This window comes from Mobula hypostoma, chromosome 4 (assembly GCF_963921235.1).
Source record: "Mobula hypostoma chromosome 4, sMobHyp1.1, whole genome shotgun sequence".
Lineage (NCBI taxonomy): Eukaryota > Metazoa > Chordata > Chondrichthyes > Myliobatiformes > Myliobatidae > Mobula > Mobula hypostoma.
Window position 1 is genome coordinate 168,839,534 of NC_086100.1, and position 60,948 is coordinate 168,900,481.

General features: G+C 43.5%; 2 protein-coding genes and 1 long non-coding RNA gene across 3 annotated transcripts in view; 2 read left to right on the top strand and 1 right to left on the bottom strand.

Annotated features, from left to right (window-relative positions):
• Positions 1 to 7,432, top strand: part of uso1 (USO1 vesicle transport factor) — a 141,650-nt gene extending 134,218 nt beyond the window's left edge. The window contains exon 27 of the mRNA XM_063046950.1: positions 7,188 to 7,432. The gene's annotated coding sequence lies outside the window, so the exon portion shown is untranslated. The remainder of the gene's footprint in view (positions 1 to 7,187) is intronic.
• A 717-nt stretch (positions 7,433 to 8,149) lies between these two features.
• LOC134345992 (uncharacterized) lies at positions 8,150 to 26,783 on the bottom strand. Its single transcript, XM_063047331.1, has 8 exons — positions 26,712 to 26,783; positions 24,787 to 25,398; positions 17,204 to 17,429; positions 15,154 to 15,275; positions 13,695 to 13,812; positions 11,544 to 11,680; positions 9,303 to 9,451; positions 8,150 to 8,419 (listed from the first exon to the last, which is right to left on the bottom strand). Exons 1-8 carry the CDS (start codon positions 26,781 to 26,783, stop codon positions 8,209 to 8,211), a joined length of 1,647 nt encoding a protein of 548 aa, XP_062903401.1. The 3' UTR covers positions 8,150 to 8,208.
• Positions 26,784 to 44,486: 17,703 nt separating this feature from the next.
• LOC134344968 (uncharacterized) lies at positions 44,487 to 60,544 on the top strand. Its single transcript, XR_010017575.1, has 3 exons — positions 44,487 to 44,530; positions 58,838 to 58,963; positions 60,453 to 60,544. It is a non-coding gene; the product is annotated as an uncharacterized LOC134344968 (long non-coding RNA).
• Positions 60,545 to 60,948: the final 404 nt, after the last annotated feature.

Below are 60,948 nucleotides of genomic sequence, written 5' to 3' on the forward strand. Positions count from 1 at the left end.
GATCATTCATTTACCAGAGGAAGCCTTTCTCTTAAATGTTAGAGAAAGTGTGTGCAGCACATTTAAAGGAAAAGATTGTCACCTTATTTGTTCCTGAAATCAATAATGTTTACTGACACTGAATCTAAATGTGGTTGTCAGCTGACACAGTAGTTAAATCCGCAGTTGAGTCTTGGGCTGTCCGGTAGACAACGTCGTGTGATTGGCAGTGAGGAAATAAAAAGGGCCAAGATATGAAGGAAAAGTAGACGAGGAGAGTTGTGGGACAAACTAGCAAGCATGGTGGTGTTTGGACTTTCAGAAGGCACCATACGAGAAAGTATGAAACAAACTTGTAGTGCACAGTACAGGCAGGAATATAAACAGTATAATAAGATAATTAATGTATAAACTCTTAGGCTTCCAGCCTGGTCCAGGTGTCAATTTTAACTGACATTTTTGATGACAAACTCTGCCATCTTCATCAGGGATGATGCCTAGGCCTGTGTAGTCTGGTGGTTTTTGTACATAACTCCTGTCATCCATCCCTCCTGATTGGTTAATCCTCAACATGAGCATAAACTTGGATTTGAGCTTCTTTATGGGCAAGCTTCCTTACAGCCAAAGATGATCAGATGGCTGGCGTTTATAGGATTCCCTGTGAATATGGAGCGGAGTATATCGGCCAAACCAGGTGCATGGTTGAAACTGCACCAAGGAGCATAGGAGGTGTATCCATTTGGATTACCCGGAGAAATTGGAAGTAGCAGAACTTTGCATTTGCATTGACCACAGGTTTGACTTTGATGGCACAAAACTACCGTCCCATGCCTGTGGTTTTTGGGACCTGGTGCAGGAAGCCATTGAAGTAAGACTAGAGAATAAGAATTTCAACAAAGACCAAGGTCTCACTCTAAGTAAGAACTGGAATACAATTTAAAACAAGGCAGGACAGCAGAAACCTGATTGGTTGAGGACTAACCAATCAGAAGGGACAGGCTATGAGGGTTGAGTGACTAGACAAGCCTTAGCATCATCCCCAATGAAGATGGCAGAGTTTGTCATCGAAACGTCAGTTAAAATCGATACCTTGACCTGGCTGGAAGATTGAGAAGGGTTTATGTGTCATATGCATTGGGAAAGCACTAGATCCTTTTTCAATCTTGTTATTCTGTAAACAGTTTACACTAAGAGCTTCACTTGAGCAAGGAATGTCATTCCACTCTGGCATTTATGACAATGAACTAAGCTGAGTGAGAGACTTTAGGAAGAGTGATTATTATATGTTAACAATTCCCTGTCTAATTCCATATCCTTTAATGTTCGACTGCCTTTAGTATCTTCAAGTTTGTTTTGTGTGGAATGAAAATGTCTGAACTCTGCAAAATTCTATTCTATCTGAAACTAAGATTTTCATTCCAAACAAAGGCAGTCTAACATTAAAGGATAAGGAATTGAACAGGCAATTGTTAACATTTGAAGAAATAAATTTGCAACAAATATACATTCCTTTCAGGCATAAAAACATAACTAGAAAAGCATTCCAACCATGGATTATAAGTGAATTTAATCAAAGGGGAAAGACTTACACTACCAGGAAAAGTTGCAAGAAAAAGCATTGGGTGTATTTAGAATTCAACAAAGAATGATGTAAAATTGATAAGGGGAGAGTAGAGTGAGAATAAACTGAAAGAAACCAAATACAATAACATTTTATTATAAGTATGTGAAAAGAGGAAAATATGGGTCAAGTACTCACCATGACTATTGAATTTATAATGGAATTTAAAATATTGTGGTGAAACTAAGCATTCTTTGTCTGTTGTCTTTGAAGAGCACACTGAAATACTGGAAGACCTAGGACCCAAAAAAATGAGGAAATAAATGGGTTTTATTGAAAGCAAAACTACTACTAGATATCGCCGTTGGAATACTAATAAATCCCAAATGACTATCAGTCTACACCATAATGGTTTTGAAGTGGTGGTTTTGGAGATACTGGAATCTCCCAAAATTCTACAAACTTCTCAGGATTGAAGGTTAATAAATATGATCTTAACATATAAGGTTGGCAATGGACACAATCTTACTGGTTCTGCACTCTGCTTTAGAGCACCGAGACAACAGCAGGACATTCGTCAGGCTGCTGTTTATTGATTCACAGCTCAGTGTGCAACACCATCATCCCCTCCGTATTATTAAATAAGCTTCAAAATTTGTGCTTCTGTACCTCCCTCTGCAATAGGATCCTCTACTTCCTTATCAAGAGACCACAGTAAGAGTAGATCAGTAGTAACATCTCCTCCCTGACAATATAGGTTCATCTCAAGGAGGCTGAGCTCTCTCTACACGTGACTGTGATTAAGCACAGCTCAAATGCTACCTACATTACTGTTAATAAAGTTTCAGATGGTGACAAAGGCATGCAGGAGAGAGATAGATGAGCTAATTGAGTGGTGTCACAACAACAACCTCGCACTCAAAGCTAGCAAGGCCAAGGGTTTACGGTGGACTTCCAGAAGGGAATATTGGAAGAACACACACCAGTTCTCATTAGCAGTGAAAATGGTGAAAAGCTTCAGTTCCTGAGTGTCAACATCCTGGAGAATCTATCGTGGGCCCAATGCGTTAATGCAATCACGAAGAAAGCACACTAGCGGCTCTACTTCATTAGGAGATTGAAGTGGTTTGGTATAACCAAAGCCTCTTGCAAGTTTCTATAGATGTATAGTGGAGATCATTCTGAGTGGTTGCATCACTGACTGGTATAAAGACTCCATGCAGAGGATTGCAAGAGCATGCAGAGGGTTGTTGACTCATCCAGCTGAGTCATGGACACTATATTTCCAGATATCTATCAGGGAGGAGATACAGAAGTCTGAAGGCTAACACTCAATTTAGCAACAACTACTTGCACCCTGCCAAATCAGGCTAATCAGAATTCTGAATGGATCAGGAAGACCACGGTTTTTTCCCCATTATTTATTTATTTATTTTGTAATTTACAGTGAATTTTATGTCTTTGCGCAGTGTTGTTGAACTCTGTCATGGATGGTCCCAAGCCCAGCTGTGAAAGAAGGATTGGGCATGGGGCTGGCAACCCCTTCCCATAAAAACCTAGAGCTACTAAAACGACAAAAGAAACTCCAAAGCCCTCATCCCTGGGAGAGGAGTGACACACCAAAAAGAGGATCTACACCTGAGAACAAATTGAAAGTCTGGCCCAGTACAGAGAATTCCTACAAGCTGCTGTTGGTGGCCTATGTCTAATTAGAGACAATGGGCTTAAGAAGAAGACTACTGCTGCTGCAAAACAACAAAGTTCACATTATATAAGTCAGTGATAATAAATCTGGTTCTGATAAGGAATAAGCATTAGCAGAAAACAAGGAACTATTAACCTATTAGCCCAGATTTTATCCTTCTAAACTCCAGAAGTCAAACAAACTCAATCAGTCCTGTGGTCCCATTAATCACAACTTACCAACTCAAAGACTTGTTTATTTCATCACTTTTTTTCTGTTAACTGTCTCTTAATCCATGTTAGTATGTCAATGTCTATCTGAGGCCTCCATCAGTCAGAGTTGACCATGGATATCAAGTACTAGCTGTCTAGATATGCAAGCCTGGGCAGTACGATATGGAGAGCAAGCTGTTGCCCATGTAGCAAGCTTACTCTCTCCACGCATCTGATGAACTCAAAAGAACAGAAGAGTTTGGTACCAGCAACATCGGAGGAGTAGCCAGTCAACATTGAATTCAATGTAGGATTGCCTTCAGGAATCCAGCTCCAGATTTTTCCCTCGGGGTTTACTTCTGAAGCCTTCCCCATGAGTGGGTTTTGCTGTAAGGCAGCGGAGGTTTGAGATCAGAGTTTTCCTTCTCCTAGATGAGCTGCCAACCACGACTGATGAGCCCCATCTGCCCAAAGTGATTGGCTTTAAGGCACCAATAACCTGCCTTTGACCTTTCTCCTGTTAGTGGAAAGGGTTCTGCTGGGCTTATTAACTAAGCCACACATGAAGGCCAGGAGCTGGACTTCATTGTCAGAGGCTATTTGAGGCGCATGCCATTGGGAGCAATTAATAGGTACTGGGAGCTTGTTCCCATTACCACCTCAACTATAACACCATAACAAATGGATGTTGTCTACATTGACTTTAATTAGGCATTTAACAAGATCCCACATAGGAGGCTAGTCAAGAAGGTTCAGTCACTCGGCATTCAGGATAAGGTAGTAAATTGGATGAGACATTGGCTTCGTGGGAGAAGCCAGAGAGTGGTAGTAGAGGGTTGCCTCACTGACTGGAGACCTGTAACTGATGGTGAACTGCAGGGATTGTTGCTGGCTCTTTGTTGTTTGACATCTATATCAATGATTTGGATAATAATGTGGTTAACTGGATCAGCAAGTTTGTGGATGACACCAAGATTGGGTGTGTAGTGTACAGTGTGGAAGGCTATCATGGCTTGCATAGGGATCTGCATCAGCTGGAAAAATGGGCTGAAAAATGGCAGATGGAATTTAATCCAGACAATTGCAAGGTTTTGCACTTCAGTAGGACCAGCCAGGGTAGGTCTCACACAGTGAATGTTAGAGCACTGAGAAATATGGTAGAACAAAGGGACATGAGAATACGGGTACATAATATATTGACAGTGTTGTTACAGGTATATAGAGTCATTAAGAAAGCTTTTGGCACATTGGTTTTCATAAATCAATGTGTTGAGTACAAAGATGGGATGTTATGTTGAAATTGTATAAGATGTTGGTGAAGTCTAATTTGGAGTATTATGTGCTGCTTTGGTTTGGTCATCTTCCTACAGGAAAGAGGTAACAAGGTTGAAAGGGTGCAGAGAAATTTTACAAGGATGTTGCCGGGTCTGGAGGACCTGAGTTATAAGGAAAGACTGAATAAGTTAGAACTGTATTCTTCAGAATGTAGAAGATTGAGAGGAGATTTGATAGAAGTTTACAAAATTATGAGGGGTATAGATAGGGTAAATGCAAGCAGGATTTTTCCACCATGGTTGGGTGGGACTACATCCAGAGGTCATGGCTAAGGGTGAAAGGTAAAAAGTTTAAGGAAAATGAGGGGAAACTTCTTCACTCAGAGCGTTGAGCTGCCAGCTCAAGTGGTGCATGCTAATTCAGTTTCAACGTTTAAGAGAAGTTTGGATAGATACATGGATAGTAGAGATGTAGAGGGTAATGGTCCTGGTGTAAGTCGATGGGAGTAGGCAGTTTAAATGGTTTCGGGATGGACTGAAGCACCCATTTCTGTGCTGTACTTCTCTTATGACCACATCCTCTAACCTTGTTCATTAGTCAGCTATATGGGATTTTCTGGAATACCTGGAATACTGGCTTCTAAAGAACTGTAAAATGGTTGATAGCTTTCTGGATGATATGGAATGGAGGGATATAAGAATAGGACAGGAAAATGTGTTTGAGGTGGAAAATCAATCGTAAATTTCTCACAACACACATCAAAGTTGCTGGTGAACTTCTCAACTGGCAGAGCTGTCCAGAGGGGAGGAAAGGCCTCATCCTCCTATTTTAGATTCCATGGAAAGGCAAGATGAAGGGTGGAGAGTCCATGGAGGGCGGCGAGAAACTTGGACAAGATGAGAGAGCTTGTTTTCCCAACCCCACCTGTAGAGTTTTAATGATTGCATTTTGAGGTGAATGGCTGTGATTTCCAAGCACTGTGCTTGTGATCCTTGAAATACAGAGTCCCTGGTGTGTCACCCTAATATTATTTGTGAAACTGGGTCAGAAAAGAAGACTTGAGACTGGAGAAAGTTTGTGAAAAGTTGGTGCTAAGACAATGAAAGAGAGCAAAAGTAGGTAACTGTAGTGATATGGCACAGTGCACAAGGAGTTTGACTGTGAAACGAAACTCATTAGCAAGAAATAATAAAACTCAATTTTGGAAAAGTCCTTGCAGAATTTGAAAAATTGCTGCTCTTTTTAAAATATATTATCATACTCCTACTTTGTAAGTAGCAGGCTCCTCTCTGAAGCAGTCACCCTTCTTGTTTAATTATTGAAGAATTATATTGCACCAAAACAGATCATTCTGCCCAAGCAGACCACATAGGTTTTAATATTCTGCTTGTCTCTTCCCATCTTTCCTCACCTCAGGCTATCAGTAGAGTTATTCTGGATTTTTAAAAAGTTCTCAGTCACTATTTTGTAGAGATCCTCTAGTTTTCATGGCCTTTGATTTTTCTCTTTCCCCGCGAGTTGAAACACCGTGTCTACTATTTCAAAGTGGTTTGATGGTTATACCTCCAGCCCTGCGGTGAAGAGAAGACCCTGCGTTCCTGCTTTAAACACCTTGCAGGTTTAATATAAATCAAGTAAATTTTACACCACTTCTTCTGTTCCTTTGTTGTACTATGAAGATGAGTCATAGTGTAACATAGAAACTAAGATGTAGACTAAGATTCAGGGCCACTTGTATTTTAGGATTAAAGATAAATCACAGTACTTCTTTACCTTTCTATGGCCATATTATCTTTACTCAGTGATCTGTCTACCGATTTTCATTGACAATCCCTTTGCCCCCATAGATGCTGCTCGACCTGCTGAGTTCCTCCAGCAGGTTGCTGCTGCATATGCCAACATTTGCAGTAATTTTTCTCTCTAAGGACTTCTGAACCCATGTTCCAGATCTCCGTGCTGCTCCAACACATTAAGAATCGTATTTTCCAAGTACAAACGTAATATGGGACCTCCTTATTTTTCGTACTGAAATACCATGACTTGCACCTTGTCATTATTTAATTATAGCTATTTGGTATTTTGCAATTTGTTACATTATTCATCTCTCCTACTTGTTTATGAAAGTAGAAATGTCCATTTTTATTCCAATGTCTGGATTGTTCAAAATTGAGAACAACTGTGGTAGTATAAGGCTCCACTCATAAATGACCTCTCACTTTGAATAGGTACAGTTCTCTTATATTGTGGTTCCTGTAGGGGGGAATTCAGTGGTTCGAGCAGTTATACAAAACTTGTTATTAGTCTATAATCTAGTACTTTGGGAAGCCTTTTGAAAAGTTAAATATGCATTCTATTACACTTGCCTGCTCTTTGTCACATCTTTAAAGGCTTCAATTAATTTGATCATTATTTGATTTTTCTTTCAAGATCCATGTTGACTGCTTATTATATTTGTTTTTGCAATGTAATTTTGCAGCCAGATCAGACTGCCTACGTTGCTACCCTCTGTGGCACAAGTGAATGAACAAGGACCAAGGACCGTCAAGGATGGCACTGGCCAATCTAGCAAGACTTTTCCAGAGTATCCGTCGGCTGAATGATTGTGGGGATTCTGTACCATGCGTGTCATTGAACACACAACCCTGGCATGAGTAGGGTCTTTTAAATTGGGCGATAACCTCCGGAAATATTGTAATCTTACCATGCAATTAAATCACAACTGAGAGAAGATTTTACAGCTTCTTTATTGTTTGGAAGTAAGTAGATTAATCAAGAGCAGAACAGAATTTTAGTGAGGAATTTTCCAACATTTGTATGCTGTTATATATAACCCCAGGAAATCTTAAAGCCAAAATGAAATGATTTTTGGAGTAAACTAAAATTTATATGCATCCATTTTTAATATATTGATTGATCATGGATTGTCCACTGGTAGTCAAAACTGCCCAATGCATCATGAGTACCAGTCTACCTGCCATTAAAGACATATATACAGAAAGGGGCTAGAAAAAGATCAACAACATCATGAACAGTCCCACCCACCCTACTCATGAAATGTATGCCCCACTTCCATCAGGGAGGAGGATGCACAGCATCTATGCTAGGACCTCCAGACTCAAAACACTTACTTTCCCCAAGCAGTAAGACCTCCACCCACTAAGCCACCGCGCTACACGCCCACCGCCACTACTTTATCATTCCTGTCACAGCCACCTAATGTCATAGGATCAATCTATGAATATAAGATTTATATTTATTGTGTTCTTTATATTATTCTGCTTTTTTTGTGCTGCATTGGATCTGGAGCAACAACTATTTCATCACCCTTTACACGTGTACTGGAAATGACATTAAACAATCTTAAAATTATATCAGAGATGAGGTCCAGTATCTTCAGTATTCATGTTGAAAGATGTAATAAGGGTTAATGTCCTCTGCAACAGAAAAGATAAATTAATTTTCAAGAAGAATTAATATTGAAATGCTTTGATCCTGAGCTATGTAAGCTCCATTGACCTTCTCCCCCATAACTCTCTAGTGACCCAAACAAATGTCTCACCTTCTTTGAGGCCAAAGCACTTGCCCCATTCTCTCAGGGAGAGATTCCCATCACCATCGACATCACATACTGTGAAAAAGCGAGATGTGCAGTGTTCCAGGGAAATTAATGGAATACGCAGAGGGGCCAGTTCAGAGTGGGTTAGGTAACTAAAATGAAATTAAAAACATCAAAATAATTATGACAAGTATCATAATAAGATCAATTTTCAGTACTGTGAGCCTTAGAGGTTTGGGGGTGGGATTGGTCAACTGAAGTTTTCCACATTACTTCTCCAACAACTAGAAAAGAGGGCTTTTGAACTGACTATCCACATAAGTTAAGAAATCAAACTGAAAATGTCAGGGACAGCCAGTAGGTCACCCAGCCTCTGTGGGGAGCGTAATAAGAGTTAAGGTCCTTGATCTTAGCTAAAGTTTCTTCTCCACAGATGCTGCCTGACCTACTGAATATCTTTGGTGTTTGAATTGTAGTTTAGATTTACAACATCCTTTTTTGGCTTTTCTGTAAGAAAAGGTTGGTGGCGAGGAAAGAAGGGAGTGGGGAGTAAATGAGCTGCCCCTAACATTATAACAACCCAAAGAGGAAGTTCTAACTCCTGGCACATCAGTTTGAGGTTCACTGTGAATAAAATTAGAATATATTTTAGAAAGCAAGTAACAAAAATATCGGTGGAGCAGCACATTGACACAGTGAGTAGAGCCCTTGCCTTACAGCTCCATGGTCTTGGTATGATCCTGATCTCTGGTGCTGTCTGTGTGGAGTTTACCCATTCTCCTTTTGGCCTCATTCGTTTCCCCTGAGGGATTTGGTTTCCACTCACATTCCAAAGACGCGGTCAGTGTGTTAATTGGGCTACTGTACATTGCCCCCAGTGCGTGGGTAAGGAGTAGGTAGAATCTAAAGGAAGTTATTGGGAATGTGGGGAGAATACAATGGGATTATTGTAAATGGGTAGTTAATGCCCATTTGGCATGAACTCAATGGGCTGAAGGGTGTGTTTCCATGATGTATGACTGAAGCAATCCCTACCCATCCATGGGATACTGGTCAAGCTGCTTGAACTGCTGGTGAATTGGGTGGATGAACAGGTGGTAATTGTCAATGAAGTCATTTCTAAGCATCTCCAGAGAGCGGTCACTGGGAGGGAGCTGATTCTCATGAGTATAGTTGTCCTTAATCTGGAAAACAGAACACAAGAAAATGAGAGCACCAGGCACAAACTTTCCCCACCATTCAATATGAGCATGGCTGATCTCTGCTTGCCTCAACTTCTCTTCTGTCTTCCAACACACTCCATACTCCAGGGCAGAGAATTTCAGAGGTTTGTCTCACTCTGAGAGAAGAAATATCTATACTAAAGATCAGCCCTTTATTTTGAGTCATGGCGCTTTCTTCATGAATCACCCACTGGTGAAAGCATCTCAACATCTCCACTGTCAAGTTCCCTTAAGTTCTTATGTTTGAATAAGATCACCACTCATTCTTCTAAACTCCAAAGAAAGCAAGCCTGAACTGTCTAACCTGCCTCAATATGACACCCTCTTGTGCCAAGAATGAGCTTTCATTCTCCTTTGGACTATCCCTAATGTTACCATATCCTTATTTAGGTAGGGGGACCAAAACTGTATAGGTATGGTCTCATCTTGTACAACTGGAATGAAACCTATCTCTTCTTAAACTTCAAACCCTTTGCAATAAAGGCCAACATGTATTTTGCCTTCGGAAGCACCTACTAGACCTGCCTACTAACCTTTTGAAATTCATGCACTAGGACCTTTGGATTTCCCTGGCCTTCTTTTGCAGTTTTTCTTCAGTTAGATAATAATCAATCTTTTAGGAAAAATCAAGCAGGATTGACATTAGGTTCCATTGAAATTCAGGAACAGTCCCAAGATGTTTTAGGATTCCACCTGTCACAAGATCCGAATCCAAGGTTATGGGGAGGTGAGCTTGATAAATGTTGGATCAGTGGTGATCCCATTGAATAGCGGAGCAAGCTTAAGAGACTAAACGGTCTCCCCCTGTTTCTTTTTCCCATGGCTTCATGGTCCTTGGTGGATGATAGAGCAGATACAAAATGTGAATTCTAGACAAAATCATATACAGAATGTCAACAAAGGTGACCCACAGTGATCCCAGCTGACTTCGTACAGACATGGTGGGGGGAGAATTCCATGTGCATTATTCCCCAACCCATCCCTCTCCTGTTGTCACAGGAGCAGTTCTAAACAGAAGGATCTTGAAAGGATTTGAGGGTGGCTTTGGTCTAGACTTCCCAGTACCTCATTGTTCACCTAGTGCCAGCTGCATTGTAGATGCCAGAAGAAAAATACCCTCATTTTCTTATGGTGGAACAAGGGCACAATAATTTGGGGCTCTATCAACCTAATTTTTCCCTGAGTGCTGTCATTCCAGGACTGTGTCCAAAGAGCCTCACTGCTCTCCTCCCATAAATCTGCACAACCTTCCTTTCAAATATTTATCCTGTTCTCCATTTCTCCACTATTCTTTGGTCCTGTGTGTACCAGGAAACAATGTTAGAGGAGACCTGATTTCCATCCGTAATAGAGTTCTCTCTCACACTTGTCTCTTGGGCCAAGGACATTTGATGTTCTTGATGAGCCTCACCAATCTAAACCGCTGCATGATAGCATCGTGTCCCGATACATCACAGCTTGGTATGGCAACTGCGCTGCCCAAGACCACAAGAAATTGCTGAAAATTGTGAACACTGCTCAGTCCATCATAAAAGATGGCCTCCCTGCCATTGATTATATTTACAGTTCCTACTGCCTCAGGCAAACAGTCAACATATTCAAAGACCCCCCTATGATCCTGGTCATTCTCTCTTTTTCCCTCTCCCGTCAGACAAGCAAAACTAAAGTTTGAAAGCAGTATCATCAGGTTCAAGGACAACTTACGTCCCACTGTTATAGACTCTTGAAAGAACCTTTTTTACACTAAAAGGTGAACGCTTGATCTTCCCATCCACCTCATCATGGCTCTTGCACCTTATTTGACTATCTGCACTTCTCTTTCTCTGTAACTGCTACATTTCCTGTATTTTGCTTTCCTTTTTATTACCTCAGTTTAGTTATGTAAGCAAACAAAAGCATTTCACTGTACTCAGGACATGTGACAATAATAAATCAATTTCAGTTTCACTATTCCCATCCCCAATATAGTCCTCTCCCATACCACATTCCCATCCCCAGTATTGGTCCTCTCATGTTGTGTCCTGACTCCATTTATTGATAATGTGAATCTTACTGCTGCATGCTCTCTCTGAGAAAGTGTGCCGGGAGAATGCAGATCTTGCTCGTACAGCTGCATCAGGGTATCCTTCAGCCAATCACGTAGACGCAATGGGAACTCATCCAGTTCATCATTCAGGCATGGAGTGACGTCTGAATAGAACCAAAATAAATCAGTTACAGCTGAATGTCCATGAGAAGCTGCAGAAAGGAGCGCGCCCACCCTGACTACCGTAGTATGTCCCAGATCCAGACAACACTGCACCAATTTGCTGATGCTTCAGAGGCATAATGACCATCACCAGGAAGGGCAGGTGAAGCAAGAATAGGAGATCTGATCTGTACCAGATCTTCTCCATGTCACACCCCACACTGACTTGAATTACAATACTGTTCCAGCTTTGTTGTTGGATCCTAAACCTGGAACTCCCTCCCCAGCAGCAGCGTGGATATGCCTTCAGCACCAGGACTGCAGCAGCCCACTGCCACCTTCCCAAGGACCATGAGGGTGGAGTAGCCTCACCATAGAATTAAAAGGTACTTAATCTTAAGGCTGAATCATAACTTTGCATAAAAACAGATTGAAATATATTGAGAAAGATAATTATATGGCAAGTCTGTGACAGAGAAGATAGCTATTGTGTCTACGTTGGTTAACAAGAGCCACCCAGATTAATCCCAATTTCCAACACTGGATCTGTCGCCATGCAGATCACTGCTCATCAAGTCCACATTTAGGTGTTACATAAATGAGATCTAAGTTCCTGCTTCCTCTATCCTTCCTGGCACTGAGCTCCAGGCATGAGGAAAATACTTCTCATCTCCTCCCTGATTCTTCCACCAATTACTTCAATTTTTTTGGTTTTGACCGTTCAGTCAAATGAAATTGTTCCTCCTCTATCTCCCTTCAACTTCCTCTATTCTCCACGACATCTCCAAGCTAGAAAGTTTCCAGTCCTGGCAAAATCTCTAAATTGTGTGGAACAGCAGGTCTGTTTGATTACCGTTTGGCAATGAGTATGGGTGCTAAAGGCAAAAGGTTTCAGCTGGCTTTAGAATACTTCATGCTGAATGGTAAAGGGTATGCATTTTATCACATGACCTTTGTTTTAAGAGGCTAGTGTTTTATTTCTAAGCTGATGGACATACTTTGGTACAAAGACTATATTGCAAATGAATAATACTGCACTGTGGACCCTTTGGATAATGAAGACATAGAGGAAATATGTGGGGTAAGTTGCTAATAAATCCAATAGAAAATTTAAGTAAAATTTCTTTTATGCAGGTAGTGGTAGAAGTATGGTATTTACAGTTGAGTTCAAAGTGCTGATAGAATAGAGAACAGTACCTCACAGGAACAGGCTCTTCAGCCCACTATGTGCTAACCATGTCAGTCTAAACTAATCCTCGGCCTGTTCATGCGTCTGTTTAAGATGCCTCTTAAATATTACTATCATATACAGAGTGCTTCCATCACCTCCCATGCACTTACTATTCTGCGCAAAACAAAACTTAGCTTATAAGTCTGCTTTAAACTTGCACCTTCTCATATTAAAGCTATGATCTCTAGTATTTGGCATTTCCACCCTGGGAAGAAGACTTTGATTATCTACCCTTCTATGCCTCCCATACTTATATCAGGTCTCCCCCCATCCTTGTACGCTATGAAGAAAACAATACAAGTTGGTCCAGAATTATAGTTAACACTCGCAAATCCAGAAGACATCCCGGTGAACCCCTTCTGCAGCTCCAAAGACTCCACCTCCTTCCTGTAATGAAGCGATCTGAATGACACACAATATTCCAAATATAGCCTGATCAAAGTTCTACACAGCTGCAACATGACTTCTCAACTTTTACAGTCAGCACCTCAAATGATGAAGGCAAGCATGTTGTATGCTTTCTTTACCACCCTGTCCTCATGTGTTACCCCTTTCAGAGAGGCTGAGACAAAGTGTTGTGGAAGGAAGCTTGGATGGAACATAAAATGCCAGCCAAGACTAGGTGGGCTTTAGTGGCCATATTCTGTGCTCTTTGCAATTATACAATATAGCAAGCTTGTTTTCTGATATGAAAATATTCAAGCAATATGCTTCCTTAGAATAGTGATAGGCCCTACGATCGTTGATCAGATCATACTTTAAATTTGCTGAAGATCAAGACTTACACCTGCAGGGTCCTACATAATCCAGGTGAATCCTCTGTGCCATGGTGCTCTCAAGCTGACACTTTGAGACATAAAATTGGCAGTGGTTTTCATAGGTCTCATTGTTGGTGCCACACACCTGGAAAATAAATCAAATAGAAATTAGATGCAAGATAGCATCTATGTTCAAAATCAAGATGATTATGCACGTCTTTGTAAAGTGAAGACGTGGTCTCACACTCTAGGAAGGATATTCAAAGAGGGCTGTGAGGAGATTTCTCAGAATGGTTCTTGGGGGGAAAAAAACTCAATCAGGAGCAACAGCTGAAGGGACTGAGATAGTTCTTTCCAAAGAGTGAAGGTTAAGGAGAGATTTACCAGGCTGTTCAAAATTGAAGAGTTTTTTTTAGTAGAATATATATGGAGAGAAATGTTCCACTGTTGGGATGTTCAGAAGACAGAATTTTTGAAGATCATAAATGTAAGATAGTAATGAAAGAGGGAGTTGTGAATGTTTTCAGATCTAGAACAGGATTCTTGAAAAGGATTTAGGAAACAGATCGAACAGTAACTTCCAAGAGAACTGAATATATATATGGAAAAAGTAACTGCATCCCTGGAGAAGGGCCAGAGACAAGGGACCAGTCTGATATCTCCATCAAAGAGCCAGCAGGTTCAGAATCAGCTGACTGATTGATTATATGAAAAATTGTTTAATCAAGTGTTGAATTCTGTGCTTTACAGTGATTTATGTTAGAATTTAGTTAAGGGATGAATCAGAGTGGTATTAAATATTTTATTCCTGTTTCTTTAGTAATTCTCTCTGTGGTTTACCTCATTCATTAAAATGGCAATCTATAATATTATTTCAAACTTATTTGAATAATGTGGTAAAACTATAGAGTTAGAGGACAAGTTAGAGATGTTAGAAGTAGGTTATTTTCATGGATGTGATAGAGTCATATAGCACAGAAACAGGCCCATTGGCCCAACTTATCCATGTTGACCAAGGTACCACTGTGAGCTAGTCCCATTTGCCTCTGTTTGGCCGGTTTTCCTCTAAATCTTTCCTATCCATATACCTGTACCTGCCGCTTCCGCTTACTCTGGCAGTTTTTTTTTCATACACCCACCACCCTCTGTGTGGAAATCATATCCCTCTTTTCCCCTTTAAATTTTTCCCCTTTCACCTTAAACCTATGCCCTCCAGTTTTAGACCCCCCCCCACCCTGGAAAAGACTGCGACACCCACCTTATATACACCCCTGATAATTTTTTAAACCTCTGTAAGGTTACCCCTAGCCTTCTTCACTCCAGGGAAAATAGCCCCAGCCCATCTAGTCTCTACTTATAACCCTGTGTTTATGTAGGTGTACAGGTAGGCAAGTCCATCAGCCATCACCCACTCTTCAGAAATGGAGCTGAACTGAGTCACCTTAGGCCCTGAGGGACTGCCCTGGAAGAATACGAATATACTCACATTCTGTAGATCTGGCATGTTGGTGGGGCAGGTTGAAATATCTTGGCAGATACAATAAGGATTTTCCTTGTCACTGAGCTGACAAACTTTTCCGTGTCCACAGTGGAAGTTCTTGCAAGAGCCTAAACATAGAATAAAGCCAGTGAATATGCCAGATACTTTGGTCTCCCCTCAGCTTTCTCACATAGTGGAAAAATGTTTAAACATGATTTTTTACTGTGATTTGAGAGGACATGTGTTTTTCAACTATTCCCTCCCAGTTTCTTACCCCCCCCACCCCCCAGCCCCACTTTCCCACCCACCAGGGCTTACCTATTGTTTGCCAGCTTATATTCTTTACTCTCCTCTCTTCCTTCCTATTTTGTCTTCTGTCCCCTACCTTTCCTGTCCCGATGAAGGGTCTTGACTCGAAACTTTGACTGTTTATTCCCCTTCACAGATGCTACCTGACTTGCTAAGTTCCTCCAGCATTTTGTGTGTTGCTCAAGATTTCCAACATCCGCTGAATCTCTTGTGCTTAAGACTTGTGTTTAAACTTCACTCATTGGCACTTAGCTCTTACCAGCATTTGAAATCTTTACACTGATACTTTTTCCTTCCCTTTATTGTTTTGCAGTTTTGGTCACCTGTCTATGGGAAAGATGTAAATAAGGTTGAAAGAGTACAAAGAAAATTTACAAGGATGTTGCTGGGACTGGAGGACCTGAGTTATAAGGAAAGAATCAAAAGGTTAGGACTTTATTCCTTGGAACATAGAAGATTGAGGGAGATTTGATAGAGGTATACAAAATTATGAGGGATATAGATAGGGTAAACACAAGCAGGCTTTTTCCACTGAGTTTGGGTGGGACTAGAACTAGAAGTCAGGGATTAAGGGTGAAAGGTGAAAAGTTTAAGGGGAACATGAGGGGAAGCTTTATTCAGAGAGTTGTGAGAGTGTACCATCACCAGTGGTGCATGCAAGCTGAACTTCAACGTTTAAGAGAAGTTTGGATAGGTACATGGATGACAGGAGTATGGAGGTCCCTGTGCAGTCGATGGCAATAGGCAGATTAAATGGTTTTGGCATGGACTAGATGGGCTAAAGGGCCTATTTCTGTGCTGTACTTTTCTATGACTATGACTCTAATTGTCAGAACAGATACCTGCCCTCCAGCACCTTCCTGTGAGCCTCCAATGTAGCATTCAAATAGCGACCCATTCTCTAATCCCATATTTTCAATGCCCACACTTCAAGAGACAAGACCACGTATTTTAAAACCATACGCGTCAATGTTGGCGGAATACTCCCAAGCTAAGAATGCAGAGAAAGGAGGTATGTAGAACATATGCAGGTAGAAGGGATCAGCTTAATTAAGCGTTATTATGTTAATTAGTTTGGCACAACACTGTGGGCGGGAGGGCCTACTCCTGTGATGTATGGCTCTATGTTTATATTCTAAGCTCATAGCTCAGTCGTTTGTGTACCTGCAAAGTCCTCCTCATGTGATTCAGAGTGAGATCTATTGACTGAAAATCAGATCAAACAAATAAGGTAGGAATGAGGAACCAATCCCTTCCAACCACTGTGGTAACATCTACTCTACTGGGGAAAGTTGGTCATAGAACTGTGCAAACAATGTTTCTCTGCAGGTACTGACTGATGTAGAAATATAGGATGGGGAGAGTTGTGGTAAGCCAATCCAGACACTTACTACAATACAGAGGGAGGCCATTCAGCCCATTGGTTCCATGCAAGCTGCCAGTCCTATTCCCCCCTTCCTTATTTCTTTGCAGTCCTGCAATTTATTCTTTCCCACACACCTAATGCTCCTTCGGTTATTTTACCACTTGCCTACATTAGAGTCAATTACAGAACTGGAGTACACACATGGCCGCAGGGAGAATGTGCCAACTAGACACAGACAGCCGTCAAGGTCATAGAGGCGAACCTGACTCCATGGAGGTATGAGACAGTGGCTTTACCCGTTGCAAACTAATTCTGCCTGGTATTACCCAGTATTACAGAAATGATACTCACTGATTTCATTTTTGATGTTGCCAAGGTTACCTTGAATGAAATTGGCTGCATTGTCACTCTCACTCTTGGATCCTGGTGTGCCTCCTTTAATTAAGCCAGCCTCGTTGTTGGCATTGAAGCTGGTGCTGTCTTCGTAATCCATTGCAGTGTCTTCTTTGGAATCCACTAAATCAACCTGAAAAAGATCAGTTTCATTGAAGGCTGGGTTATCATCTTCCAGTAACTCTGCCTTGTTGAAGTTGGAGGTGATCAGAATCTGAATCAGAATCAGGTTTAATATCATCAGCATTTATCATGAAATTTGTTAACTCAGTGGCAGCAGTACAATGCAATATATCATAATACATGTACTGCCCTGGTTAAGACTCCTACTGCCAATGCTGTGGGGCATTTCATTTAGTAGCTTTCTGTAAAAGCAGCGTGTCCTGCTGGTAGAATGTTTTGGTTTCAGCTAAAGATAAGGAGCTATGATGTTCAACTTAGGAACATTGTGTTAACCAGTCAGCATGGTGGAATTGTGAAAAGTTTCTAGAGAGAGCTGGGCAGAGAGAGATTTGTGATCGACACTGGTGGGGTTCATGGTCTTTTCGCGGAGAAGAGAAGATCAGGAGAGACGCCTGTGGGATTTGATCTGACAGGAAGACACAGTTGCAAGGAGTGCTACACAAGACGAAGGAGTCCAAGATGAGAAGTTCTACCAGTGATTGGTGATGAGAATTCAGCACCATGAATAACAGTTATACCCAACTTTTGGAAGGGTTGATCTCCAACATTATGAGTACATTTAGACTGGTTGAACTGTAATGGGCCCTTTTATTTTTTTCTTTTCTTTCTCTTAATAAAACTGAAATTAGTAAATATACTTGCATTATAATTTTATACAGTGTACGATCTGTTATTCCTTGCTGACTGATAATTGTGTATGGACAGTATTTATACAGCATTCGCTCAAATCGGGGTTCCGTTAATTTTAACATCCCAACTTTCCTGATTGGTTGAACCCCAAATCATATCGATGTTAGATGTACCTTGTTTGTGAAAGGTGGCCTCCTCACTACTGAGTCACATGGCTACTGATCCAAGTGACCCTAGTGAGAGGGTCAAGTTTGTTGGGGCTCTTCCGGGATTCGCTGAATGCTGTGTTATTCCTGTTAAGAATTGATTAAGTGGTTGGGGTGTTTAAGCCTGTGTTTAAAGTAGTGTCGGGGGAAGTGATTAAGGTATTTTATTATGGAATTAAGTTTTGATATGATTCAAAGAGATTACCCATAAATAATGCTTGTGTTCTGAGTGTAGTGGATATCCAAAGTCCTGATGAACTGCTAATTAGAGTGTTGATTTCTATAAAAGTATTGGGAAAGGTTATGCTGGTTGAATGGTAGCTTGATCAATCAGCGGGTAAGGATGTTGTGTAAGTCCAGACTAGCAGTGACGTGACTGGAGTGGCACTGCATTCAGGCGGGGCCGTGGGCAGTCCATATTTTTAAAGAAAGGGGGCATGCAGCTGAGGGTGAAGATGTTAAAGACAAATTGTACGTAGTTGACACTGAAGACTTTAAAGACAAGTTGTTCTCCTTTCTGCAATGTGAGGGGAAGGAGTTTTCTGATGTGAAAGGTCCTTCAGTGGGTGATGGAAATTCTGAGCTGGTTTTGACAATTACATCACTGGTAGATAAATGCCAGTGTACTGGCAGAGAGCCACAGTTATTGTAGACTGAGTATGTTCTCAGAAGTCAGGCCCACCCCCAATGCGGAGGAAGAATATGAGACTTGGGCAGAACCACCATCTCAGTTACTGGATGAGTGACAGTGCTCAGATAATATAAAATGACAGCGACTAGTAGAGAGTCTAAAAGGCTCAGCTGCTGAGGAGGTGAGTTCTCTAAATGCAGGAAATTGGTCGTGCCCGTGGGCTACATGCAAGCATTAGAAAATGTTTTTGGCCTGAAGGACAGACCAGTGGAGATTATGATGAGGTTCAGGTTCAGGCACACATTCCAGGAGAGGGGAGAAACTTCCTGCCCACATTTTCAGGCTAGACATCTGCATTTGCTTGTGCTGTAAAGGGGCCATTCAACTGGCAGAGATAAATTGATTAATGATCGAGCAAGTTGCAACATGATTGCTTTAAGCGTTCAAATGATGTGTCCTTCTCTCTCATTTGTTGAGTTGATCAGACAAGTAAGAGAGGAGGAAAACACGATGGAGGAGTAGAAGGCCTCCATCAGCTGAGCAAAATCCTCGGTCGTAGCCTCTGTTGCTGAAGTGACCCCTGATGCCCCCAAGTGGGTGTTTTGCAGGATGTAGTGAGAAACCCACAAGCCGAGGTATCTCGGTTGATGTTGGATAGTGCTGCCACCAAGCATGACAAGTTCAATAGGAAACAGTCCTATTGGTAGGACATACTAAACAGAGGGCTGCTGCTGACAGGGGTCTCATGATAAGGAAGGTGACCAGTATTTTCTGTTACAACTGTGGTGAGGATGGACATTTCAAGCAGGAGTGTGAAGGACAGGAAAAGCTTCCAAGAGTAACCCTATGGTTAAACAGAAAAGAAAGTCAGGAAACTTTGCAGAGACCCAATAAGGGAATGGCCTGGCATCTCAGAGAGAACGCATTCCAATCAAAGTATCAAGGGAAACACTAAAATGCAAAACACCATTCCTGGAGGTTTGGTCGGACCAAGCTCGGGTATATCCATATGGATTGAGGGCATTTATGCTAGAGCCATACTTGACACAGGTTCTCAGGTTACTCTACTCTACAGATCCTTTTACAACTGGTATTTGGTGCATTGATCATTGACGCACTCAGTGCCCTAGAAATTTGGGGCCTTAGTACTGATGGCTACTTGTCGTTGAAGCTGGAGTTTTCAGAAGCAGGCATTGGAGCAGCTGAAGCCCTTAGTACATTAGTGTTGGCCTGTCTGCATCCGGTTGAAACAGGTGAATCTTCTATTATTGTTGGAAAAATACTCCCATTGTGAGAAGGCTCGTGGAGCATGCAAGGAGTGAATTTTTTGAAAACCTCTTCCATTCACCTGGTGTTCAGAACTGTTTCTGAGAAGGTGCAAGTTCCTCCAATGCAGGATGATGAGTATAATCGAGGAACTGTGTGGTATACCCAGATCAAACATCTCATGTAACATCCTGGGGAAATAGCTAAAGTGACAGGAAACCCCAAGTTCCCCAGAGTGCCTCATGCCAAGGCCCTCCCAGTGGATGCTCCAGACGAGTCATGCTTACCTGCTGGGATGCTGGTGAGACCTGAACTGCAGAAACCTTTGTCTGTACACATGAACAGGATGATAGTGATTGTCAGAAACACCTTCGGGGGAGAGGTCACCCTCAGACATGGGATGCAGATGGCACACCTGTTCCCGGTGACTATAATGTCTAGTTTTCTGGTGAGAAAACTGGAACAGAGACAGTTTCCTGGATTGGGAAAGTTAACAGCAAAGTCATTCAACTTTAGTGACTCCCTGGTACCTGGAGGTTGAAAAAGGAGATTAACAGAGAAGACAAGTTCAAAGATGTCTTTTCTACTGACGAGTTTGAAGTGGGTTGCTCAGAGAGGACTTGCCACACTATCTGAGTGACAGAGGATACCCCTTTCAGAGAAAGGTCTCAACGGTAAGCACCAGCAGAGGTAGAAGATGTTCGGCAGCATCTGCTGAAACTGAAGGAAGCTCGGATTATTACAGAGTCAAGAAGTTCCTATGGATCACCCATAGTGGTGGTGAGGAAGAAGAATGGGAAGGTCGAATCTGTTGAGTATTGGACACTGAACCAAAGTACAGTCACCAACCAATATACTGTTCCACCGATCAAGGATGCTCTGGCCTGCCTGAAGTGATCTCCTAACCCTGAACCCATGACCTCTGATGGTAGTCCCACACAGCCTCAGTGGAAAAAGCCTGCTTGCATTTACCCTATCTAAATCCCTCATAATTTTGTATAACTCTAGCAAATCTTCTTGCAATCTTCTACGTTCTACAGAATACAGTCCTAACCTATTCAATATTTCCTTATAACTCAAAGTCTTCCAGACCTGACAACATATGTACTCTTTCATCCTTGTTTACATCTTTCCTATAGGTAGGTGACCAAAACTGCACACAATACTCTAAATTAGGCCTCACCAATATCTTATACAACTTCAACATAACATCCCATCTCCTGTACTCATTGACTTATGAAGGCCAATGTGCCAAGAGCTTTCTTTACAGCCCTAACTACCTATGACACCAAGGTCGGTGAATTAGGTCAGGTATTCCCAGATCCCTCTGTTCTATCACATTCCTCAGTGACCTATGTATAAATAAATTACCTCTTAGGTCTCTTTTAAATCTCTCCCCTCTTTTATATCTTAAATCTGGGCACCACCGTAGAGTAGCGGTTAGCGCAATGCTATTAAAGTTCAGGGCATTGGAACTGAGAGATCATCTCCAATGTCCTCTGTAAGGAGTTTGTATTTCTTCCCCGTGGAATGTGCAGGTTTTCCCCGGGTGCTCTGGTTTCCTCCCATGGTCCAAAGACATACTGGTTAGTAGGTTAATTCATTGCTGTAAAATGTGGAAAAAGACTAGGATCATCCACCTTATCCATACTTCTCATGATTTTGTAAACTTCTATGAGGTCACCCATCATTCTTCTGCGCTCCATGGAATAAAGATCTAGTGTCATCAATATCTCCCTACAAGTCAGGTCTTCTAGTCCAGGCAAAATCTTCGTAAATTTCTCTGTACCTCCTCCAGCTTAACAATGTCTTTCCTATAACAGGGTGACCAATACTCCAAATGCAGCCTCTCCAATAACTTATATGACTTTGATGTCATGACCCTGCTCCTAAACTGAATGCCTGATGAAGGCTAGCATGCTAAATGCCTTCTTCACCATCTTGTCTACATACACTTCAGAGAACTGTCCACATTCGTCAGTGCGCTGCCATTCATTATATAGGTGTATGTCCTACCCTGGTTTGACTATCCAGAATGCATTATTTCACATTTATTTAAGCTGACATATATTTGCATTCCTCATCCCATCTCCATAACAATTCAAGAACACTTTGAAATTCATTGTAACCTGCTTCGCTATCAACAAGACACGCTAATTTAGTATCATCAGCAAAATAGTTAACCATGATATGTACATTCACATCCAAATCCTTTACATAAATAATGAATAACAGAGGTCCCACCACTGACCCCTGGTGCACCCCAGTAGTCACAGGCTTCTAGTCAGAGAATTGACCTTCAACTATCACCTTCTGCTTCTTATTCTGAATCCACCTCGCTAGCTCCCGCGAATTCCATGAGACCTAATCTTTCAGATCAGCCTGCCATGTGGCTCCTTGTCAAAGGCTTACTAAAATCCATATAGACAACATCCACTGCTCTACAATCCCCTTAGTTAGCTCTTTGAAAATTTCAAAAGGTTAATCAGACACAACCTTCCATGCACAAAACCATGTCAACTATTCCTGATCAGGCCCTGACTATCCAAGCAATGGTAGACCTTGTCCCTTAGAATTCCTCCAGTAACTTCTCTACAACTGAAGTCAGGCTCACTGTCCTGTCCTTGCTACCCTTCTTAAACAATGGAATAACATTAGGCACGCTCCAGTCTTCTGGAACTTTGCCAGTGGCTAATGATGAAGCAAATATCTCTAATTGAGCCTCAGTCATTCTTTCCCAAGGTTCAGGGGTGCTCCTGGTCAGGCCCTAGGGATCTGCCCACCTATAAGGGCTTCAAGGCTGCAAATACCTCCTTACTTGTTCAATCCATATGATCCAAGACATCATTACCTATTACTCTAATTTCTTTGACATCCGTGATATTCTCTTTAGTAAACAGCAAGGAGAAATATCTCTTGCGACTCCATGCATATATGGTCCTGATGGTCTTTAAGAGGACCTAATCTCTCTCTAGTCACCCATATTATTGTTAATATAACTGAAGAATCTCCTGAGATTATTTTTAACCCTGCCTGCCAAATCCATCTCATACCTTATTTTTGCCCTCCTGATTTTCTTCTTAAGTTCGATCTTAAACATCAAGGGATACATTTGTACCCAGTTGACTAAATGTGATGTAGACTTCCTTCTTTTTCCTTACTAGAGCCTGGATATCTCTTGTCAGCCAGGTTTCCATGATGTTGGTGTGTCTACCCTTTACCCCAGCAGGAACGAGCTGCCCTGGACTCTTCTTAAAGCCTCCTACTTGCTAACTGAACAGAGTGACCCAGTTGACCCTAGCGAGATCCTGCCTAATGCCTTCAAAGTTGGCCCTGCTCCAGTCCAGGACTTTAACCTGTGGACCTGTTAACCTTTTTTCCATAGCTAGTTTAACATTACTACAATTGTAGTCACTGTAGCATCTGCCACTTCAGTTGCTTGGCAAGCCTCATTCCATACGAGAAGTTCTTTCCCAAGTAAGCACCTCTATATCATGCTGTTTCTTGTAAAAATTGTGTGTACTTTATGTTTTTCTTGTAAACACTGCTTGTCTGATGCTACATGCCTGTGATTCAGCTGCAAGTAAGTTTTTCATTTTGCCATTTCATACAAGTACTTGTGTTTATGACAACAATCTTGACTTCGACTTTGAAGCTTTACTCAGTCAGTTCCTGTGAAGGTGGTTTTATTGAATGAGGAAAGATTAAATCTACCTAATGTGGAAGAATGTGGAGAGAACTCTTTGAAATATACCATATTCTTGCAGGGTTTGATAGGGTGGATAATGAGCCAATGTTTCTCATGGTCTAGGTAGAGGGAAGCAATTTAGAACTTGGAATCCAGGGATCACCGTTTTAAAATAAAGATTGGATGTTTAAGACAAAGCAGAGAAGAAACTTCTTTATCCCTCAGTCTTTGGAATTCTCTTCCCAATGGATTGTGGAGGCTCAGCGGCTGGCAAGAAAGGGATTAACAGGTTTTAGGTACTAAGTTATTAAGGGAAATGGGCATAGTGCAGGAAAGTTTTCACCAAGGTGAGGGGTCAAGCTTGATCTTACTGGTGGTGGTCAGCCACAAGAGGCTGAAAGGCCCACTACTCCTGTATACCTGCTCATTAATGCAAATATCTAATTAGCCAATCATGTGGCAGCAACTCATTTCACTAGAGCATGAAGTCATGGTCAAGAGGTTCAATTGTTGTTGAGACCAATTATCAGAATGGGGAAGAAATGTGATTTAAGTGACTTTGACCGTGGACTGATTATTGGTGCCAGATGGGATGGTTCGAGTATCTCAGAAACTACTCCTGGGAGTTTCACGCACAACACTCTCTAGACTTTACAGAGAATGGTGTGAGAAACAAAAAGCATCCAGTGAGCAGCAGTCCTGTGAGTGAAAGCACCTTGTTAATGAGAGAAGTCAGAGGAGAATGGCTAGACTGGTACAAGCTGATAGGAAGGCAACAGTAAATCAATTAACTACATGTTACAACAGTGGTATGCAGAAGAGTATCTTAGAATGCATATGTCGAACATTGAAATGGATGTGCTACAGTACCAAAAGACCATGTACAAGAACATACAGAAATACGTTCCAACCAGCAGAGAAAAGGATTATATTGTTGGGCAGTAATTTGACAAAAAGGAAAACATACCTCTGCAATTTGTGACTCCTTAACCATGCCTCCACTGGGCTCTTGCTGATCCACAAGTTCCTGGTTGAAGTACAGTCCAGTGGGTTTATTGACTGCTTCATGAAGACCAGCAGTCTCATTACAGCCTTTGATCATCTGATTGTCCGCCAGGTTCAATCCAAATGAGTCCATGTTCTCCACGTACTGTGGAATTAATGCTGGCTCCTCCACGTTAACTATTTCAGTCAGTGGATATCCTGAGTTTTTTGGGTCAGATCCAACAACATTCATATCTACCCCTGGTCCAAAAGGATCGTCATATGCTGGAAATACAGGTAGTCCATTTTGGGGTATGATCGGTGGTACAATGTCCTCAATGCTGTTTGTGTCTTCGATGCTGTTTGTATCTTCCATTGACATCTCCATACTGAGGGAGTTTGTTTGTGGATTATTCTGCTCCAAAATGATAACTCCGTTTGTCATCATACGGCGTAAGAGGAATGGATTCCTAAATGTTCTTGCAATAACAAGATGGTTTACCCCAAGATTATTGTAGATGGGGTTTATTGGTCGAATTGGAAATATACGTCTATAACCAAATGGATTGTTCAGTGTATTTAAAGTAGACATTAGCTGAAATTAATAAAAGGTCTCTTAAATCATATAATGTAATTATACTATGTAAAAATCTTACAAATCTCCATACATAGCTTATGTAGCTTAAAAAACAGAAATACTTTAGAGATTTGATCAAAAACTGCCTTCCCAACTATCAGCCCAACGCTACTGGAGTGGGCAACTGACAGATTACCCCAATGTTGGATAGTTACCCTCACACCTAAGTCTGGGTCAGTTTGAGGTTACTTCTGGGAGCTCCAGATCACATCTAACCACTGGATCAATGGGAACAGCATTCCTACTTCATCAAAGGAAAACAGAAAACACTGAATGATTGGGACGGAGAAATGGAGACAGGAGTAGTTTATAGGAGAGGGAAAAAAGCTGCAAAAGTTGGAAAATGATGGATACAATTACATTTTATGATGTCTCCAACTGCAATTTTCTCTGAGTAGGAATGAGACTTGGCAAGTTAAACTGTCCCCAAAGGAGATGTTGACTGAGTTAATAACCCCCACAGGTACATCACCCCTCTTCCCATTGGACAATCAACAGACAATCAAACCACTGAGCTTCTGCCTTTGGTTCTAGCTCAACTCTGTGGAGCTCTAACAACAGCACAAAAGTAGGGGAGACTTGCTGCCCCCAGGCTGAAGCTATGCTGCCTATTCTTGGGTCTCCCCCCTGCCTTCTTGGTCAGTCAGACCTGCTGTCCCACCCAGCGCAATGCCAGTCAGTCAGACAAGTGGCCAGAGGCATTGATTACTCAGAAGGGATCATTTACAGCAGCCACTTAACCAACGCACATGGTCACAGGGAGAACGTACAAACTCCACACAGACGGCACCCAAGGTCAAGATCAAATCTACATCTCTGGAGCTGAGAGGCAGCAGCACCAGCTGTTGAGCTACTGAGCTGCCAAATAACACAACATTTTCATTCTTTGCCTCAGCTCACTGGATGCTGAGTTCTCTGCCTACAGCCATTACGACTAGAGCTGCTTCTTCAGGCATCTTCAGGACACCTCCCACCCTCCACTCTCCACATCCATTTCCTTAACTCACTCAACACACAAACTGCACTTGTCACAAGCACTCCATCAGAAACCCATCCTTCTCAATGGAGCCTTCAGTCTGCTGCTCCCTGTCACACTGTTGACAATTTAACTAACACCATCCACATTCAAACTCCCACCCAAACCCAGCTGTCCAAGCAGGCTGTGCCAGACCCCTCCTGGGGCTTTATATCAACTTGTTGTCACCCCTGTTCCACTTTCCAGAGTAACCGAGATGGTCTTTACTATCAGAGGTAGTAAGTATCAGACTTACCTCATTGCTGCCACTATTCAAATCTCTGGCTTTCCGCACCTGGAAAATTAAATGTGGAACAACTATTGCCATTTTGTACGTGATGATGGAGATGCCAGGTCACCATTGCTACAAGTAACATACTCTCTAACTCCTGGTTATTCTCTCTGTCTCACCCCACCCCCGGCCTCCATTCACCTCTTCCTTCAAACCAGGGACAAAACAGTCCTTCCAAGTGAGGCGGCAATTCACTTCACCTCTTCCAATCCAATGCACTGTAGCTGGTATTCACAGTGTGGTCTCTTATCCACAGGGGAGACTAAACACCTCAGTTCAGTCTGCACAGGGGATCCTCAGCTGCCAGTTACCAGTCACTTCAATTCTCTGCCCTACTCTGACCTACAGCTGTACTGTTCCACTGAAGCCCAGTGAGGGTAAGGAACATGATCTCATCTTCCATCCAAGCACAGGATGACTCCTAAGAATCATCAAATCCAACAGATTCAGGTCACCCATCATTCCATTCTCAGACTTCACACTGACACCATTCAGAATATTTCTTCCTCTTGTGCTCTTTCAAATTTAACTTCAATAGACAGCTTGTTGAGTTGGCCCAAAGTGCTTTGTTTTCTTGCTGTAAAATTCCAGGAATCAGTGAATAAATTTCACTTATCTCATCCTAGCTAAACTTCCTACAGAGGTGCCTTCACTAACTTCTCTTTCTCTTTCTTTCTCTTTTTCTCTGTCTGTCTCTCCCTGACTTTGAAGTTAACTATAATTATCTGAGTCAGTCAAATGGGAATTGGCTGCCTGGCCCTCAAGACAACTCTGGCATTCAGCACAATCCCACACCAGATAGCAACATCCCTTGATTTATCAGTTAAAAATCCACCAGGCTCAGTCTTGGGCATTCCACTGAGTGACTCTCCACAGCCTTCCTGAAAGACTGGTTCCCCACCTTGGAGTTATTCTCTCTTCGTTCCAGACCCTGTAGCCCAGGAAACATTTCCTCAGCGTCTCCTGTTATCCCCCTTACAACATGTACTCTATACATGTAGATCTCAGATGGTTTGCTTTGTATTGGTTCTGAGTCAATGGTTCATTTTGACCATTGTTCACTCACACAGAGTCATACAGCACAGAAACAGGCCTTTGAGCCCAACTTATCCATGCTGACAAAGGTGCCATCTAAGCTCGTCCTATTTGCCCATACTTGGCCCATTTTTCCTTTCCACGTATTTATCCAAATGTCGAGGCGTGACTGCACGGGTCTGTGGACGTCAGTGAGTTAGACCAGCGGGAAGAATTTAAAAGTAGTGCATTTCTTTTTCAGCGGTTTGATCGAGGCACGACTGTGCAGGCGCGTGGGCGTTAGCGAGTTAGACCGGTGGGAAGAATTTTAAAAGAAGGCAGCTTTATGGAGCCGGCATCTGAGTAGAGGAAGTCAGAGTAGGAGGGCTCTGGCTCGACAGGTCGAGGCAAGGTAAGTTACTTGTGAAGTATGTCTGTGAGGCTGGTGCTCTGAACTGGGTGTCGGATCTGGGATGTCCAGGAGACTCCCAGCCTCCCAGACAGCCTCATCTACGCCAGGTGCGTTGAGCTGCAGCTCCCTAGGGACTGCATTAGGGAACTGAAGCTGCAGTTCGATGACCTTCATCTGGTCAGGGAGAGTGAGGATGTGATAGAGAGGAGCTATAGGCAGGTAGTCACACCGGGACCTTGGGAGACAGATAAGTGGGTACCTGTCAGGAAAGGGAAGGGCAAGAGTCAGATACTAGAGAGCACCCCAGTGGGTGTCCCCCTTAACAAGAAGTACTCCTGTATGAGTACTGTTGGGGGAAGCAACAGTGGCCGTGCCTCTGGTACAGGGTCTGGCCCTGTGGCTCAGAAGGGTAGGGAAAGGAAGAGGGTGGCAGCAGTGAAAGGGGACTCTATAGTTAGGGGGTCAGACAGGCGATTCTGTGGACTCAGGAAAGAAACGCAGATGGTAGATGGCCTCCCAGGTGCCAGGGTCCGGGATGTTTCTGATCGCATCCATGATATCCTGAAGTGGGAAGATGAACAGCCAGAAGTCATGGTACAAATTGGTACCAACAACATAGGTAGGAAAAGAGAACAGGTCCTGAAAACAGACTACAAGGAGTTAGGAAGGAAGTGGGAAAGCAGGGCCGCAAACGTAGTAATCTCAGGATTACTGCCTGTGCCACACGACAGTGAGTATAGGAATAGAGTGAGGTGGAGGATAAATGTGTGGCTGAGGGATTGGAGCAGGGGGCAGGGATTCAGATTTCTGGATCATTGGGACCTCTTCTGGGGCAAGTGGGTCCTATACAAAAAGGATAGGTGCACTTGAATCCAAGGGGGACTAATATCCTGGCAAGGAGGTTTGCTACATCTATTGGGGAGAGTTTAAACTAGAATTGATGGGGATGGGAACCAAACTGAAGAGACGGAGGAAGGGGCGGTTGGCTCACAAATCGAGAAAGCTTGTAGACAGTGTGAGAGGGAGGATAGGCAGGTGATAGAGAAGGGATGCGCTCAGGTTTGAGATGTGTCCACTTTAGCGCAAGGAGTATCATGAACAAAGCTGACGAGCTTAGAGCGTGGATCAGCACTTGGAGCTATGATGCTGCAGTCATTACAGAAACTTGGATAGCTCAGGGGCAGGAATGGTTAATTAGAGTGCCAGGTTTTAGATGTTTCAGAAAGGAAAAGGAGGGAGGCAGAAGAGGTGGGGGCAGGGCACTGTTGATCAGAGATAGTGTCATGGCTGCAGAAAAGGTGGAAATCATAGAGGGATTGTCTACTGAGTCTGTGTGGGTGGAAATTAGAAACAGGAAGGGGTCAATAACTCTACTGGGTGTATTTTATAGATCACCTAGTAGTAAAAGGGACATCAAGGAACAGATAGGGAGACAGATTCTGGAAAGGTGTAATAATAACAGGGTTGTTGTGATGGAAGGTTTTAATTTCCCCAATACTGATTGGCATCTCACTAGAGTAAGGGGTTTAGGTGGGATGGAGTTTGTTAGGTGTGTTCAAGAATGTTTCCTGACACAATATGTAGATAAGTCTACAAGAGGAGAGGCTGTAATTGATTTGGTATTGGGAAATGAACCTGGTCAGGTGTCAGGTCTCTCAGTGGGAGAGCATTTTGGAGATAGTGATCACAATTCTATCTCCTTTACCATGGCATTGGAGAGAGATAGGAGCAGACAAGTTAGGAAAGTGTTTAATTGGAGTTATGGGATATATGAAGCTATCAGGCAGGAATATGGAAGCATAAATTGGCAACAGGTGTTTTCAGGGCAGAAATGTGGCAAATGTTATGGCAGAAATATGGCAAATGTTATGGGGATATTTGCGTGGAGTTCTGCATAGGTACATTCCAATGAGACAGGGAAAAGATGGTAGGGTACAGGAACCATGGTGTACAAAGGCTGTTGAAAATCTAGTCAAGAAAAAAGAAAAGCTTATGAAAGGATCAAAAAAAAATAGGTAATGATAGAGATCTAGAAAATTATAAGGCTAGCAGGAAGGAGCTTAAGAATGAAATTGGGAGAGCCAGAAGGGGCCATGAGATGGCCTTGGTGGACATGATTAAGGAAAACCCCAAGGCATTCTACGAGAATGTGAAGAGAAAGAGGATAAGACGTAAGAGAAATGGACCAATCAAATATGACAGTGGTAAAGTGTGAATGGAACTGGAGGAGATGGCAGAGACATTTAATGAATACTTTGCTTCAGTATTCACTACGGAAAAGGATCTTGGCAATTGTAGGGATGACTTACAGCGGGCTGAAAAGCTTGAGCATATAGACATTAAGAAAGAGGATGTGCTGGAGCTTTTGGAAAGCATCAAGTTGGCTAAGTCTCCAGGACCGGATGAGATATACCCCAGGCTACTGTGGGAGGTGAGGGAGGAGATTGCTGAGCCTCTGGCAATGATCTTTGCATCATCAATAGGGACGGGAGAGGTTCCAGAGGATTGGAGGGTTGTGGATGTTCTTCCCTTATTCAAGAAAGGGAGTAGAGATAGCCCAGGAAATTATAGACCTGTGAGTCTTACTTCAGTGGTTGGTAAATTGATGGAGAAGATCCTGAGAGGCAGGATTTATGAATATTTGGAGAGGCATAATATGATTAGCAATAGTCAGCATGGCTTTGTCAAGGGCAGGTCATGCCTTACGAGCCTGATTGAATTTTTTGAGGATGTGACTAAAAGCATTGATGAAGGTGGAGCAGTAGATGTAGTGTGTATGGATTTCAGCAAGGCATTTGATGAGGTACCCCATGCAAGGCTCATTGAGAAAGTAAGGAGGCATTGGATCCAAGGGGATATTGCTTTGAGGATTCAGAATTGGCTTGTCCACAGAAGGCAAAGAGTGGTTGTAGATAGGTCATATTCTACATAGATGTCAGTGACCAGTGGTGTGCCTCAGGGATCTGTTCTGGGACCCTTTCTCTTCATGATGTTTATAAATGTCCTGAATGAGGAAATGGAGTGATGGGTTAGTAAATTAGCTGATGACACAAAGTTTGGGGGTGTTGTGGATAGTATGGAGGGCTATCAGCGATTACAGCGGAACATTGATAGGATGCAAAACTGGGCTGAAAAGTGGCAGATGGAGTTCAATCCAGATAAGTGTGAGGTGATGTTGTGGGGATGGAACTGGACTCTCTCACGGTGGTGTCTGAAAAGAGGATGCTGTCTAAGTTGCATGCCATTTTGGTCAATGTCTCCCATCCACTACATAATGTACTGGTTGGGCACAGGAGTACATTCAGCCAGAGACTCATTCCACCGAGATGCAGCACAGAGCGTCATAGGAAGTCATTCCTGCCTGTGGCCATCAAACTTTACAACTCCTCCCTTGGAGAGTCAGACACCCTGAGCCAATAGGCTGGTCCTGGACTTATTTCCTGGCATAATTTACATATTACTATTTAACTGTTTATTACTATTTTTCTATTACTATTTATTATTTCCATGACTATTACTATTTACTATTTACTAATAGTAATATTACTATTACTATTTCTATTACTATTTATTATTTATGGTGCAACTGTAACGAAAACCAATTTCCCCCGGGATCAATAAAGTATGACTATGATAGGTAGGTCTAATATGATGGCAGAATATAGTATGAATGGTAAGACTCTTTGCAGTGTGGAGGATCAGAGGGATCTTGGGGTCTGAATCCATAGGACACTCAAAGCTGCTGTGCAGGTTAACTGTGTGGTTAAGAAGGCATACGGTGCATTGGCCTTCATCAACCATGGGATTGAATTCAAAAGCTGAGAGGTAATGTTGCAGCTATATAGGACCCTGGTCTGACCCCACTTGGAGTACTGTGCTCAGTTCTGGTCAACTCACTTCAGGAAAGATGTGGAAACTATAGAAAGGGTGCAGAGGAGATTTACCAGGATGTCGCTTGGATTGGGGAGCATGCCTTATGAGAATACGTTGAGTGAACTTGGCCTTTTTTCCTTGGAGTGACGGAGGATGAGAGGTGACATGATAGAGGTATATAAGATGATGAGAGGCATTGATTGTGTGGATAGTCAGAGGCTTTTTCCTAGGGCTGAAATGGCTAAAACAAGAGGGCACAGGTTTAAGGTGCTTGGAAGTAGGTACAAAGGAGATGTCTGGGGTAAGCTTTTTTATGCAGAGAGTAGTGAGTGTGTGGAATGGGCTACTGGCGATGGTTGTGGAGGTAGATATAATAGGGTCTTTTAAGAGACTCCTGGATAGGTACATGGAGCTCAGAAAAATAGAGGGCTATGGGTAACCCTGGGTAATTTCTAAAGTAAGTACACGTTCAGCACAGCATTGTGAGCCGAAGTGCCTGTATTGTGTTGTAGGTTTTCTACATTTCTATGTCTTTAAATTTCATTATTGTACCTGCTTCCACTACTTCCTCTGGCAGCTTATTCAATATACCCACCAACCTCTATATGAAGTTGCCCCTCAGATGCCAATTAAATATTTCCCCTCTTATCTTGAACCTATGCCCTCTGGTTTTTCATTCCCTTTCGTTGGGAAAATAAACTGTGTGCACTCACCCTATCTATTGCCCTTTGTGACTTTATACATTTCTATAAGGTCACCCCTCTATCTCCAATGGTCCAAGGAATATAAAGTACTTGTCTGTCCAGTCTCTCCATATAACTCAGGCCCTCAAGTCCTGATATCATTCTCATAAATCTTCTTTGCACTCCCTCCACCTTAATAATGTCTTTCCTGGAACAGGGTGCCCAAACTGTATATAATTCTCTAACTACTGCCTCACCAATGTCTTGTACATCATCTTGTGTGTGAAATATGAGCGAAGAGATATGTTTAAGTTACTCTGGTTCTTTTTTTCATAAACGTAATGAACACTTACCGGGCTGGCTGAGGCCAAGACGAAGAGGCAGCTGCTGAGCATCAGCACTTCCATCCTCACGAAGAATCACCTGCAAAACAGCAATTCTCTTCATCGGTGGACAGAGCTGACTGACGATGCACTGGAATGGAACTATCAGTCATGCAGGTTATATCAGACAATTATCCAACGTACAGACTCTTGTAATTCAAACAGGGGCATTCAGATGACAGAGAGTTAAACACACTCCTACCTAGGATAAATTGAAGTTGAGAATACTCTGCTTGAAGAAGTCGTGGGGCTGATTCCTAACTAACCTTTAAAGGAAGATAGCAAAGATGAAAGATTCGCTTTATTTGTCACATGTCCTGTACATTGAAACATACATTGAAATGCATCATTTGCATCAAATAAAATTAGTGAGGATTGTACCAGGCAGCCTGCAAGTGTTGCCATAGTATTAGTTCTTCAATTGGACAGGATATTTTGACAGCGAAAATTTGCTCATGTACTGTGCTTCTGTGCAGTTGTACAAATCGTTGGTTAGATTGCATTTGGAGTACTGTCCACAGTTCTGGTTAATACACTGCAGGAAGGATGCAGTAGCAATGGAGAGAGTGCAGAGGAGATTCACCAGGATGACTGCTTTATGGCATTTGAGCAACCAATCTCACTGAATAGGTTTGATCATTCTGCAATGTAAAAGGTTGGCTGCAGGGATAACCAGGGAGAGAAAAGTACTATCAGGAGTTATCCAGTTATAGGACAATGACCAGACAAGATCAAACCCTGTCCCAATGAGGAATCTGCACAGGACTCAGTGACCCAGAGTGGCTGATTAACCCGGTTGGTGTTTCCACAAGTACTAATTCCAAAAATGTCATCAAATACCATAAGACCATAAGATATAGGAGGAGAAATAGACCATTGGCCCATCAAGTCTGCTCCACCATTTCATCATGGCTAATCCATTCTCCTTCTCAGCCCCAATACTCAAAGACATGCATTTCAGGCGTGAGTGGGAAAGTTTAAAGGAGTAGTGTGAGTCAAGTTTTTTTTAACAATTGGAATTGGAATTGGTTTATTTATTGTCACATGTACTAAGATACAGTGAAAAGCTTGCCTTGCATACTGTTAATACAGATCAAATCATAACACAGTGCTTTGAGGTAGAACAAGGTGAAACAATAACAGAGAACAGAACAAATAGTAACAGCTACAGAGAAGGTAAATAATAAGCTGCAGCAATCATAACAAGTTAGATTCTGAGGTCAAAGTCCATATTATCATACCAGGAACCATTCACTAGTCTTATAACAGCAGGTCTTTGAATATGCTGGCTGCTTTACTGAGGCAGAGAGAAATATAGACAGAGTCCACAGATCGGAGGCTGGTTTCTGTGTTGTGCTGAACTGTGTCCACAACCCTCTGCAGGTGTTTGCAGTCACATTCAGAGCAGTTGCATAAGTCATTATGCATCCAGATAGGATGTTTTCTGTGGTGCACTGATAAAACTTGATAAGGCTCAACGGGGATATGCCAGATTTCTAGGCTCCTGAGAAAATAGAGGCAACGGTGAGCTTCTTCAGCCATCGTGTGTACGTGGTTGGACCAGGACAATCTATTTATGATGTTCACTCTTAAAAACTTGAAGGTCTCAATCCTATAAACCTCAGCACTGTTGATGTAGACAGGGACATGTGCACTGCCCCCTTCCTGAAGTCAATGATCAGCTCCTTGAAAGAGAGTGGTGCATGCTTAAAATGGGCTGCCAGGGGTTATGATGGAAATCGATATGATAGAAGAGTTTGAGAGGCCTTTTATATGAACACATCAATATGCAGGGAATGGAGGGATATGCATCACAGGGATGTGCTTATTTTGACATCGCATTCAACACAAACATTGTGGGACAAAGTATCTGTTCCTGTGCTGAACTGTTCTATATCTATGTTCCAAAATATGACAGACGTAAAATATTTTTTTCTTCTAGGCAAGTCTGTGCAGTGACAGTGGGTTTACAGGCTGCATTGACTCATGTGGCCAACTACGTCTCAGTGAACTGAACGTAATTAAGGTCAGTGACCACAAGGTGTCACAGACACTTGATGCAATGTGGGTGAGTGGCCTTGATCACCAGGTTACAGACAATACACAAGGTTTCAGACAGGCATTAGAATGAACCAGTACTCCTGCCAAAATCCATGCATTTAACATAAAGCTACTTGCTTTGTTAGTGCTTCAGGCATGAAGTCAAATGATGGGCACTGGATCCCTCACTTGGGTGGAGAATGGGAAGAAGATGAGAGTAGGGACTTTGAAAATTCAAACACTGTTTCCCATTACATACAAATAACCTACAAGTAAATTCACCAGTTTTGGAAACTCTGTAAGGCAGAATTTCAAAACTTCACAGTTTAAAGCAATATTGTACAATACAAGACCTATTGGAGTCAATGTGACCCATTGCTTTTAACACACAATTCACTTACATTATGGTCATTTGTATCATAATCTCCAGACCTGTGTCAGATCTATAATCATCAACCCCTTGCCAAACAAAAACTTATCATCCCAAGTTTGACTTTTTGAGGTGACCCTCAAGTTCAGTAATCTAAATTCAAAATGCCACAGGTTTTGACAGATGCTGGAGTCTGGAGCAACAACCTATCCGCTGGAGGAGATCCACAGGTCAAGCAGCATCTGTGGGGGATAGTAGATATTTTGTGTTGAGACCCTTCATCCGGACTGAAAGAAAGAGCGGAGACAGCCAGTATAAAAGACGGAAGGAGGGGGTGGAGCAAGAGCTAGCAGGTTGTAGGTGGATCCAGGTTAGGGGGATGATAAGCAGATGGAGGAGGGTGGAGAGTGGAGAGTGACAGAGGCTGGGAGGTGACAGGTGGAGGCAATAGAGGGCTGCAGATGATGAAATGCAATAGGAAGGGAAGGTGGAGCATGGAACCAAACAAGAGAAGTGGGGAGGGCAGATGGGCACAGTGGGTGGGGGTGGAGGTGGACGTGTGAGCTGAGTCTAGAGCCGAAATGAAGTTGTCCATTTTCCTCCAGAGATGCTGCCTAACATGCTGAACTCCTCCTGCTCTTTGTTATTGTAAACGCCTGGCAGCTCAGGGCAGCAGCTGAAGACACAGAAACTAATTTAAGATTAGAACATAAAAACTTCACTGACAGACCAGGACAGCCAGCCGCTCAAGCCAGCTCCACCAGCAATCGCAAGCAGGGTTGTCCTTTCACCTCAGCACCATTTCCCTGCACTGTCCTCTGATCCACCTGGACATCCAGAAATCCTGTGCTCTGGAGTTTAAATCCTCTTGATGATTCACCTCCCTCTGAGTAAAGAAGTTGCTCCTCATCTCAGTCATAAACCTCACTCTGAAACGGTGCCCCTGGCCCGAGACTACTACAGTCCTGTCAAATCCTTCAGGAACCTTACATGTCTTGATTATATTGCCTTAAATCATAATAACCTCTGGAGAATACAGTGCCAATCTGCACCATTAAAACCAGAAAATGCAAAGTACTCAGCAGGTCAGTTCTTGAAAAGAGAAACACAGTTAACATTTTAGGTTGAAGATGCTTTGTCAGAACTGGGAAAAGAGAAAAAGCAAGTTAGAGACTGCGGACGACGGAATCTGGGGCAACAAACAATCTGCTGGAGGGTATCAGCAGGTCGAGCAGCCGCTGTGGGAGGAAGGTATTGTTGATGTGTTGGGTCAAAACCCTGTATCAAGTCAGGATGTTTAAATTAGCAGGGGTGGTGGGGTCAGATAGCTGGATGAGAGGACATATCTCTGATAGGGTGAGCAGCATGTCTCTGGGATGACATTTTGATTGAGTGGTGGATGAGGGAGAGTGAGGAGGTACAGGAGCTTGAAGACACACACTCAGTGTTTTAGGAACAGCATCTTCCCTTCTGCCATCAGATTTCTGAACAATCAATAAATCCATGAACACTACCTAACTACTTTTGCTCTTCTTTGCACGACTTATTTAATCATTTAATATATATTTCTTATTGTAATTTATAGTCTATTTTATGTATTGCAATGTGCTACTGCTAAACAACAAATATCATGACATATTTCATTGATGATACATCGGACTCTGACTTTGATACTGATTCTGAGATCGAGAATACCATCAAAGGAAGGTTCAGAGATGACAGCTCATTCCACATACTATCTATTTGTGTGAAAAAATCACCCCTCCTCCCTCTCACCTTAAACTATTCCTTAAAATCTTAAACACCCCTGGCATGGGAGGCAGACATTGACAATTTATCGTATCTGAGCCCCTCATGATTTTATATATTTCCATCAGGTCACTTCTCAGCCCTCCTTTGCTCCAGGGAAAGCAGGCGCAGCCTATCCAATCTCTGCTTATAACCCTCCAGTTCCGAAAACATCTTTGTGAATCTTTTCTGCACCTCTTCAACCTTTCTCTACGGCATGGTGACCAGACCTGGATATCATAATCCAACCACAGCCTAAGCAACATTTTGTACAACTTTAGCACCATGTCCCAGCTTTGTACTCAATTCCTTCTCTATTGATCAAGGATTCCCAACCTTTTAATGCCATGGATGCCTACTTTTCACCGAGTGATCCACGGACCCCAGGTTGGGAACCCGTGCTCTAGAAGATTCCAACCAAATCTCAGATAAGCCTCTTTATCCAGCTGGTTACTTCCAGTGATGGGTAACTCCCCTCCCAGGGCAGTCACTGACTGAGTCTCAGGGTGAGAAACTCACCTCACCTGTAACACAGCACCCACCAGCTCTTCTCTGATGCTCACCTCTTACATCTTCAGTGAATGACAGCCTTCTCCAAGATATCACCCACCTAGCCAGCATCCTTACCACTTTAAAACAGACATTCCAGTCTCTGAGCTGTCAGCCTGGGCTCGACAAGTTGGCAGAGTTTAACCCCTTACCTGTGCACCGTGGAGATGCTGGGTTGCTGGAGTGAAGGACCCTCTCTCTGCTCTGAGGGAACTAAATCCCAGCTGGGCTCGAACTCCCCGACAGTGAACAGGGACCTCACGCCCCTAGAACTTATCCTCCACACGCTCCTGACCACAGCCAATCGCTGCTCAGGGAAGGGGTGGCAATGGGCTGACACAGTCATCACTCCCCTCCAGACAGCAGTCACTTGGAGAAAGAACAGGATTCACCCCAGTGAACTTGTTTATTATCCATACACTAATTATGTTTGCTTACGCCTGCTTCATCAGAACAACATAACTTTGCAATTTAGAAAGGCTGTTACTTGCAATCTTTCAAAGTTTAGGAACTCAGACTTCTGTCAGGCTTGCTGCGTTCACCAGCAACTTTGATGTGTGTTGCTTCTGTCAGGCTACTGTCTTCAGGAATTTGCATGTTCCCCACCCCTCCAGCCCCTGACTGCGTGGTTTTCTCCGGGTGCTCTGGCTTCCTTTAGCATTCCAAATACACACAGGTTAGGGTTATTAAGTTGTGCCAGTGCTATGTTGGCACTGGAACCATGGCAACACTTGTAGACTGCCCCAGCACATCCTCGGACTATGTTGGTCATTGACGCAAATGACCCATTTCATTGTATTTTTCCATGGTCAGGTGTACATGTGACAATAAACTTTAATCTTTCCTCAGTAACAACAAGTTTAGAGTATTGTGTTCAGCTTTGGTCACCCTGTTACAGCGACAATGTGATTAAACTGGAAAAAGTGCAAACAAGATTTACCATGAAGTTGCCTTAACTAAAGGGGTCGAGTTAGAAGGAGAGCTTAGACAGGCTGGGACTTTACTCCTTGGGGAGTAGGAGACTGAGCGGTGATCTCATCAAGCTATATAAAAGCACAACAGGTATATTTAGGGTGAGTGATCCTTTATCCGGGGTTGGAGAATTGAAAACTAGATGACATGGTTTTAAGGACAGAGGTGAAAGTTTTAATAAGAACTTGAGGGGTAACTTTTTTTTTAACACAGCAGGCGGTAGATATATGGAACAGCTAGCAGAGGAAGTGTTTGAAACAGTTAAATCACATACATTTAAGAAGCATCCGGAGAGGTTTCTGGATGACAAAAAAACGAGAGGAAAATGGGCTAAGTGCCGGACATGAGATTATACGGTACACCTTGATTGGCATGGACCAGTATGAAGGGCCCTTTATCTCTGCTGTACACCTCTATGACTCTATAACAACCATCATTCATATCTCTGTATAGTTATGACATCTTCATCCACTCGTGCTGATCATATTCATGAGGTCTGCAATATGATATGCAAGCCGGGGCAGAACGACATTGAGAACAAGCTGTTGCCCGTGCAGCAGGTTCCCCCTCTCCATACAGCTGATGAATCCGAAGGAACAGCTGAGACCGATACAGTTTGGCACCAGCGGTGTCACAGGAGTTGCCAGTCAGTGTTGAACTCAATGTAGGACTGCCATAGGGACTCCAGCTCTGGATTTTTCCCTCAGAGTTTACTCCTGAAGCCTTCCCCATGAGTGGGTATAACCACAGGGTGGCAGAGGTTTGAGTGTTATCAGAGTTTTCCTTCTCCTAGATGAGCTGCCAACCATGGCTGACCAGCCCCATCTGCCCAAAGTGACTGGTTTTGAGGTGACAGTAACCCGCCTTTGCCCTTTCTCCTATCAGGAGAAAGGATCTCTTGGGCTTAGTAGTGAAGGCCAGGAGCTGGACTTGGTTGACAGAGGTTATTTCAGATGCATGCCATTGGGAGCATTTATTAGGTAGTGGGAGCTTATCCCGGCTATAACAACCTTAAGGAATCAATCGTATTCTTATTAATTGAATTACCTGCCCATAAAGTCAGTGCAGAATCAGAATCAGGTTTATTATCACTGGCATGTGTCGTGAAATTTGTTAACTTAGCTGCAGCAGTTCAATGCAATACGTAATATATGCAATAATACGAGAAGATGGCGGCACGACGCAGCTCGCAGCGGCCACTCCGGTGGTGATGTCTGTTATTTGTCAAGTAGAGTGCTGTGCACAATCCTGATTTGATGGAGACGGACATGAGAGCACGGAGGAACATCTGGTGAAACTTCTGAAATGCCTGCTTCGCTGCTGCTGCTGCTACTGTGTGGTCCAGAATCTCCGGAGGAGAAGGCCCCGAGTCCTCGGCTTTGCTTGTGGCTCGGCGGCCGGGTCAGGGTTGAAGCGCTCGGCAGAGGATGGTGCTTGGAGAGCTGTGTTGGAGGGGCTGGTCAGAGGCTCAAAGTTTTCGGACGGACTCAGAGTCCACTGCAGTCGGGTGCTTCCAATGGTGCTCCATCGGCAAGTTCGCAGCGCTTAGAGGTTCATGGCAGGGAGAGTTCCTCCCTTCTGCTGCCTGCATGAGATGATGAGTCTATCGGGACTTTGAGACATTTTTTACTGTGCCCATGGTCTGCTCTTTATCAAATTATAGTATTGCTTTGCACTGTTGTAACTATATGTTATAATTATGTGGTTTTCTCAGTTTTAGTCTTGGTTTGTCCTGTGTTTTCTTGTGATATCATTCTGGAGGAATGTTGTATCATTTTTATCAGTCAATTGCAGTTTTTGTATATTGAATAGATTAAAATTGTGCAAAACCAGAAATAATATATATTAAAAAAGAGAGGTAGTGTTCATGGGTTCAGTGTTTATTTAGGAATCGGATGGCAGAGAGGAAGAAGCTGTTCCTTGTTCATTGCCACTTCCCATGAATATGAACTTCCAAAGTTTCAGAGTGTCTGTAAGCAAAGGGGTTACCTGTGGTCTGACACCAGATTACTCCTGTGTCCACTGGAAACATTCACCTTCCACATAAATCCATGTTCATTCCCCAACCCTGCCCCCTGCCAGCTCTTAGTTTGTAATGTAACAAGTCATTCCAAGGGTTACCCTAACTGTAGTCTCAGAGAGCCACAGTAAAACACTACATTGAAACCAGCCTTTCAGCTGTGACCCACATGGTCACAGGGAGAACATGCAAACTCCACATAGTCAACACCAGAAGTCAGGTTCAAACCCGGGTCTTTAGAACAGGAGGGCAGCAGCTCTACTGTCTGCACCACCGTGCCATCTGTATTCCCCTTTCCACATTATCTCTTACTTTTAACCTTCATTTCCCAGTTATGCTGTAAATTACAAGTCATTCCATGGACATGATTGACTTCTTGGAAACAGATGTTCTCAGGGAAATGTACGGAAGAAATGTGGCAAATGTTCAGGGGATGTTTGCGTGGGGTTCTGCATAGGTACGTTCCAATGAGACAGGGAAAGGATGGTAGGGTACAGGAACCGTGGTGTACAAAGGCTGTTGTTAATCTAGTCAAGAGGAAGAGAAGAGTTTATGAAAGTTTCAAAAAAACTAGGTAATGATAGAGATCTAGAAGATTATAAGGCAAGCAGGAAGGAGCTTAGAATGAAATTAGGAGAGCCAGAAGGGGCCATGAGAAGGCCTTGGCGGACAGGATTAAGGAAAACCCCAAGTATGTGAAGAGCAAGAGGTTAAGATGTGAGAGAATAGGACCAATCAAGTGTGACAGTGGAAAATTGTGTATGGAACCAGAGGAGAAAGCAGAGGTACTTAATGAATACTTTGCTTCAGTATTCACTACAGAAAAGGATCTTGGTGACTGTAGGATGACTTGCAGTGGACTGAAAAGCTTGAGCATGTAGATATTAAGAAAAAGGATGTGCTGGAGCATTTGGAAAGCATCAAGTTGGATAAGTCACCGGTACTGGACGGGGTGTACCCCAGGCTACTGTGGGAAGCAAGGGAGGAGATTGCTGAGCATCTGGCAATGATCTTTGCATCATTAATGAGGACAGGAGAGGTTCCAGAGGTTTGTAGGGTTGTGGATGTTGTTCCCTTATTCAAGAAAGGGAGTAGAGTTAGCCCAGGAAATTATAGGCCAGTGAGTCTTACTTCAGTGGTTGGTAAGTTGATAGAGAAGATCTTGAGAGGCAGGATTTATGAACATTTGGAGAGGCATAATATGACTAGGAATAGTCAGCATGGCTTTGTCAAGGGCAGGTCGTGCCTTACGAGCCTGATTGAATTTTTTGAGGATGTGACTAAACAAACACATTGATGAAGGAAGAGTAGTAGATGTAGTGTATATGGATTTCAGTAAGGCATTTGATAAGGTACCCCATCCAGGACCTATTGAGAAAGTAAGGAGGCATGGGATCCAAGGGGACATCGCTTTCTGGATCCAGAACTGGCTTGCCCACAGAAGGCAAAGAGTGGTTGTAGATGGGTCATATTCTGCATGGAGGTCGGTGAACAGTGGTGTGCCTCAGGGATCTGTTCTGGGACCCTTTCTGTGTGATTTTTCTAAATGACCTGGATGAGTCAGTGGAGGGATGGGTTAGTAAATATGCTGATGACACAAAGGTTGGAGGTGTTGTGGATAGTGTGGAGGGCTGTCAGAGGTTACAGCGAGACATTGATAGGATGCAAAACTGTGCTGAGAAGTGGCAGATGGAGTCCAACCCACTTAAGTGTGAAGTGGTTCATTTTGGTAGGTCAAATATGATGGTTATTAATGGTTAAGAATCTTGGCAGTGTGGAAGATCAGAGGGATCTTGGAGTCCGAGTCCTTAGGACACTCAAAGCTGCTGTGCAGGTTGACTCTGTGGTTAAGAAGGCATATGGTGCATTGGCCTTCATCAACCGTGGGATTGAGTTTAAGAGCTCAGAGGTAATGTTGCAGCTATATAGGACCCTGGTCAATTCTGGTCACCTCACTACAGGAAGGATGTGGAAACCATAGAAAGGGTGCAGAGGAGATTTACAAGGACGCTGCCTGGATTGGGGAGCATGCCTTATGAGAATCGGTTGAGTGAACTCAGCCTTTTCTCCTTGGAGCGACAGAGGATGAGAGGTGACCTGATAGAGGTGTACAAGATAATGAGAGGGACTGATCGTGTGGATAGTCAGAGGCTTTTTCCCAGGGCTGAAATGGCTAGCATGAGAGGGCATTGTTTTAAGGTGCTTGGAAGCTGGTACAGAGGAGATGTCAGGGGTAAGTTTATTATGCAGAGAGCGGTGAGTGCGTGGAATGGGCTGCCGGTGGTGGAGGCAGAAATGATAGGGTCTTTTAAGAGACTCCTGGATAGGTACATGGAGCTTAGAAAAGTAGAGGGTTATGGGTAAGCCTTAGTAGTTCTAGGGTAGGGACATTTTTGGCCCAGCTTTGTGGGCCAAAGGGCCTGTATTGTGCTGTAGGTTTTCTATGTTCCTTCATTGTTGATTCTGAAATCAAAGCAGCTAGGAATGAGAAGAATGTTGTTTTTTTATTTACTCTGGATGTGGGAAGCAAAGCCTATATTTATGGCCCATCCCTGATTGCCCATGAGTGGGTGACATAATCCACTCCAAGGGAAGGTGTGCCCATGGAAAGAGTTCCAGGATTCACACCTTACCACCATGACGGACAGGTGGGTTATTTCCAAATCAGGGTGGTGTTCCCCTACATCTTCTGCCCTTGTCCTCGGTAGCGGTGGAGGTGGGGATTTGGGAGCAGCCTGAACGAGTGCCTACGGTGGTGGAGCAGGTGAACATTCAGGGAGGTGGATGCGAGCTGATTGGTCCTGCAAAGTTTTAGACCTCTTGAGAATGGTGGGGATACTCTTATCCAGGGAATGGAAGTATTCTACCAGGAGTCTGGCAATGGAAGCATCTGCCTTGTATTCGCTGGCACCTTCTCACCAGGTCAGTAGTGACCACAAACTCCACCAGACCAGCCACATAGCTACAATAGTAAGTCAGAGGTTGGGTTCTCACTTCCTGGCACTCTAATGCCTTTCAACCATCTACAAGGCTCATCAAGAGCATAAAGCAGTGTCAGGGCCTGCTGTTATGCCTCCAGTATATGCCAATACCTAGTGATATCAGTATTTGGTTCTACCAGTGCCTAGAGATTGTAGTACGTACCCGGTGATACTAGTACCTGGTAATTCCAATACCTGGAGCCCACATGGTCACCAGGAGGACATACAAGCTCCATGCAAACAGCACCAGAGGTCAAGTTTGTACCCAGGTCTCTGGAACTATGAAGCAACAACTCTAACCATTGTGCCAACTATTGTGCATTTGGTATTTAATAATTTTGTGTGTATATATATATATAGGCTGATTAAGCATTCTTGTTTGTTTAAATAATTCATTACAGGTTAAGTGTATAACTGTGAATTGCAAATATCATCATGTTACCATGTGCATGCCTCGCTTAAAGAAAGCACCAAGTTAGACCCTCATTTTGGGATTCCATGTCTTCCTTTGAATTAGTTTAATGTTTTGAAGTTACAAAACACAACACCTGTATTCTCCTTTCTATATTATCTTTTAGATTTAACTTTCATATCCCAATTATGCTGTCCCGCTTGGTGATGTCACATACCCCATTACGGGTTAAAGATCCAGCAGGAATGGAAAACACTTTGGAGTCCAGTATTGCTATTAACTAATGGTATTTATTAGTAACTATGCAATACAGTAATATAACTGCAGATATATCAAACAGGTTAGCAATGATTATGTGTTGAAATATTTGAAAACCAAGCTTCAAGTCTAGGGGTAAATAGTCTTACAATGATGAGTAAAGTTCAGTTCAGTTCGTGGTATTTAGTTGAGTAGTGATAGAGAGAGAGGGAGAGATTTGAGTCTTCAGGTGAGCTGATGCCGTTGATCTTCCCGTTGTCCTCTGAAATCCTTTACAAGTCACCGACTGTGACCACAAAGGGGACTGTTCTTCTGTGGTGGAATTATCAACCCAGGCGAGGGTCAGACACGAGTAACTCCCCACTGGTCACACCCTTTTCGCACTGCAAGAGCCACTGATCGATCCGCCTGATCGATCCTCCAAAACCCACCTTTTCTGTGGGCTCAACAAAGCTCACTCAGTGTCCAAAACCATGTGTCTGTAGGTCTAACAGTTGACCTCCTATTTATCTCACCGTGCTGAACACCAACTGTCCATCAAGCAGCTCCTCCCTTCTCTCTCTGTAAGAATTAGGAAGCTGCTAGAGTCCTTGCAAAAGTGTAAACATGCTGCCAAAAAACCATAACACCATCTCAAAGCAGTCTTCGCCTCTCTCTCTCTCTTTTTAACAAGGTGTCTGTGTTGAACATCTCTCTCTCTTTTCAAAAGCACAGTTCGTAGGGGTAATTCAGGATCCCGTCACAGTGGCACAATAATATCAGCACCAGACTCTGGAGCGAAGGTTCTCGAGTTTGAATCCAAGTCGGGTTGAGCGTCAAGCTAGCAACCTGGCCTTGTAAAAACAAGAATAGCTTGCTACGGAAACACTATCATGATGGTGCCTCGATAACTCCACTGCCAAGTTAAGGGCAATTCTTCTTCTTCTTCCCAATTATGCTGCAAATTAAAGTCATTCCATTGACTCCCTTATCATTATTTTTGAAATCAAAATCAGGGTTGTCATTACCAATATTGTGATTGCCCTTCTTTCATACAATACAATTTTTGAGGCTTACTTTGTCCTTAGCCCTGCCCAGAATTCCCATGGCTTTGAAGCCATTTGTCCAACTACTTGTCTGAACAAGATACATCTGTTCCTTTCCTGTTTTATCCTAACTCAGACCTGGGCCATTAAGTTTCAGCATGCTTTACAGTTGACATTCCAGGATGAGGTAGACAAGACACATCTGTTTTCTTATCAGGCTACAGTTCTTTAATTGTAAGGGTGCCAGACCATGTTGCAATTCATCAGACTGTCCCTTTCATGGGATAGCATTTCCAAAAACATGTTGGTCAGCAGGGTGGTGTTGGGCTTACGCAAGTGTCTACCTATCTAAGGGAGTGTTGCCCCAGACCCCCAATTGAGAAACATGACATCTGGTCTTCAGCCACACCGTTAACCAACAGAGTGAGGCCAATACCTGCAGATACCAAAATATGGAGGTTCCAGTTTCTGACTGCCGTTACCTGGTGTTGTGTGTGGGGGTGATGTCAGTTCTTGGAGAAGCCCATACCTGAAACAGCCAGAAAGCACATAGTGTTCCCTTTCAGGGTATAATCAGTGCCTATTGATATCAAAAGTCAGTGATAGCTGATGATTCTGTTTTCTGGAGATGTCACTGTCTGGTAATATCAGTACACAGTGAATGACTAAAAACTAAAGATTAGCTTTATTCATATGCACGTGGAAACATACAGTGAAATGCATTGTTTGCGTTAATGACTGACACAATCCGAGGCTGTGCTGGGGGTAGTCAGCAAGTGTCACCATGTTCCCAGCACCAGCATAGCGTGCCCATATCTTACTAACCTACGAACCCATACACCTTTGACATGTGAGAGGGAACTGAAGTCCCCGGAGGAAACCCCATGCGGTCACGGGGAGAATGTACAGACAGCAACAGGAATTCGACATCAATTGGTGATCACTGGTGCTGCAAGGCATTGCATTAACTGCTACACTAGACTCTTAGCGGCCACTTTATTAGGTACACCAGTACACCTGCTCGTTATTGAAAATGTCTAATCAAAGTTCAAAGTACATTTATTATCAATGTATGTGTACATTATGCAACCTTGAGATTCGTCTCACAGGCAGCCTGTCAGGGTACTGAAGCAGGGACCCAATCGCAGACCGAGTACTGTACACACAGATATTTACTGAGCAGCAAATCCAGATGGGCAACAAAGTCAGCGTCAAAGTTCAGGTGGAGATCAAAAATTCCAGAGGAATCCAAAAACCAGAATCGGGAAATAGGCAGAGTTGATAGTCAGACGGATAGAATACAGATATGAATGCTGGAAAGGCTCAGGAAAATTCACTGGCACAATCTGGCAACAAACAGGTGAAGACACAGGACTGAAATACACTGAGCAGTAAACAAAGAGGCAGATGATAGGTGGAGCACAATGAGGCAGGTGTGGCAGCAAAACAGGTAATAATGAGAAGCAGGTGAGAGACACTTGTAATACAGGTGTCTCAGTAATACAGCGGTCGGAGTAGAGCAGGAGCAGGGACAGGAGCACATTGGGCATGAAAACAAACAAGAGCACATGGCAATACAAAACCACAGACTGACAGCTAAGGGGAAAACACACAAAATGACAAAGTTCAACTGGAGGTACTGACACAGCCACTAACACAGATGTCAATATCTAACAGTGCCAATGCCTGCTGATGCCAATAGCTACAAATGCTAATACTTGGAGATGCCCTGTTACAGGGGGGCACTGGGAGCGGACCCGTGCAAGACAGAGACACTGCAGTTCTAAGAATAGGATTAGGTTTGGCAAGAAAGCAAGGGGAGTCAGGAAGAAACGACGCTGGACATTGACACAGGCCCTGGACGAGACTAGGATTCAGGGCCTGGGCTAGGACTTGGGCTAGAAACACAGGACCCGGATGTGGAACTAGGAACAAGGAGCCTGGACTAGGAACTCAGAACTCCGGAACCAGAGCCTGGACAAGTACTCAGAACCTGGGTCTTGGTTGGGACTCAGAACCTGGGTCTAGGCTAGGACTCGGGACTAGGATCTTGGCAAGGACAGGACGTGAAACTCCTGCACAGGACGAGGCACATGGACAGGATGAGAACACGAAGCCTTGACTTGGACACGACAAGGTTCTTGGATGTGGCTTGGGCTGGGCGAGGGAACTCCAGGGTTGGGCGTGGCTCTTGAACTAGATTTGGCTCGGCTCTTGGACTCAGCTTAGTTAGGCACTTGGGTACAGGGCCAGGACCCCTCCTTGGAGCACAGGGCTAGGATGACTGTCAAAATAAACTGCCAAGGTAAACTGCTGAGGATTCAGATGGGGACAATCCAGCATAGGACGAGGAATCTCCAGCACTAGCTGGGCAGTATACTCCTGGGCTGGGCAAGGACACAAAGCTCAGACTTGGACTGGGCTGGAGCACAGCACCTGGACTTACACAGGAACACAGAGCCTTGGACTTGAGCACAGGAACAGGGAACACAGAGTCAGGACCCCTCCTTGGGAAGTACAGGACTTAGGGCCAGGGATCTAGATGGAGTCAGGACCCCTCCTTGGGAACAGGACCTAGGGCCAGGACTCTTCTTTGACACAGACACTAAACACAGGGACACAAAGAAACAGTTCCAAACTCAACAATAGATAGTTCCTTATCTTGGCGTGGCAAGGCTCCGGTCTCACTCCAGCATTTGAACTAGACAGCAATACAGATGAGGACGCAGGCGAGGTAGCAGGTGAAGGTTAGTGCCAAAGTAACTGTTGAGATAAACTGCCAAGGATTCAGATGAAGAGGAAGGGAACAGTCCAGCAGCCCAAAGCTCCATCCCAAGCTATTTATGTAGCCAGCCCAAAACTAGAATCAGGTGCCTCAAATAAGGAGCCCAACGGAACCTGGGGAAAACCAGAAAACCTGGAAAAAGGATTGATGGACCGGACCATGAACCGGAATGCGGACTTCACGGACCAGACCATGACATGCCTATGCCTGGTAAAACCAAGCTACATGATACCAACACCTGGAGATACCGATAGATTCATGCAGTCATAGAGTTATACAGCATGGACACTGACCCTTTGGCTCAGCTCATCCATTTTGACCAAGGTGCCTGACTATACTAGTCCCATTTGTCAGTGTTTGACTGATATTCCGCTAAATCCTTACATCCATGTACCTATCCAATATCTTTTAAACATTGTAATTGTATCCATCTCTACCTCATTCCATATACCCACCACTGTCTGTGTGGAAAACTTACCCCTCAGATCTCTTTTAAATATTTCCACTCTCACCTTAAACCTATGTGCTCTAGTTATACATTCGAATGCTGTTCATAGACTTCAGTTCAGCATTCAACACAATCATTCCTCAGAAACTGATTGGAAAGCTGAGCCTACTGGGCCTGAACACCTCCCTCTGTAACTGGATCCTAGACTTCCTGACTGGGAGACCTCAGTCAGTCCGGATTGGAAGCAGCAACTCCAAAACCATCACACTGAGCACGGGGGCTCCCCAGGGCTGTGTTCTCAGTCCACTGCTGTTCGCTCTGCTGACCCACGACTGTGCTGCAACACACAGCTCGAACCACATTATCAGGTTCGCCAATGACACGACTGTGGTGGGTCTCATCAGCAAGAACGATGAGTCAGCATAGAGAGAGGAGGTGCAGCGGCTAACGGACTGGTGCACAGCCAACAACCTGTCTCTGAATGTGAACAAAACAAAAGAGATGGTTGTTGACTTCAGGAGGACACGGAGCGACCACTCTCCGCTGAACATCGATGACTTCTCCATAGAGATCGTTAAGAGCACCAAATTTCTTGGTGTTCACCTGGCAGAGAATCTCACCTGGTCCCTCAACACCAGCTCCATAGCAAAGAAAGCCCAGCAGCGTCTCTACTTTCTGCGAAGGCTGAGAAATGTCCATCTCCCACCCCCCATCCTCACCACATTCTACAGAGGTTGTATTGAGAGCATCCTGAGCAGCTGCATCACAGCCTGGTTCGGAAATTGCACCATCTCGGATTGCAAGTCCCTGCAGCGGATAGTGAGGTCAGCTGAGAAGATCATCAGGGTCTCTCTTCCTGCCATTACAGACATTTACATCACACGTTGCATCCGCAAAGCAAACAGCATTGTGAAGGACCCCACGCACCCCTCATACAAACTCTTCTCCCTCCTGTCATCTGGCAAAAGACACCGAAGCATTCGGGCTCTCACAACCAGACTATGTAACAGTTTCTTCCCCCAAGCCATCAGACTCCTCAATACCCAGAACCTGGACTGACACCAACCTACTATACCCTCTACTGTGCCTATTGTCTTGTTTATTATTTATTGTAATGCCTGCACTGTTTTGTGCACTTTATGCAGTCCTGGGTAGGTTTGTAGTCTAGTGTAGTTTTTGTGTTGTTTTATGTAGTTCAGTGTAGTTTTTGTATTGTTTCATGTAGCACCATGGTCCTGAAAAACGTTGTCTTGTTTTTACTGTGTACTGTACCAGCAGTTATGGTCGAAATGACAATAAAAAGTGACTTGACTCCCCTACGCTGGGGAAAAGACTATGACCATCCATCTTATCTAGGCCACCCATGAATTTATCAACATCTATAAGGTCTTCCTCACATCAGCTGTGGCCAGACATTGTTCCCGACAGGAGAAAGGGGGACCTTCCTTGCTGACTCAGCATTCTGTGCACTGAACCGTGTGTAAAAGACATTCAGCCTATCAGGAAGAGAGGTGGCACTGTCATTGATGCACAAGGTGGACTTGCAGTCGATTATGGTCAAAGTCAAAGTCAAAGTAGATTTATTATCAAAGTAGACATATATCACCGTATACAGCCCTGAGATTCGTTTTCCTGCAGACATACTCAATAACTCCAAAACAGAATCAGTGAAAGGCCACACCAGCTTGGACATTCAACCCACATGCAAAAGAAAACAAATTGTGCAAATACAAAAAGAAGGAAATAATAATAATAAGTAAATAAGCAATAAATATCGAGAACATGAGGTGAAGTGTCCTTGAAAGTGAGTCCATAGGTTGTGAGTACAGTTCAGTGATGGGGCAAGTGAAGTTGAGTGAAGTTATTCCCTCTGGTTCAAGAGCCTGATGGTTGAGGGGTAATAACTGTTCCTGAACCCGGTGGTGTGGGTCCTGAGACTCCTGTACGTCCTTCCTGATGGCAGCAGCGAGGAGAGAGTATGTCCTGGCTGGTGGGGATCCCGAATGATGGGTGCTGCTTTCCTGTGACAGCTGTATCCACTACTTTTTGTAGGATTCCCTTCCACATGTGCCTCGTGTCTCTGGTGTCACAGAAATGGCTGTACAGTGGCATGCAAAAGTTTGGGCACCCCGGTCAAAATCTCTGTTACTGTGAATAGCTTAGCAAGTAAAAGATGAACTGATTTCCAAAAGGCATAAAGTTAAAGATGACACATTTCTTTAATATTTTAAGCAAGAAAATTTTTTTATTTCCATCTTTTACAGTTTCAAAATAACAAAAAAGGAAAAGGGCCCAAAGCAAAAGTTTGGGCACCCTGCATGGCAGTTCTCAGTAAAAGTTCTATTCAAAAGGTTTAAAGGAACATCTAAACAAGCCTGATGCATTTTGGAAACAAGTCCTGTGGACTGATGAAGTTAAAATAGAACTTTTTGGCCGCAATGAGCAAAGGTATGTTTGGAGAAAAAAGGGTGCAGAATTTCATGAAAAGAACCCCTCTCCAACTGTTAAGCACGGGGGTGGATCGATCATGCTTTGGGTTTGTGTTGCAGCCAGTGGCACAGGGAACATTTACTGGTAGAGGGAAGAATGAATGCAATTAAATACCAGTAAATTCTGGAAGCAAACATCACACCGACTGTAAAAAAGCCGAAGATGAAAAGAGCAAACAACAGGAATTCTGCAGATGCTGGAAAATCAAGCAACACATATCAAAGTTGCTGGTGAACGCAGCAGGCCAGGCAGCATCTCTAGGAAGAGGTACAGTCGACGTTTCAGGCCGCGACCCCCCATCAGGACTAACTAGTCCTGACCGGGGGGGGGGGGGGTCTCGGCCTGAAATGTCGACTGTACCTCTTCCTAGAGATGCTGCCTGGACTGCTGCGTTCACCAGCAACTTTGAAGATGAAAAGAGGATGGCTTCTACAACAGGATAATGAACCTAAACACAACTCAAAATCCACAGTGGACTACCTCAAGAGGCGCAAGCTGAAGGTTTTGCCATGGCCCTCACAGTCCCATGACCTAAACATCATCGAGAATCTGTGGATAGACCTCAAAAGAGCAGTGCATGCAAGACAGCCCAAGAATCTCACAGAACTTGAAGACTTTTGCAAGGAAGAATGGGCGAAAATCCCCCAAACAAGAATTGCAAGACTCTTAGCTGGCTACAGAAAGTGTTTACAAGCTGTGGAGTGTTACTAAGTACTGCCATGCAGGGTGCCCAAACTTTTGCTTTGGGCCCTTTTCCTTTTTTGTTATTTTGAAACTGTAAAAGATGGAAATAAAAATGTTTTCTTGCTTAAAATATTAAAGAAATGTGTCATCTTTAACTTTATGCCTTTTGGAAATCAGTTCATCTTTTACTCGCTTAGCTATTCACAGTAACAGAGATTTTGACCAGGGGTGCCTAAGTTTTTGCATGCTACTGTATATTGTCTGTGAATACTTCCTGTTTTGCCTTCCTTGTGGCGTGAGAAAGCGCAGCTTTTACTAACTTGAGAGCCGTCTTATCCCCCCGGTCTGAAAGCAGCACCCCGATCCCTCAGCTGTGCTTGGATTTCTGTTGTCAAACATGGCTTCTGATTTGCCCTCACATCGGTGTGTTTAATAACAACGATATCCTCAGTGCACTTCTCTATATAGCCAGCCACAGATCCCACATATTCATGGATGTTAATGTGATGGTCGTAGGCAGCCTCCTCCCTGAACGTGTTTCCAGAACAGTCCTATAATGCTGAGCTTGTTCCTTCTGGCCAGGTCTTTATCTCAATTCCAACTGGTCTGACAAGCTTACTCAGTGGTCATTATGTAGGAATTAGCATAACAGATAACTGATCGGAGAATCCGACGTAGGAATGAGGGGCAGCTTTGTATGCACCAGGGATATTGGTAGAAACCAAATCTAATGTTTTCTCACCTCTCGTAACAAAGTCAAGGTGCTGATAGAATTTAGGCAAGACTTTTTAAGTTAGCATGGTTGAAGTCGCCAGCAACAGTAAAGTCACAGTTTGGTGTGTGGTTTACAAGTCACTGATAACATCGTAGTCCTCACAGTGTGCTGCCCAGTATTAGCAGGGGTTAAACGTTATGGGGAGGGAAGGGAGGAAGGGGGGGATGTGTTCTAAATGAGGAGAAAATTCACAGGACTTGGGAGCCCTTGTGCTGGATTCCCCACATGTTAACTTGCAGGTTGAATTGCTGGTAAGGAAGGCAAATGCAATGTTGGTATTCATTTTGAGGGGATTAGAATAAAAGAGCAAGAATGTAATGCTGAGGCTTTATAAGGCATTGGCCAGACTGCATTTGGAGTATTGTGAGCAGTTTTGGGCCCCTTACCTATGAAAAGATGTACTGCCATTGGAGAGGGTCCAGAGTAACCTTTAGTTATAAGAAATAATCCAGAAATGAAATGGTCCATACTTGCTGAAGTTCAGAAGATCGAGGGGGAAATCTCACTGAAACCTATTGAATATTGAAAGGCCTATACAGAGTGGATGTGAAGAGGATTCTTTCCCATGGGGGGGGGAGTCTAGGACCAGAGGGAACAGCCTCAGACTAGAAAGACATCCATTTAGAACAGCGATGAGGAGGAATTTCTTTGGCCAGAAGATGATGAGTCTGTGGAATTCATTGCCACGGACAGCTGTGAAAGCCAATTCATTGAGTAGATTTTATATGGAGGTTGATGGGTGTCAAGGGTTACTAAGAGAAGGCAGGGAAAAGGGTTGAGAGGGATAATATTTCAGCCATGATGGAAAGGCGGAGCAGACTCAGTGGGCTGAATGGCCTAATTCTGCTCCCATGTCTTATGGTTTAATGTACGGCATGGCTCCTCCAACCTAGTGGCAGTACAGGAGGCTTTGGGCTGACATGTCAGAATGGGAATAGGAAGTCGAATTCAAATGGGTGGCCACTGGGAAATCCCGCTTTTTTAATGGATAAGCAAAGGTGTTTAACGAAGCTATTCTTCCACTCCATATCCGGTCTCACCGCTGCAGAGGAGGCCACACCAGGAGCACCAGATACAATATGATCCTGACAGACTTGTGTGTGTGGTGTCATCTCACCTGGAAGGGCTGTTTGGGACTCTGAATGGAGGTGAGGGAGGAGGTATAGGACGTCCCACTTGCAGGAGGGAGATCAGTGGGAAATGACGTGTGAACAAATGAGACAAGTAGAGACCGATCTCTGCAAAGATGAACAGTGGGAGGTGGGAAAGGAAATAGTATCCATTGTAGATGACAGAGTTGTGGAAAATAGAGCTTTGACCAGTGGTCAGTCTGGACATTGGAAGTCTGGAGAGGTGAGGACCTCAGTCAGGTCCACTACCCAAGGATAAATGGCAGGAGCAGTTCGCGGCAGCGTAATAGAGCTTTGCACAGCAGCCAATTGGCATTTGGGATTGATTAGTAAAAGCAAATTAAAGGAAGACAAGGGAAAGCACAGCAGGCTAGTCAGAGAGGTAACCGTAAGGCTTCAACTTTTTAAGGCTTCACTCAGAGAATGCAAAGGAAAGAAAAGCAAAAGTTGTTTTTCATTCTCTTCTTTACATCACCTCTCTGTGGTTGTGTCAAGAAAATAACCTCTCCCTCAATATCACAAAAGCAAAGGATCTGGTTGTGGACTACAGGAGGAATGGAGTCGGGCTAACCCCTATAGACATCAATGATCCTGAGTTTGAGAGGGAAAACAGCTTTAAGTTCCTCAGCATCCACACCACCGAGGATCTCACGTGATCTATACAGCACCTCTTTCACCTCAGACAGATAAGGAAGTTTGGTATGGGCCCCCAGATCCTAAGAACTTTCTACACGGGCACAATTGAGAGCATCCTGACTGGCTGCATCACTGTCTTTTATGGGAACTGTACTTCTCTCAATCGCAGGACTCCGCAGAGAGTGGTGTGGACAGCCCAGCGCATCTGTAGATGTGAACTTCCCATGATTCAGGACATTTACAAAGACAAGTGTGTAAAAAGGACTTGAAGGATCATTGGGGACCCAAGTCACCCCAACCACAAACTGTTCCAGCTGCTACCATCTGGGAAACAGTACTGCAGCATATGATAGGACAGCTTCTTCCAGCAGGCCATCAGACTGACTAACTCATGTTGGTTTGAGTGTATTTTTATGTTACATTGACTGCTCTATTTATTATAAATTATTATAAATTACTATGATTGCACATTGCATATTAGACGGAGATGTAACGTAAAGATTTTTACTCCTCATGTATGTGATGGATGTAAGAAATAAAGTCAATCCAATTCATCTGCTCAGCTAGGACAGTAGAGATGTGCAATGCTCCTCTTGCGGGATATGGGAAGGCAGGGAGATCACCAGTAGCCCTGACCACTACAACTGCGAGAAGTGCATCCAGCTGCAGCTTCTAACAAACCATGTCAAAGAGTTGGAGTTGGAACTGGATGAACTCCAGATCATTCTGGAGGCTGAAGGGGTGATAGATAGGACAGAGAGCGAGGTAGTTACACCCAGGGTGCAGGATACAGGAAACTGGGTGACAGTCAGGAAGGGGAAAGGGTTTAAGGAGCTAGTCAGCACACCCTTGTGGCCTTCTCCCTCAGCAACAGGTATACAACAGGTACACTTTGGATGCTGTGGGGGGATGATAGAGGAAAGTCACAGTGGTTGGGTCAATGGCACTGAGTCTGCTTCTGTGATTCAGAAGGGAAGGGAAAAGAAGAGGCACATTGTGGTGATAGGGGATTCATTACGGGAGGTTCTGTGGGCGAGAATGAGATTCCCAGATGGTTTGTTGCCTCCCGGGTGCCAGGGTCTGGGATATCTCAGACTGAGTCTTCAGCATTCTTAAGTGGGAGGGTGCACAGCAGAAGTCATGGTTCATGTCGATATCAATGACATGGGTAGGACTAGTGACGAGGTTCTGCATAGGGAGCTCAGGGAGTTAGGTGCTAAGTTAAAGGGCAGCACCTTCAGGGTTGTGAACTCAGGATTGCTACCCATGCCACGTGCTAGTGAGACGAGCACTAGGAAGATTATGCAGTTTAATACATGGCTAAGAAGTTGGTGTTGGAAGGAGGGCATAAGATTTTTGGATCATTGGGCTGTCTTCAGGGAAGGTGGGACCAGTACAGAAGGGACGGTTTGCATCTGAACTGGACAGGTCCAGTATCCTGGCAGGAAGGTTTGTTAATGCTGCACAGAGGGGTTTAAACTAGAGTTGCAGGGATATGGGAACCAGGGTGCCACAAACAGTTAGTGGAAAGGTTGTGCAGGCAGACATTGGTAAGACCTCAGACAAAGTCAGTAATCAAAAGGTTGAGCATGGTGCAACTAAATGAAATCATATCATTAGAAAGAGGTGACATAGGGTCGTAAGGTGTTGAATCATTGTGGATAGAGCTAAGGAACTGCAAGAGTAATAAGACCCTGATGGGAGTTGTATACAGACCCCCAAACAGTAGTAAGGATGTGGCCTACAAATTACAATGGGAGATAGAAAATGCATGCCAAAAGAGCAATATTATAACAGTCACAGGGGACTTCAATATGCAGGTAGATTGGGAAAACCAGGTTGGTGCTGGATTACAGGACAGGGAATTTCTAGAGTGCCTACGAAATGGCTTTTGAGAGCAGCTCATGCTTGAGCCCACTAGAGAACCAGCTATTCTGGATTGGGTGTTGTGCAACAAACCAGAATCGATGAGAGAATTTAAGGGGAAAGTGATCAGAGTATGATAGAATTCACCCTGGAATTTGAGAAGGAGAAGCTAAAGTCAGATGTATCAGTACACCTTTGTCTGAGATCTTATCAGTGGAGTAAAGGGAATTACAGAGGCATGAGAGAGGATTTGGACAGAATTGATTGGAAGAGAACACTTGTAGGGATGATGACAGAATAACAACGGCTGGAATTTCTGGAAGCAATTTGGAAGGCACAGGATATATACATTCCGAAGAGGAAGAATATTCTAAAGGGAAGATGACATAACTGTGGCTGACAAGAGAAGACAAAGCCAACATAAAAGCCAAAGAGAGGACATATAATAGAGTATAAATTAATGGGATGTTGGAGGATTAGGAAGCTTTTAAAAAACAACAGAAGGCAACTAAAAAAATCTTTAAGAAGGTAAAGATGGAATATAAACATAAGCTAGCTAGTAATATTAAAGAGGACACCAAACATTTCTTCTGATACATAAAGTGTAAAAGAGAGGTGACGGTGGATATTCAACCACTGGAAAACAATGCTGGAGAGATAGTAACGGTGGACAAGGAATTGGGCCAAATGGCCCAATTCTGCTCCTATATCTTACGGTCTAAAACGATGCGCTAGAAACAGAGGCTCATGAAATGGTACATTAGGATCGGGGAACCCTATCCTTATTATTACAGTGGGAGAATGGGGTGAGGGCAGATGGAGGAGATGCCGCGAAAAGCAGCATTGATGGTGGTGGAATGGACACCCTCTTGCCTGAAAAAGGAGAACATCTCAGCTGATCTAGAATGGAAGGCCTTATCCTGAAAACAAACACATTTTTTTCTTACACTGTTTACAAATCATATTACCATGATGGCGATACTAATTAATTAGCTCAGGTTTTACAAAGCACTTTGTGTCCCTACTAAAGTTCAATTTTGAGCTTGAACCTATGCTTCCTGCACGCAGTCACTGCCTAGGCCAAAGGAATATTTCAGGTTTAGTTTTTCTCATCTTGCCCATCTCGTGTCTCCTTCAGTCTGTGAAGATTTTTTCCAGTCACTGTTTAGAACTTAACAACTCAGCTTCAGCACCACCTCCAGGGCTCTCATTGCCCATACAATCACTAAAATACTGTATTCAACAACCCAGCCAATATTTCCTCCAGTTAAACAAAGAGAAAACTGAGATAATTAATTTCAGTGCGAAAAAAAACAATTACAAGTCAGTGCTCGCTTAGGATCCCTGTTGTTACAGACAATTTAAACCAAGCCAGAAACCTTGGTGTTGTGATGGACTCAGACTTAAATTTTAACTGCCAATTAAAGACAGTTACGAAGTCAGCCGTCTTAAAAATATGGCTAGAGTTAAAGGGCTTATGTCTCAGCAAGATCTAGAAAAACTTGTCCATGTATTTATTTTTAGTAGGCTTGACTACTGTAAGGGCGTTTTCACAGGTCTCTGTAAAAAATCCCTCAGACAGCTGCAGCTCATTCAGAATGCCACTGCTAGAGTCCTCACTGAGACCTAAAAAGTAGACACATCACTCCAGTTCTCAGATCACCACACTGGCTTCCGGTACATCAGAGGATTGTCTTTAAAACATTGCCACTGCTTTATAAAGCACTGAATGATCTAGGGCCAAAATACATCTCCAAATTCCTGCTGCATTATGAACCTGGGCTCTCAGGTCATCTGGGGAGGGTCTGCTTACTGTCCCCAGGGTCAAAACTAAACATGGTGAAGCAGCTTTTAGTTACTATGCCCCACATATCTAGAATTACCTTCCAGAGGATCTGAAATCTGCCCCAACTTTAAGCCCTTTTAAATCGGGGCTTAAGGCTTGTCTTTTTGCTGTAGCTTTTAATTAGAATCTCCTGCACTTTAACATCTATTTATCATATCTATTTTTTGTGTGATTTTATTCTCTTGTATATTGTCTGAAATTTGATGTTTGATTTATATATTTTGTTCTGTGTAAAGCACTTTGAGCTGCCTTGTGCTTGAAAAGTGCTGTCCAAATATACTTGCCTGCTTGCTTGCTTGTAGGAGCATGAGGTCGGGGCTGATGTGTAATCCAGTTTCATCGTGAGGAGCCAGCTATGTAATTGAGAATTAGTTTATTATTGTCAAATGTACTGACCTCATGTGAAAGCCTTTTGTTTGGTGCCACCCGTACAGATCATTCCATATATGAGTGCATTGAGGCAGTGCATATGGAAAGGAAAACCAGGATGCAGGACACAATATTACAGTTACAGAGAAAGTACAGCTTAGGTAGTCACTAAAGTGCAAGGGCCATGGCAAGGAAGACAGAGAAATTAAGAGAAATTTACATTTGAGCCAGTCAACCCAATGTTTTATATTCTTCTGCATTTTTTCTCTTTCACTCCTCAGGTCTGCCCTTGGGATCGAGGATGACTCACATTCACCCTGGTACCGTCAGAGGAAACCATGGTCCTCAGTAGCAAGTTAGCAGGAGGCCTTTCTCTCATGAACGTTGAGCATACGGCCCTTTCTCTTGTAAGCTTCAATGACAGTATCAATGATGGCTTGGACCAGGAATGTATCCAAATGCCAGCGTCACCTTCAGCCTGTAGCTGGGGGACCTTGGTTCTGGAGTGAAGTTGCTGCAGATTAAGCAGCATTCCATTTGAACCACTCCTGCAGGACACTTATTGGGAGTGATAATCCAATATTGCAGAAAGACAGATTAAGAAAAGTGTTGGGGCAAAGATGTAACCTTGTTCACACCAGTGTCATGGAAGCAGATGACACAAAAACAGGGCTTACAGTCCACCTTGTCCTTGCTGACGGTGATGCTTAGCCACACTAATCCCTTTCCCCCTCTAAGTTCTTTATCCCTCTACTCCCTTCCTGTTCGTGTGCTAGGCCAAATACCCTTTAAATGTGGTAATTGTATCTGTATCTACTACCTCTTCTGCTCGCATGTTCCCAATGTTCACCACCCTCAAATCTTACTTTAAATTGCCTCAAATCTCTTTTTAACTTTTCCACTCTTACCACAGTTTGTAACCTTTTATTGTAGAATGCCCTGCCTGTGGATAAAAGACTCCGACTATCTAACCTGTCAATGTCTCTCATGTGGTCAACCTCCATTTGGTCACTTGTCAGACTCCTACGTTCCACTGTGAATAAGCTCGGCCTGTCCAATCTCTCCTTATAATGTTCCGCGTAACGTCCTGGTAACTTTCCTGCACTCACTTTATAGTCACTGCATTCCACTTGTACAGCAGCTTGGCAACCCAAGTTGTACACAATACTCTACGTGCAGCCTAACCAATATTTCATACAGCTGTAACAAGACATCCCAACCTTTATAGTCAATGCCTCGTACTATGAATGCAAGAATACTAAAAATATTTTTCAACTTCCGAGTCACTTGTGTCATCACTTTCAGGGAGCTCTGAACTTGCACCCCAAGGTCCCTCTGTACATCGATGCTCCTCAGGTCCCTGCCATTTACTCTGTCTGTCTCACCAGAATTTGACCTCCCAATGTGCATTACCTCAAACATGTCTGAATTAAATTTCATCTACCGCCACTCCACTCAACTTTACAGTTGATCAATGTTCTTCAGTATCCTTGAATAACCTTGTTTGCTGTCTGTACCCCAGACCACAGTCACTGACATTCTCATCCAACTTGGAGGGGCGGAGCAAAGTCAGGATGGCGCTAAACAGCAACTCCTTTGTTTGCATCTTCAGAAACAGCTCTATTTCACCCAGAGAGTGGTGAATCTGTGGAATTCTCTGCCACAGCAAACTGTTGAGGCCAGTTCATTAGCTATGTTTAAAAGGAAGTTAGATATGGCCCTTGTGGCTACAGGGGTCAGGGGGTATGGAGGGAAGGCTGGGTTCTGAGTTGGATGATCAGCCATGATCATAATAAATGGCGGTGCAGGCTCGAAGGGCCGAATGGCCTACTCCTGCACCTATTTTCTATGTTTCTATGTTTCTATCCTTAATATCCCTTTTTTTCCATTTTCGAGGTTCTTTTGAAGACCCTGACCTGGAGTTACACGCTGACTTTGGTTCTTTGCAGGAATGGGACCCACTCTCAGGGCTACGTTTTGACATCCCAAGGACGCAGCCTGGAAGACTAGTGCGCCTTCAGGGTTCCGGATTTTCATGGCTCTGGGGACGTGCTGATTCTAGGCTGGTGCCCCTGACTGAAGCATCACAGGAGAACACAGAACATCAGGAGCAGAGGGTTAGCTGCTGTGGGTTGTGTGTCTGGAGATCTGCCTCTTCCTGGGGCCAAATCACTGGACGCAGAGCTCGGAAAGAGCGACAAACTTTTAACATCATAAATCAGCAAGTGGTTTGTTATGTCTCCCCTTTTGCTGTGAAATGGGGACACCTTTTTTTCCCTTATTAGGGAGAGAGAGAGAGCCTGTGGTATGTCGAATAACCGGTGAACGAGTGGTCTTTGAGGTACTGCAAGTCTGTGTCTTTATTAATGTTGCTGCATGCTTTAGTGCTCGG

Excerpts from the sequence above, each read along its gene's own strand:
- LOC134345992 (XM_063047331.1), bottom strand. The coding sequence starts at position 26,783 with ATGGCAATAGTTGTTCCACATTTAATTTTCCAGGTGCGGAAAGCCAGA. Across the intron at positions 17,430-24,786 it reads AGGAGTCACAAATTGCAGAG|ATTCTGATCACCTCCAACTT; the intron begins GTATGTTTTCCT and ends ATTCTGATTCAG. Across the intron at positions 13,813-15,153 it reads ACATGCCAGATCTACAGAAT|GTGTGTGGCACCAACAATGA; the intron begins GTGAGTATATTC and ends TTTATTTTCCAG.